Here is a 72089-nt window from a genome sequence, read left to right as displayed (position 1 = left end):
AAGCATCGTTCTCTATCACCATCAAAAACGGGGACCTTTTTGCTTCATCAATCTGTGTATAATATTCCTCCTCCTCCTCCTGCTCCTCCTCCTGAAACCTCACATAATCACGCCAACGGGCAATTTTTCTTAGGCCCACAAGGCTCAGTCATATAATTTTTGTAAGCAATTTTTATACATTTCAATGCTCATTAAAGCGTTGAAACTTTCACCTCAACCAATTTTTATTTTAACTGGGCTGCCTCCAGGCTTAGTTACCAATTAAGCCACATTAACCAAAGCGATTAATGGATTTCACCTGCCCTCTTGGTTGGGCATGGGAAATTTTTCTCAGGTACATTAGTACTGTTGGTACACCAATTTTGAGGGGGCCCTCGCCTACAGTGTAATCAAATTAATTTTTAGCCCACCTGCATTACAGCTGACGTTACATCAGCTGTGTTGGGCACTGCAATGGGATATATTTATGTACCGCTGGTGGGTTCCAGGGAGCCACCCATGCCGTGGGTCCACAGGGAGTTGTAACTGCATGTGTCCACTTCTAAAGAACCCCAGTCTTACTGGGGCATGCAGTGTGGGCCGAAGCCCACCTGCATTAAGCACGACATTACCTCAGCTGTGTTGGGCACTGCAATGGGATATATTTATGTACCGCCGGTGGGTTCCAGGGAGCCACCCATGCTGTGGGTGCACACGGAATTCTCATTGCGGAGTTGTACCTGCCTGTGACTATTTATAAAAAACCGCGTTCTGACTGGGGCATGCAGACACCTTGACAGAATGAATAGTTTGTGGCACATAGGTTCCCCATTGCTATGCCCACGTGTGCAGCTCCAGATGGAGGTGGCACAGGATTGGATTTCTCATTGCTTCTGTACAGCATTGTGGACTATCACCCCGCCCCTTTTAAAGAGGGTCGCTGCCTAGCAGTGCCAACCCTCTGCAGTGTGTGCCTGCGGTTCCTCCTCATGGCAGACGCACTTATAAATAGACATGAGGGTGGCGTGGCATGAGGGCAGCTGAAGGCTGGGCAGGGACAGTTTGGTGTGCGCTGTGGACACTGGGTCGTGTGGGGGGTGGGGGGGGGTTGGGCAGCATGTAACCCAGGAGATGGGGCAGCGGAGTGCCATGCAGGCAGTGATTGTGCTTTGTTGGAGGTAGTGTGGTGCTTAGCTAAGTTATGTATTGCTAATGAGGGCTTTTCAGAAGTAAAAATTGTTGGGATGGGGGGGGCCCACTCTTGCCGCTATTGTGGCTTAATAGTGGGACCTGGGAACTTGAGATGCAGCCCAACATGTAGCCCCTCGCCTGCCCTATCTGTTGCTGTGTTGTTCCCATCACTTTCTTGAATTGCCCCGATTTTCACAAATGAAAACCTTAGCGAGCATCAGCGATATACAAAAATGCTCGGGTCGCCCATTGACTTCAATGGGGTTCGTTACTCGAAACGAACCCTCGAGCATCCCGATAATTTCGTCCCAAGTAACGAGCACCCGAGCATTTTGGTGCTCGCTCATCTCTAATTCTTAATGATCCAAATAAGAAAATGGTTAAAATTGTGCGTAGATTAAATAATAATGATAGATATAAATAAATCTATGCTGTATGTAAACAAAAAGGGAAAGACCTTTTTTTTCCCTGAAACTAAGGGTGCATTCACACGAACGTATATCTGCTCGGTTTTCACGCCAAGCCGATATACGTCTCATCCTTGTGTGCAGGGGGGGGGGATGGAAGAGCCAGGAGCAGGAACTGAGCTCCCGCCCCCTCTCTGCCTCCTCTCCACCCCTCTGCACTATTTGCAATGGAAGGAGGCGAGGTGGGGCGGGGCTAAGTTTCCACAAATTAGCCCCGCCCAGCCTCTCCCCATTGCAAATACTGCAGAGGGGCGGAGAGGAGGCAGAGAGGGGGCGGGAGCTCTGTTCCTGCTCCTGGCTCTTCCATCCCCCCCCCCCCCTGCACACGAGGATGACGTATATCGGCTCGGCGTGAAAACCGAGCGGATATACGTTCGTGTGAATGCACCCTAAGGGTGCATTCAGACGACCGTATATTACCACAGGCAATCGGCCGGTCCAGTGGTGACCAATAGGAGTTCAGCGCCAGGAAGTTTGGAAGCAGCTGCGAGCACAGCGGAGCGGATGCAGTCTGTTGGGGAGCTGACTTCAAGGAGAATCAGTTTTGTGGATGCTGGGATGGATTCGCTGGAAGTCGGATCGGCGTCTGGTGGGTCCACAGCCTCTACACAGCCCGGTGAGCTATTATCTATGTCTGGTGTGTCTAATGGAATTAGCAGAGTATCGCCTGTGAGGGGTAGTCTAGGGGGTGATGTGTGGGGTGGAGATGCATTCGCGACTGCTCGCCGTACAGGCGGTGATGTTAGGGAGTTAGTGGGTTGCATACTGGAATTTTTGTGGAGACAGGAGGTAGGGACTGCTCCGCTACCTGTTGCGGCGTGGAACACGCTGCTGAGTTTGTCGTCCAGCAGAGAAAGCAATCCATGTGGAAACTCTGCTGGGGGGACTGGAGTAGAACATGCGGTGGGAGTAACGGACGGATGGCCTGCTCCATCGCCTTTCTTGGAATGGAATATGCCAGTGAGTGTCATTCAGCAGAGAGAGTATTTTGGGTGGAAGCTCTGCTGGAGGACTGGGGTAGAGAAGGCGGCAGGGTTTACGGTGGTGGTTCCAACATAGAAGGATAGGGATGAGTTCCGCTTAGATGATAGCGCGAAAGGGAAAGTATATGTTTGCTTTGAGGGGCTGTTGGGAGCTCATTTAAAGAAGGAGGTGAGGGAAAAGATTTGGAGGGATGACTATGCGGAAATATTCTCCCTACTTCCCTTGGAGAAATTTAATTTAGACAAAGAGAAAAGAATACAAGAAGGAAGAGGAGGAGAAGCATAGGCAGCGTCTAATTCCTCAGACGTTCACAAATTGGCTGCAAGCGTTCACCATTTCGGCAAGTGTAATTGGGGAAAAGGCGCCCAAAATCTGTTCCGGCCTTTTTTGCTATTTAGACTCAATAGGTGAAGCTTATCGGTTCTATGTGGGGTAGACCTAGCTGCGCTATGATGAGCACTTTAGGCGGCGGAAAGTGGTTCCACCCTCAATTAGATGGGACCATGGGTTGTGGCTCACAGTGATGGCCTCAGTGCATTTTTGGCAGCCCTTTCAGGAGGGAGCGTGGTAGTCAGGCTCGGCTTCTAATTCACAGGCTAAAGGTCAGGGAGGCAAAAGGAGGAGGAAACAAGCTGGGTTTTTGTTGGCAATTTAACGAAGGCTGATACAAAATTTAGGGTGGGTTGCAGATTTAAGCCTGTCTGCTCCCACTGCAATGCAGGGTCACATGGAGCAGCCAACTGCTTCAAGAAAGTAAAGGAAAGGGACCCGTGGGTTTGGGAAAAAGGAATGACCCCAGTGAAGCTGGTAGAGATAGTGCTATTCCTAAATAGGTACCAGGATAGGGAAAAGGCAGAGTTATTATTGAGGGGTTTCAGGGACGGTTTTCATATTACGAACATAGTGTACCTTTCTCTACAAAAAAATTACAGCTGCCATTGAAGTGTCTGAATGTAGTAACTGAAAAACTTAATAAGGTGGTTTGTTTGGGGCACTTGGCAGGACCGTTTAAGGAACCTTCTTTGCGGGATTTCATAGTGTCACCACTTGGGGTAGTTCTAAAGAAGGGACCGAATAAGTTTTGGTTGATCCATCATTTATTTTATCCAAAAGAGGCGTCTGTAAATGACAGTATAGATCCTGAGCTGTGTTCGATGGTGTATACTACGTTTGATGGTGCAGTGCGATGGGGAGGAAATATGGAAAGGGGGCATTGTTGGCAATGTCAGATATCGAATTGGCTTTTTGCCTATTGCCAGTGGCTCCTGAGAGTATTCGGTTACTGGGGTGTTATTGGGAGGGGAGTTATTTTGTGGGACGATGTTTGCCCATGGGATGTTCCATCTCGTGTGCTTACTTTGAAGTGTTTAGTTCCTTTTTGGAATGGGTAGTGAGGGATACCGCAGAAGTGCAGTTGGTCATCTCGAAGACTTCTTGTGTTTGGGGCCTGGAGTTTCACAAATATGCACAACCCTGTTAGGAACACTGCCGTGGGTCACTTGGCGTTTTGGGGTGCCACTAGTCCCTGATAAAATGGAGGGACCCACGACTTGTTAAAGTTTTTCGGGAATCACCATGGACTCAGAAGCGATGGTATGTTGGTTGCCAGAGGAAAAATTACAGGATTTGAAGGAGGAAGTAGAAAGGGCCCGTGGGTTAAATAATATCACGCTGCGGGGGCTACAGTCATTATTGGGTAAGCTTAATTTTGCTTGCCAAATAATGCTGATGTATTTTGTAGGAGACTGGCATCAGCTATGGCCAGGGTGATGGCTCTGCACCATTTTATCTGGCTGGGAAAAGGACACTAAGGTAACTTGGGGGTTTCTTCGTCCTTTTTGGAGAAGTATAACGGAAGATCTGTTATGATTGATGAGGTTAGCGAGAACGTGGATTGTGAGCTGTTTACAGATGCAGCAGGGAGCGCAGGTTTCAGCGCCTATTTTCAAGGGCAATGGTGTGTGGGCGAATGGCCGGAGGCATGGAAGGAAGCGGGCTTAGTGCGCAACTTGGTACTATTGGAGCTCTTTTCAATAGTTGCGGCTATTGCGCTTTGGGGTATTCATCTTCAAAACAAGAAAGTGAGGTTCCATTGCAAACAACTTAGGGGTATTTTGGTCATTAATACATTGGCGGCTTCCTCTCCCTCAGTGGTGAATTTGTTGTGCCACCTGGTCTTGGAGGCATTGTCATTAAAGATGTGGTTAGTGGTGGTGCATGTCCCAGGGGTTGAGAATTCAATTGCAGAGGCTGTCTCTCAATTTCAGTGGGAACAGTTCAGGATGTTGGCTTGGGAGCAGAAGAAGAAGGGAAGACTTACCCGTCTCAGCTTTGGAACGTGGTAAGCGAGCAGGGGGGCACCTGATTGAACTTCACTGGCTCAGGATACTAGGGCTGCATACGATGTGGCATGGCGGGAATGGGAGGAGTGGTTATTATATTGTGGGGTAATCAGGTCAGAGGAGGACAAAGTGGGGGCAGGGGTGGCATTTGGGTGCAATTTAAGGGGTGTGGGGGATGTTAATAAACACGTTTTGGTTAGGCAAGCGTTAAAATGTTTTAGGAAAGGGATAGTGGATACACGTAGGTCAATATCGTTTGTTTATTGGAGAGAATAGGGGTAGTGCTGGAAACCGTTTGTCAGGATAGCTTTAAAGGGGTTGTCTCGCGAAAGCAAGTGGGGTTAAGTACTTCTGTATGGCCATATTAATGCACTTTGTAATATACATCGTGCATTAAATATGAGCCATACAGAAGTTATTCACTTACCTGCTCCGTTGCTGGCGTCCCCGTCTCCATGGATCCGTCTAATTTCGGTGTCTTCTTGCTTTTTTAGACGCGCTTGCGCAGATGGGTCTTCTCCCTTCGGCTCCGCTCGGCAGCAGTGGCGTTTTGGCTCCGCCCCCTTGTGCGCGTCATCGCGTAGCTCTGCCCCCGTCACATGTGCCGATTCCAGCCAATCAGGATGCTGGAATCGGCACATGTGACGGGGCGGAGCTACGCAATGACGTGTACAAGGGGTTGGAGTAAAAACACCGCTGCTGCCGAGCGGAGCCGATGGGAGAAGACCCATCTGCGCAAGCGCGTCTAAAAAAGCAAGAAGACACCGAAATTAGACGGAGCCATGGAGACGGGGACGCCAGCAATGGAGCAGGTAAGTGAATAACTTCTGTATGGCTCATATTTAATGCACGATGTATATTACAAAGTGCATTAATATGGCCATACAGAAGTACTTAACCCCACTTGCTTTCGTGAGACAACCCCTTTAAGAGAGCTTTACTCAAAGCGGCATTTTCCTCGGCCTTTTTCAAGGCATTGAAGATAGGGAAGTTGATGTCACCCAGTAAATAAGTTGGGGGGAGATTACAGGCAGAAGATGTCACAATGGTTGGGGGGAGGCTGGAAATTTTTATCCGCCGCTATAAAATGGATAAAGGGGGTCGTGGACAGATGATACAGTTAGGAGGTGTAAAGGGGCCAAGGATGTGCCCTTTTTAATCTTGGGGTAATTACACAAGGGTTTCAGAAGAAAATACAGGGCCTTTTTTGAGGCATGAGGATGGGCAGTTTTTATTGAAGTTACAATTTACAATGCTTCCTAGGAGGACGCTAGAGAGTATAGGCTTGGATAGTTCGCAGTTTGGGACACACTTCTTTAGAGCAGGGGCAGCTCAGAGGCATCCGTTCATTGGAGGGGCGGTGACAAGGATAGGAAGATGGGGGTCCAGCCATCACAAATCTTATGTACGACCTCAATTACTTTTGAAAGGGAGATAGTTGTTGGGAGTGGGGTGACTCATTTTGGTTTTTGTTTGTTGTTACAGGTTATTGCCCAGTCTGGATTTTGGGGCACTCTTACGTTTACTGGGGGGCAGGTGGGGATTTGGCCAGTCAGTAGACAGTTAAGGTTCACTAGGAGTGATTTTTTTTATTGGGTTGGAATGTTATATATACCTAATCTTATATTATGTTTGTAATAAAATGGCTGCTGTTACCAAAATTAATCTAAAGTAAATTGTCTGTGGTTAATTAGGTAAGATTGGGATTGGAGGGGTGGCTATAGCAGAGACAACTCCATTATACCCAGGTCAAGAAATGCCGGAACTGAAGCCCAGAGGGCAGTAAGGGAAGGCAGGTATGACAGGGTAACCGGGAAGGAAGGGGTTAACAGGTTGGGGAGAATTCTGGGTAGAAAGGGGGGGGGTTAGTGAGTGGAAGAACGCAAAAAACAGTAGGAGGAATCAGTCCAGGAGCAGAGCATGAGGAGAAACAAGAAGAAGGACATGCAGCAGGATGGAGAAGAGTCCCCCCCCCCCCGCCTACCCTATTGGAGAGGATAATGGAGATCTTGGGAATTGTCATGGCAGTGGTTAGGGGAAGGGTCCTTGGAGTCAGCATAAAACTAGGGTGGGGGGGAAGGCAGGGGCTGGATAGCTACCTTCCCACTTTTTATTAATTAGTACATGGGTCTGTCGCCTCTTGGCTCTGACAAAGATGGTCAGAGTGGCTAGCCTGGGTATAGCTAGCTGGCTTTGGTGTCAAGAGCTAGTCGACCAGAGGCTAGTTGGAGTGGTGAGCCTCCCAAGTCAGTTGGCTTGCGGCGGCAGGTGTGGTTTTGGAAATAGGGTCTCCCGAGTTGGTTTGTATGCGGCGGGAGGCATTTACAAATATTTCCCTGTTTGGTGAGGTGACAGAATTTTTCGGGGCTCCGAGGATCTCTCCCCATTTTTTGTATTGTGTTGGAATGTTATATATATTCAATTTTATATTTGTAATAAAACGGCTTCTGTGGACAAAATTAATCCAAAGTAAATTGTCTGTGGATAATTAGGTAAGATTAGGATTGGAGGGGTGGCTATAACAGAGACAACGCCATTACACCCGGGTCATGCTTTGCTGGCCCCATTAAAAACAATAGGCGAGGTGTTCGGTTGCATTCCAAGGGAACGCCCAAAGATGGAACATGCAATGATTTTCTTCCTGCACCGCCATACAGGGGAAAAAAGCGCTCAAGAATGGGGTTCATGTTGTGCGAGATTTGTGCTTTGGACAAAAAGGAAAAATTCCCGTCATGTTTTGATATGGAATTCATGCCGGGAAGGTTTTATCCATGTACGGATCTGTGGCCAGACAATCGGATAATGTAGCTGCAGATTTCTGCCATGGTTTTTGAGACAGAATACACATGAAAAAAATGTCGATTCGGTCCATGTGAACCATAAACCTGTGCAATTGTCCTCGAGCAATTCATGTAATGTGTTCTACTTCTCTACCAGTGTTCTTGTTTATACACAGAGCAGTTTCCTCCGGATGAGCAGTTTCCTTCCTGTTAACAACACATTCTCTCTCCAAGTTTTTGGAATTATGACTAAAACATGTCTGGCGTCATGTAGCAGAAGTTTATATATATTTATATTCTATTAGAAAGTTAAAGGGGTTGTCTCATGAAATCAAGTGGGGTTATATACTTCTGTATGGCCATATTAATGCACTTTGTAATATACATCGTGCATTAATTATGAGCCATACAGAAGTTATTCACTTACCTGTTCCGTTGCTAGCGTCCCCGTCGCCATGGATCCGTCTAAAATCGCAGTCTTCTGGCGATTTTAGACACGCTTGCGCTGTGCGGTCTTCTGTGCAGTGAATGGGGCCGCTCGTGCCGGAGAGCTGGTCCTCGTAGCTCCGCCCCGTCACGTGTGCTGATTCCAGCCAATCAGGAGGCTGGAATCGGCAATGGACCGCACAGAGCCCACAGTGTACCATGGGAGAAGACCCACGGTGCATCGTGGGTGAAGATCCCGGCGGCCATCTTAGTAAGGTAAGGAAGAAGTCGCCACAGCGCGGGGATTCGGGTAAGTACTAAACGTTTTTTTTTTAAACACATGCATTGGGTTTGTCTCGCGCCGAACGGGGGGCCTATTGAAAAAAAAAAAAAACTGTTTCGGCGTGAGACAACCGCTTTAACACTTAAATGGCAAGTGAGCTCTACTGACAAGTCTGTTTTAGTAAGTAATCATATGCTGCATTGTGTCATTCCTCTGTTAATTCTCTTGAAATTGCATGAATGAGCCGAGTTTCGTTATTCCCTTTGAAGATAGGATGCGCCCCTACAGGGTCCAACAATATCAGCACTGATTGGACAGTATTAGGAATATGCCACATTGACCAGGATGTGATGTGTTGTTTTCAGCAAGAGAAACCAAGTAATCTTGTAGATATGATACCTTTTAATGGCTAACAAAAATACATGATGTTATAGCAAGCTTTCCAACTAGACATGAGCGAGCGTACTCGGTAAATACAGATACTCGAGTGAGTATCGTCCTTATCGAGTACCTGTCTGCTCGCCCGCAAAGATTCGGGTGCCGGCGGGGGGGGGGGGGGGGGAGGCGGCGAGGGAGAGCGAGGGGGAATGAGAGGGAGATGTCTCTCTCTCAGCCCCCCGCTCCCTCCTGCTCACTCCCGCAACACAAGGCTGACCCCCGCCGGCACCCGAATCTTCGTGGGCGAGCAGGCAGGTACTCGGTAAGGACGATCCTAACTCAAGTATCTGTCCGTACAGAGTAGCTCGCTCATCTCTATTTCCAACCTCTCGGGGTTCTTCCTTGGGCATAATGAAATTGATCCGAAGAGGCATTGACCAGGAAAATGGTAGCTATTAGAGATGAGCAAGCGTACTCGCTAAGGCAAGCTACTCGAGCGAGTAGTGCCTTATGCGAGTACCGGCCCGCTCGTCTCAAAAGATTCGGGTGCCGGTGGGGGATGGGGAGCAGCGGGGGAGAGCGGGGAGGAGCGGGGGGGAGATCTTTCACTCTCTCCGACCCCCCCCCCCCCCGATCCTGCCTGCTCACTCCAGCAACTCACCGTTCTCCCCCGCCGACACCCGAATCTTTTGAGACGAGCGGGCAGGTACTCGAATAAGGTACTACTCGCTCAAGTAGTTTGCCTTAGTGAGTATGCTCGCTCATCTCTAGTAGCTATCTATTCATACATTTCTAGGAGGAGTAACAGAGAAACATCATATTGCAGAATTCTGGGAAAATATGTTCTATAATTGTTGGTCTATGTAGAATATAAGTACTTACTAAAACAGACACATCAGGAGAGGAAACAGGTTCTTCTTAACCCTTTCCCAACATTCAACATATTTCCTACAACCTGCGTACATGTACATTGTGGTGATAACGCAATCTCAGGAGCTGACTCCGCACTGTCAACTGTAAAAGTACAATCATGAAGTGACAATAGGTTGGCATTGGCTTCTTATGAAATAGGCTCCAAAGGGGGAATTTAGGGCTTCTTCACATGGATGCGTTTTAATCCCACTGTGCGGCCGTGGTAATCTCGGCCGCATAACGGGACAAAACGAAACCATTGACTTCAATGGTTTCGTTCTCATTAGCGGTGTTCTTACCCGTTAATTGTACGGCCGAGAAAAGATAGGACTTGCCCTATCTTTCCCGCACGTAGTATTAACCACACATGGGTAAGATAGTACAGGACCTATCTTCCTGCAGTTTTTCGAAAACTTCCGTGCTATAGCGTAGAGTTTGAATGGCTCAATAAAACGAAAAAAACAGTTCATGCGCTAAAATGTCGGAAAGCGGCGAGTGTAGTTATGCATACGCCCATGAGTTTTTGCCTTTAGACTGTAAGCCCCATTCGGGAAAATAAGTGGTAACCAGGCCCGCCTCAGGTCAGGTGGGGCCCAGTGTAAATTTCCATTGGGTGTCCCTATATAATAGAAATAAAAGCTGGATAAAACACTCAGTTGGGGTGGCTTCACACGAGCATAAGCGTAGAAACACTCACTCCAGGGAAACATATTTGTGCAGTGAAGAAGTGTTTCTTGCATGCGTGCCTGGGCAAATACTGTGGGAATCACCCACGCCGTTTTATATGGCTATAAATCCAAATTAGGTGCTGATGTTCACGGGTATTTTTGCGCATACCTACGTCTAGATATGTGCACATTTGCGCACACGCAGAAACTCCTATGGGGACCTTTGGTGCGCATAAAAATGCAGCATGTCGCGTTTTTTCATGCATGTAAAATGTGCACGCAAAAAAGAACATTAAGAATGAACCCATTGAAAACAATGGGTTCTATTCTCTGCATATTGCTTGTAAACGTGCCCGTGTGATGCCACCCTAAACCCACCACTAAATAGGTCTTAGACCCTATTCACACACTCATATTTCCCATACGTCTGTTCCCAATGGTTTGTGTGAAAGAAAACACAGCATGTCCTGTTCTGGTCCGTTTTCTCTGTATGCTGTCTGATGCAAGTTGCGCCCAAGAACCTAGGGTATAACTCGCACACGGCCGTCTGAATGCGGCCTTAAACGGAATTTATTTTTTACATAATAATGTGATGGATAAGGAGAAGATGTTGAATTTTTTTCTTTAATTTGTTTAAATTTTTTTGAAAACTTTTTCATGTTTTGTGTTTTTACTCCTGTTATTGCACTTGACCATGTGATAACATGATTGCTTCTGTGCGGCAGTGTACTATACAGCAGGAAGAGCAAAGGCTGGGAAAGCGCCATGCTAGTGTGATGCTTACCAGTGCCATGTCAAGGCACCCCTCAACTAGCCAAGTACCACGGCAGGCAAGGAGTTAACAGAGGACTATGGGTGCCCTATTGGTGAAGCCCAGGGTTGAGCTGTTGAGAGGGGTTTCACCCCCTAAATGTCAGGGACTAAGGGCTACCCTTTGTGTGCTGGGGCTGTGTATGATGGCTAATTCCAATCTAATTCTAACCCCAAACCATACCCCTTAAATATATGCAGCTAATTGAACAGTTTATTAATTTCAGACCCCCAAATCAGACAAAAGACAGTGTAGAGTAGTAGTAAGTATACAGTCACAGTTTATTGGATTAATCCAATAGATAATGCTGTCACTGCACCCTATTTTACTCTTCCTCCCCGGCAACAAGGGGATTATGTAAGGGAGGCTGAAAACTTAGTGATTCCCTGTAAAACCAGGTGAGTTGACATGTTTGCACATGTTTGTGTAACAAATCAGGGAAAGTTTAAATTGCAGCTAAACTTTAGCCCAAACCCACTTTCCATAACATATCCTGGAAAGTTTTGCTTATCGGAATATTATTATCCTCCACTGTCCAGTATAAGGCCTCCAGATGTAACCTTCGGCCATGACAACCAAGCTGTAGTGGCATGAGCCGCCTGAAGGGCTACATAAAGATTGCTACAACTGACAACTACATTTTCTATGTTGCCTAATAAGTGGTTTATACTCACTGTGGCCAGTTATCATGGCTATTGCCTGGTTGAATACGGTAGGTCATCACTGATTAGGTTGTATTCAAGAAAGGCCTCTGACACACTTCCTGTTGTATGAGTTGTGCCCAAGAATTTCAAGTACTTTTCGCATCACATATGTGAATTTAGTATTGAGATAATTGTACTGGTCTGCAGAAATGTCTAGGATGACTTTGTGAATCCTGCACTGAGCAGGGCTTTGGACCTTATGACCATGGAGGTCCCTTCCGTTCCAACTCTATCATGACCCTGGTGTAACAGATTCGGTCTTCTGTAACCCATCAACCTTCCTCATCCCAGGCTCCCATTAATCACGCAACACTTCTAGCTTTGGATAAATTGGCCACATCAGCCATTTATTATAAAATTAACAATTCCGTAAACACAACATTTTTAAAACCCACAAAAGAAAAAGGAAGTTCCTTGGAGCCCCAACCAACTCTGCCGCCTCACCAACTATGGAAATTTTGTGTAATGCCTCCCATCGCAGACCAACAAACTCAGAAGACCCAATTTCCCAAACTACCGCCTCACATCCAAGCCAACCAACTCAGAAGACCGAAACTCTCCTAATGAAACTCCATGAAAAGGGGGGAAGTTGGCTATCAGGTCCCTGCCTTCCACCCCTCCCCTACCTCCCAATTTAACTTTACTGCTGACTCCAAGGACCCACCTTTAACAGTTGCCATGACGAAATAACACCACCTTCCCCGCTACCTTTACCCAGATCCCAAAAGTCCATCAAGCGCAGTCGGGTGGTACTTCCTTGCTGTCCTGACAGTCCTCTTCTTCTTTCCTGTGTCTTCCTTGTCCATTGCCATCGTGGAAGTGAGCTCCTCCTCCAGCGTTTCGCACACTTTCGCTTCCCCCTCACCTTTTCCCAGCATCCTCTCCTACCATTAACCCTTTCCCTACCTGTTACCCTGTCATGCTCTGCCTGCACTTACAGCCTTGCAGGCTTCTATTCCGGCACTTCTTTCTATGATTCTATGAATTAATTTTTATCATCTTATTTATATTGCACAGTGAACGCTGTTAATAAAAAACATACTAGAATTTCAGATTTTGTCAATCTTCTTTCAAGAAAAAAATTAATATAAAGCAATCAAAATTAGAGATGAGCGAACGTACTCGTCCGAGCTTGATACTCGTTCGAGTATTAGCATGTTCGAGATGCTCGTTACTCGTAACGAGTACCACGCGATGTTCGAGTTACTTTCAGTTTCCTCTCTGAGACGTTAGCGCGCTTTTCTGGCCAATTGAAAGACAGGGAAGGCATTACAACTTCCCCCTGCGTCGTTCAAGCCCTATACCACCCCCCTGCTGTGAGTGGCTGGGGAGATCAGGTGTCACCCGAGTATAAAAATCGGCCCCTCCCGCGGCTCGCCTCAGATGCGTTGTGAGATAGCTGAGGGACAGTGCTATAGTGTTGGAGCTGCTGTAGGGAGAGCGTTAGGAGTTAGTGTAGGCTTCAAGAACCCCAACGGTCCTTCTTAGGGCCACATCTAACAGTGTGCAGTAGTGTGGAGGCTGCTTTTAGCAGTGTTGCACTTTTTTTTTTTTTGCTATATCGGCCGTGCAGAGCATTGCGCCCTGCAGTAATACTCCAGGGACAGAAGTGGTGGTTAGGCAGGGAGAGTGTTAGGAGGTAGGGCGAGCACCCACTGGCGTTTTTTTACCTGCGTTTTGCGTTTTGCGTTTTTCCTGCACAGGCATAGAGATAAAGTGTGCTCATGTCCACTGGCGTTTTTAAAATCGCCCTGCCCTGCAAAATCGCATCGCAGCTGTCCTTACACTCTGGCTCCTTTTTCTAATCTAACTTCTCCCATGGTTTTCAATGCTCCCGGAAAAAACGCAACGCAACGCAATTCACACGCGCCGCGTGGCGTTTTTGCAGACAACATTACTGAAGACTGTGGAAGGGCGGGCATTCTTCACAGGTGCTGTAGGGTGTGTTGGTATAGAAACGCTATGCAACGTTTTAGGATGAGACATTCTCCGCGTTTTGCGTTAAAAAAACGCAGCGAAAAACGCGCGAAAAACGCAAACACGTAGATGCGAAATCGCTGCGTTTTTCACGCACTAACAACGCAAACGCCAGTGGGTGGTCGCCCTTAGTGTAGGCTTCAAGAACCCCAACGGTCCTTCTTAGGGCCACATCTAACAGTGTGCAGTAGTGTGGAGGCTGCTTTTAGCAGTGTTGCACATTTTTTTTTTTTGGTATATCGGCCGTGCAGAGCATTGCGCCCTGCAGTAATACTACAGGGACAGAATTGTGTAGGCAGGGCCAAAAGACATATATTATAGATTTAATATACGCAGTGGTCCTTTTGCAAAAAAATCTTTGAAAAACAAATATTTGGCCTGCCTGTCACTCTGCTCAGTGTTCTGGGTCTGTGTCTGCTGCGGGTTGTAGTTCTCCAAATAAATACGCAGCCAGCTAAGTGTTACAGCAGGCTTGCACAAAATTATTTCCTGGCTCTGAAATCACCGCTCTGTTGCACTTAATAACAGACAGTGCAACACTGCAGTTCCGTGACACACACATCAGGGACAGAATTGCGTAGGCAGTGCCAGAAGACATATATAGATTGAATATACGCAGTGGTCCTTTTGAAAAAAATATTTGAAGAAAAACAAATATTTGGCCTGCCTGTCACTCTGCTCAGTGTTCTGGGTCTGTGTCTGCTGCGGGTTGTAGTTCTCCAAATAAATACGCAGCCAGCTAAGTGTTACAGCAGGCTTGCGCAAAATTATTTCCTGGCATTCCGTAAGCGAACTCAGCCTACAACCACAGGCCAATAAGCGGCACATTAAATTACAGTGTTGTGTTTCTGCATTCCTGGTAATACAGCATGCTGAGGGGTAGGGGTAGGCCTAGAGGACGTGGGCGCGGCCGAGGACGCGGAGGCCCTAGTCCGGGTGTGGGCACAGGCCGAGCTCCTGATCCAGGTGTATCGCAGCCGACTGCTGCGGGATTAGGAGAGAGGCACGTTTCTGGCGTCCCCACATTCATAGCACATTTAATGGGTCCACGCGGTAGACCCTTATTAGAAAATGAGCAGTGTGAGCAGGTCCTGTCGTGGATGGCAGAAAGTGCTTCGAGCAACCTATCGTCCACCCAGAGTTCTGCGCCGTCCACTGCTGCAACTCAGAATCCTATGGCTGCTGCTCCTCCTTCCTCCCAGCTTCCTCATTCCATGAAAATGAGACATTCTGAGGAGCGGGCAGACTCCCAGGAACTGTTCTCGGGCCCCTGCTCAGATTGGGCAGCAGTGGTTCCTCTCCCACCAGAGGAGTTTATCGTCACTGATGCCCAACCATTGCAAAGTTCCCGGAGTCCGGGGGATGAGGCTGGGGACTTCCGGCAACTGTCTCAAGACCTTTCAGTGGGTGAGGAGGCCGATGACGATGAGACACAGTTGTCTATCAGTGAGGTAGTAGTAAGGGCATTAAGTCCGAGGGAGGAACGCACTGAGGATTCTGAGGAAGAGCAGCAGGACGATGAGGTGACTGACCCCACCTGGTTTGCTACGCCTACTGAGGACAGGTCTTCAGAGGGGGAGGCAAGTGCAGCAGCAGGGCAGGTTGCAAGAGGCAGTGCGGTGGCCAGGGGTAGAGGCAGGGCCAGACCGAATAATCCACCAACTGTTTCCCAAAGCGCCCCCTCGCGCCATGCCACCTTGCAGAGGCCGAGGTGCTCAAAGGTGTGGCAGTTTTTCACTGAGAGTGCAGACGACCGACAAACAGTGGTGTGCAACCTTTGTCGCGCCAAGATCAGCCGGGGATCCACCACCACCAGCCTCACCACCACCAGCATGCGCAGACATATGATGGCCAAGCACCCCACAAGGTGGGACGAAGGCCGTTCACCGCCTCCGGTTTGCACCGCTGCCTCTCCCCCTGTGCCCCAACCTGCCACTGAGATCCAACCTCCCTCTCAGGACACAGGCACAACCGTCTCCTGGCCTGCACCCACACCCTCACCTCCGCTGTCCTCGGCCCCATCCAGCAATGACTGTCAGCGCAGCGTCCAGCCGTCGCTAGCGCAAGTGTTTGAGCGCAAGCGCAAGTACGCAGCCACGCACCCGCACGCTCAAGCGTTAAACGTGCACGTAGCCAAATTTATCAGCCTGGAGATGCTGCCGTATAGGGTTGTGGAAACGGAGTCCTTCAAAAGTATGATGGCGGCGGCGGCCCCGCGCTACTCAGTTCCCAGTCGCCACTACTTTTCCCGATGTGCCGTCCCAGCCCTGCACGACCACGTCTCCCGCAACATTGTACGCGCCCTCACCAACGCGGTTACTGCCAAGGTCCACTTAACAACGGACACGTGGACAAGCACAGGCGGGCAGGGCCATTATATCTCCCTGACAGCACATTGAGTGAATTTAGTGGAGGCTGGGACCGAGTCAGAGCCTGGGACCGCTCACGTCCTACCCACCCCCAGAATTGCGGGCCCCAGCTCGGTGCTGGTATCTGCGACGGTGTATGCTTCCTCCACTAAACCACCCTCCTCCTCCTCCGCAACCTCTGTCTCGCAATCAAGATGTGTCAGCAGCAGCACGTCGCCAGCAGTCAGTGTCGCGCGGCGTGGCAGCACAGCGGTGGGCAAGCGTCAGCAGGCCGTGCTGAAACTACTCAGCTTAGGAGAGAAGAGGCACACGGCCCACGAACTGCTGCAGGGTCTGACAGAGCAGACCGACCGCTGGCTTGCGCCGCTGAGCCTCCAACCGGGCATGGTCGTGTGTGACAACGGCCGTAACCTGGTGGCGGCTCTGCAGCTCGGCAGCCTCACGCACGTGCCATGCCTGGCCCACGTCTTTAATTTGGTGGTTCAGCGCTTTCTGAAAAGCTACCCTCGCTTGTCAGACCTGCTCGGAAAGGTGCGCCGGCTCTGCGTACATTTCCGCAAGTCCCACACGGACGCTGCCACCCTGCGCACCCTGCAACATCGGTTTAATCTGCCAGTGCACCGACTGCTGTGCGACGTGCCCACACGGTGGAACTCTACGCTCCACATGTTGGCCAGGCTCTATGAGCAGCGTAGAGCTATAGTGGAATACCAACTCCAACATGGGCGGAGTAGTGGGAGTCAGCCTCCTCAATTATTTTCAGAAGAGTGGGCCTGGTTGGCAGACATCTGCCAGGTCCTTGGAAACTTTGAGGAGTCTACCCAGATGGTGAGTGGCGATGCTGCAATCATTAGCGTCACCATTCCTCTGCTATGCCTCTTGAGAAGTTCCCTGCAAAGCATAAAGGCAGACGCTTTGCGCTCGGAAACAGAGCCGGGGGAAGACAGTATGTTGCTGGATAGTCAGAGCACCCTCCTGTCTATATCTCAGCGCGGTGAGGAGGAGGAGGAGGAGGAGGAAGATGAGGAGGAGGGGGAAGACACAGCTTGGCCCACTGGTGAGGGTAGACATGCTGCTGGCCTGTCATCCTTTCAGCGTGTATGGCCTGAGGAGGAGGAGGAGGAGGAGGAGAAGGAGGATCCTGAAAGTGATCTTCCTAGTGAGGACAGCCATGTGTTGCGTACAGGTACCCTGGCACACATGGCTGACTTCATGTTAGGATGCCTTTCTCGTGACCCTCGCGTTACACGCATTCTGGCCACTACGGATTACTGGGTGTACACACTGCTCGACCCACGGTATAGGGAGAACCTTTCCACTCTCATACCCGAACAGGAAAGGGGTTCGAGAGTGTTGCTATACCACAGGACCCTGGCGGACAAACTGATGGAAAAATTCCCATACGACAGCGGTAGTGTCCGAAGGCGCAGTTCCGAGGGCCAGGTAGCAGGGGAGGTGCGGAGATCAGGCAGGATGTACAGAAGAGGCAGGCCAACACTTTTTAAGGCCCTTAACAGCTTTATGGCTCCCCAGCAAGACTGTGTCACTGCTCCCCAGTCACGGCTGAGTCGGCGGGAGCACTGTAAAAGTCCTCCGTGACGCCTCTGCCCCCTACAACTACTGGGTGTCGAAGCTGAACACGTGGCCTGAACTCGCGCTGTATGCCCTGGAGGTGCTTGCTTGTCCTGCGGCTAGCGTCTTGTCAGAGAGGGTGTTTAGTGCGGCTGGGGGAATCATCACAGATAAGCGTACCCGCCTGTCAACCGACAGTGCCGACAGGCTAACACTCATCAAGATGAACAAAGCCTGGATTTCCCCAGACTTCTCTTCTCCACCAGCGGACAGCAGCGATACCTAAGCAATACGTAGGCTGCACCCGCGGATGGAAGCTACTGTACGTTCTCTTTCACCATCATAAACGGGGACCTTTTCGCTTCATCAATCTGTGTATAATATTCCTCCTCCTCCTCCTGCTCCTCCTCCTGAAACCTCACATAATCACGCCGAACGGGCAATTTTTCTTAGGCCCACAAGGCTCAGTCATATAATTTTTCTAAACAATTTTTATACGTTTCAATGCTCATTAAAGCGTTGAAACTTTCACCTGCAACACTTTTTATTTTAACTGGGCTGCCTCCTGGCCTAGTTACCAATTAAGCCACATTAACCAAAGCGATTAATGGGTTTCACCTGCCCTCTTGGTTGGCCATGGCCAATTTTTCTGATGTACATTAGTACTGTTGATACAGCAATTTTTGTGGGCCCTCGCCTACAGTGTAATCAAATGAATTTTTAGCCCACCTGCATTACAGCTGGCGTTACATCCGCTGGGTTGGGCAATGCAATGGGATATTTTTATGTACCGCCGGTGGCTTCCTGGCACCCACCCATGCTGTGGGTCCACAGGGAGTTGTAAATGCATCTGTTTCCACTTCTAAAGAACCCCAGTCTGACTGGGGCATGCAGTGTGGGCCGAAGCCCACCTGCATTAAGCACGACATTACTACCTCAGCTGTGTTGGGCAATGCAATAGGAAATTTTTATGTACCGCCGGTGGGTTCCAGGGAGCCACCCATGCTGTCGGTCCACAGGGAGTTGTAAATGCATCTGTTTCCACTTCTAAAGAACCCCAGTCTGACTGTGGCATGCAGTGTGGGCCGAAGCCCACCTGCATTAAACATAACATTACTACCTCAGCTGTGTTGGGCAATGCAATGGGATATATTTGTGTACCGCCGGTGGGTTCCAGGGAGCCACCCATGCTGTGGGTCCACAGGGAGTTGTAAATGCATCTGTTTCCACTTCTAAAGAACCCCAGTCTGACTGGGGCATGCAGTGTGGGCCGAAGCCCACCTGCATTAAGCACAACATTACTACCTCAGCTGTGATGGGCACTGCAATGGGATATATTTATGTACCGCCGGTGGCTTCCTGGCACCCACCCGTGCTGTCGGTCCACAGGGAGTTGTAAATGCATCTGTTTCCACTTCTAAAGAGCCCCAGTCTGACTGGGGCATGCAGTGTGGGCCGAAGCCCACCTGCATTAAGCACGACATTACCACCTCAGCTGTGTTGGGCAATGCAATGGGATATTTTTATGTACCGCCGGTAGGTTCCAGGGAGCCACCCATGCTGTCGGTCTACAGGGAGTTGTAAATGCATCTGTTTCCACTTCTAAAGAACCCCAGTCTGACTGGGGCATGCAGTGTGGGCCGAAGCCCACCTGCATTAAGCACGACATTATTACCTCAGCTGTGATGGGCACTGCAATGGGATATATTTATGTACCGCCGGTGGCTTCCTGGCACCCACCCATGCTGTCGGTCCACAGGGAGTTGTAAATGCATCTGTTTCCACTTCTAAAGAACCCCAGTCTGACTGGGGCATGCAGTGTGGGCCGAAGCCCACCTTCATTAAGCACGACATTACTACCTCAGCTGTGTTGGGCAATGCAATGGGATATTTTTATGTACCGCCGGTGGGTTCCAGGGAGCCACCCATGCTGTCGGTCCACAGGGAGTTGTAAATGCATCTGTTTCCACTTCTAAAGAACCCCAGTCTGACTGGGGCATGCAGTGTGGGCCGAAGCCCACCTGCATTAAGCACGACATTACTACCTCAGCTGTGATGGGCACTGCAATGGGATATATTTATGTACCGCCGGTGGCTTCCTGGCACCCACCCGTGCTGTCGGTCCACAGGGAGTTGTAAATGCATCTGTTCCCACTTCTAAAGAACCCCAGTCTGACTGGGGCATGCAGTGTGGGCCGAAGCCCACCTGCATTAAGCACGACATTACTACCTCAGCTGTGTTGGGCAATGCAATGGGATATTTTTATGTACCGCCGGTGGGTTCCAGGGAGTCACCCATGCTGTGGGTGCACACGGAATTCCCATTGCAGAGTTGTACCTGCCTGTGACTATTTATAAAAAACCGCGGTCTGACTGGGGCGTGCAGACACCTTGACAGAATGAATAGTGTGTGGCACATAGGTTCCCCATTGCTATGCCCACGTGTGCAGCTCCAGATGGAGGTGGCACAGGATTGGATTTCTCATTGCTTCTGTACAGCATTGTGGGCTATCGCCCCGCCCCTTTTAAAGAGGGTCGCTGCCTAGCCGTGCCAACCCTCTGCAGTGTGTGCCTGCGGTTCCTCCTCATGGCAGACGCACTTATAAATAGACATGAGGGTGGTGTGGCATGAGTGCAGCTGAAGGCTGCGCAGGGACACTTTGGTGTGCGCTGTGGACACTGGGTCGTGCGGGGGGGTTGGGCAGCATGTAATCCAGGAGAAGTGTCAGCGGAGTGTCATGCAGGCAGTGATTGTACTTTGTTGGAGGTAGTGTGGTGCTTAGCTAAGGTATCCATTGCTAATGAGGGCTTTTCAGAAGTAAAAGTTGTTGGGAGGGGGGGGGGCCACTCTTGCCGCTATTGTGGCTTAATAGTGGGACCTGGGAACTTGAGATGCAGCCCAACATGTAGCCCCTCGCCTGCCCTATCCATTTCTGTGTCGTTCCCATCACTTTCTTGAATTGCCCAGATTTTCACAAATGAAAACCTTAGCAAGCATCGGCGATATACAAAAATGCTCGGGTCGCCCATTGACTTCAATGGGGTTCGTTACTCGAAACGAACCCTCGAGCATCTCGAAAAGTTCGTCTCGAGTAGCGAGCACCCGAGCATTTTGGTGCTCGCTCATCTCTAATCAAAATGTTATATGTTCCCAAAAGTTGAATAAATTAAGTCAGTGTGGTTTCCGGTTGACACATTAACAAGAATAGGTCGTGCAAAACCTTTGGTCCGCAGGAAAAAATATCAGCTTGCATATCCTCATAGCCCTATAATGGGCCTGTGTGCTGTGTCTTGTCTGTGGATGAACATGGACAGCACAAGACCTCAAATACACTAGAGGCCTAAGTAAAACTTTTGATGTACAGCTCCAGGAACACACATTGTGTTACATTCCTATCACTATCTAGTAGATGCAATGTACAAAATCCCAATCACATAGGCTGCTCTCCATTTATTACTGGCCCTTGTCTAACTTTTACTTGACAACACTATGTGAGATTTATCAATTGACAGGGACAACATAGTTGTGGAAATAAAAGTACAGTTCTCATTACTAAAGTCTCTCAACAAATATTTGCCCCTTGATTAATGTGGTCGTCATCAATGTTCTTCACTGTTAAATAAGCATTGTTATTACACAGGGTGGATTATTGTGTGTATTTTAATAATACTGCGGTCATTCAGATCAGGGGAAAAAAGTAGAACAGCAAATAAAAAGGTTCTGGTGAGTTTTTCTATTAATTAAACAAAAAATCTATTGAGAATCTTAACCCCTTAGAGACGAAGCCTGCTTGCACCTTAATGACCAACTCATTTTTCAGTTTTCTTCATCACTGCATTCCTAAAGCCAGAACTTTTTTTATTTTTCAGTTGGCATAGCCATATGAGGCCTTTGTTTTTTTACCGAACAAGTTGTGTTTTTAATGACATCATTTTTTTGGTACATGTAATGTATTATATAACTTTTTTTCTTTTTTTTTTTAGGGAGATTGGGGGAAAAAAATTCTTCTATTTGCTTTATGGATTTCGGTTTTACTAATACGTCTATAGACTCGTCTCTTCATTTCCCCACTACCACGCATTCAGTCAAAGGCACTGGCGTCACAATGAATCTACACTATCTACTACTTGCTTTGCCAAGAACTCCTTTTGCAATCTCACCTGCCGCACAAGCTATCATTTTAGGCACAGTAGCAACCACTGTGACCCAGAAAGAGGCGACGCACCCACTTGAACTACCCCTGCCGACTTCTGCTGGCTGCACTTGCTCCTCAGTTGAGCATTCCGGCTGTCTGCATGATGAGGGATAAGTTGTGTATATGCGTGCCCTCTTGTATCAGCATATTAGGGAGTATATGGCTACTTTCTGTAATTTTGTGTGTCGGTTTTATATTTCCCTTTCTGTGATTTTAACTAATATTTATGTAGGGACTCACAATAAATGAGGACCAGTGACGCAGGTTGAGAGCTCGCAAATTTTGGCCAAAATATTAATTAATACCTTGTGTATATATATTGGTATTTATCTTTAACTTTCAGTGCGGCTTTGAATGCTGGGGGAGCCCAGGGTGCCAGTGAGGTTCATCTGTGTGGTGCAGGGCAATCCGCTAGATAATATGGCATCATTGATACTTTGTAAGCCTGCATGGTGCACTACATGTACCATATGGCCTGACACCCTGTATTTACTCTCTTGTTCAGGAAGAAGTACTAAGCAGCAGCCCCCGTTGATATAAGGACAGTTTGTGAGTGGTTGTTCATGTACTAACTTTTTTTCTGTGGATCATTATGAATGCAATTATACCACATGTGTGATTTTATTTTTTATTTTTTTAATAGTAAAGGGGAAAGTTTGGATCTTGATGTTTTTATTTTTATTTTTTATACTTTTTAAACTTTTTATTTTAACTTAGGGGACTTGATTATAAGCATATTTTATCATTTTTCTAATACACAGTGTAACAGTGCATTTGAAAGCCTATAGGCTGCAATAGCTGGCAGACCCTGAGGCTATATTCAAGCCTCGGGGTGCCATAACAACCCATCGGAACCCCACAATGGCGTTCCAATGAGTGAGAGAGGGAGCCCCCTCCCTCTGTCAGTCTTTAAATGCTACATTCGCACAACTCTCAGTGGTGCCTATTTCCAGTACCTACTCGAACAATACTTGTCCCCTGCAGACCCACCGTTAGGGCTTCCACAGATGAACATTTCCGCAAATACGCTAACTGCAACAGAGCGTATTTGCGCGTGAACAAGGGTTGTCACACCCTTCACTGTGATTTTTTTCAGACCTGCCATAAACATCTATAGCAGCTTTCTGAGTAACACGCAGTATGATAGGGTAGGTCCTATGGCAGGATTTGTGCATGAGAAACTAACTCGTTAGAACGAACCCTTTGAAATCAATGTGGTCAGGAGCCAGGAAGTGCTGCCTCTGATTGGTTCTCAAGCGCCGTAGCTCAGCCAATCAGAGCCAGCACTCAATGAACCAATCACAGCCATTAAATAAATAGTTGTGATTGGTTCATCAAGCGCCGGCAACAGAAAGGAAAACTCCATAGGGAAACATGGGCTACAAAACCTCGCAAATCGCGGCAATATTTAGCAACCCACGATTTTTTTTATTCGCAATACAGCAGGCTACAAAACATTGCTAATGTGATGGAACCCATTGGAAAGCATGGGCTTCACATACATGCGATTTGTAGCACTGTTCCATTGCAAGAAAATTCGCATGATTTTGTCACCCACGTGAAACCAGCATTATGAATTGGCCAATGAATGCTCAGCCAATACATAAATCTCGCCTCCACAGCGCAACGGCTGTGATTGGTTCATCAAGCGCTGCATTGACTGGCTTATGAATTCCGTAACCAGGAAGCGATCTTCTGTCTGCGGCCGAAGACTAAAGCAAGTGCAACAAAGCTCCGAAGACCAGCGGGAGAAGCCAGACCACGCCTGCTAGGTAAGTATTATAGGACATCCCCCAAAATAAGATCTAGTGCCTTTTTGGGGGCAAAAATTAATATAAGGCAGGGTCTTATTTTGGGGGCAACATGGTAGTAAGTATACAGATATAAATCTCTATAAACTGGGGTAATAGGTAGAGTTACTGTAGTATGGAAGGGAAATCCCATTTAATTAGGTTTCAAAGACTATATTCCTACAGAACAATGAGAATGGTGTGAAATATATTGAAATATAACAATGCTTATTAATAAATAGAGATAGTTTTCTTTACTTTACTGCAAAGTCAATAGTACATAGTAGGTGGAACAAGCATCAGGTAATTATGTAATATGAGAGCGCATCTAAGCAGACACAAGACTTCTTGCTTCAGTACTTCCCCTGCTACATTGTACAGGAACATCTGATGCACTGAGTGGCTACAGAATTAAGGTACTGTATACCATCCTTATCTCATCCACTAGCACTCTTATGTATATACAAAATATTGGCTGACTTTATATTTTATTCTGTTTTATATTTCACAACTTGTTTATTTTTAAACTTGTTTATTCTTATTATGTCCTTACTTTGTAACCCAGTGTGTGATGTAGTCCATTAATCGCATAGTTATGTGTTCTATAAACTCTAATGTATATTACTACAAGGTATATACTGTACATGAAAGTGTCCATGCATGTGTGTATAGAGAAAGTTATATTTTTAGTGGTAGCAATATTTTTGGGAACAGATAAGGGGGAAAAGGGGATTGTTATTTGTATAGCGCTTATTCCGCAGCACTTTCAAGTAATTTATTTGTCCCCCCCCCCAGCAAGCTGATAATATTTATTGTCAAAATTCAGAACTCAGCGCTCTGTGCGGATAAGACTCATCGCTGTCTTCCGGAAAGACAGCGATGAATGAATCGTGAACGATTTAAACACAACGATTATTGCTCAAAAGACGGCTTTTGGGCGAATTTTGAGCAATAATCGTGGTGTCTAAATGGGGTATTACAAATTTTAAATGTTTATTTCTAAAATGGTAAAAATTCACAATTATCTGCAATTTATAGACATAGCTAAAACAATTAAAATATCCAACCTTCTGCAACAAATCCATATTTTAGAAACCTCACACAAACAAACACTATCCTCAGCTACATTAGCAGACCAATGAGCTTAAATCCAAATTGGACCAAAAATATCTCCACTTTAGAGACCAATGCAAATGTTTTTATTACAAATACTCTAATAAAGCAGGCAAGCCCTTATCCCGTCTGATACACCCAAGAGCCGCACAAACATACATCCATTGCATTAAGAACCCAGCAGGCATAGACACCCATAATCCTAAAGAGATTCTGGAGATATTCCAAAACTATTACTCTCAATCGTATGACATAAAGGGTCAATTCACAGATATGAATCCTTCTGCCCTACCGGATCGCATCACTAGATACATACCAGAGACAGCCTTGCCTACCATAGACACTGAACTTAGGGACACTTTACAGACGGATTTCACAGAAGAGGAACTACAGGAGGCTATTAAAACCACCCCGGCAGGGAAAAGCCCCGGCCCGGATGGTTTCACACCTGCTTTTTATAAATTTTTCCGTCAGCAGTTTACACCTTTCTTGACCAAGGCTTTTTCCACAATCTCTTCGGAGGCCCCTTTCCCACGACAATCCTTAGAAGCACATATTAGTGTTTTACCGAAACCTGGCAAAGATCCCACAATCTCAACTAATTACAGACCTATATCCTTGATAAATGTGGATATAAAACTTTTTTCTGAAACGCTAGTTAATAGACTATCTCCATTTCTCTCATCCATTATACACACGGATCAGGTGGGCTTTGTCAAAGGCAGAGAGGCTATGGATAATATTATAAAAACCCTAATTTTGACATCCAAGGCTCAGACTGTGTCTGATCCCATGTGTTTGTTGTCTGTAGATGCAGAAAAAGCCTTTGACTTAGTCCACTGGGAGTTCCTGGCGGAGACTCTTAAACAAATAGGGTTGGGTCCTAAATGTTTAGCTAGAATTCTTGCCCTCTACACCTGCCCTACAGCTAGGATCAGATTGAATGGCAGACTGTCTTCCTCTATTCCTATTAAAAACAGCACCAGACAGGGCTGTCCCCTATCCCCATTACTTTATGTGTTGGTGATGGAACAGCTTGCAACTGCAATAAGAAATAATCCTGATTTCCAGAGCCTGCACACAGGGGAAGTCCATTATAAGACAGCACTATATGCTGATGACCTTTTACTCTACATCACCCAGCCACGTATCACCCTGCCTTCCCTGATACAAGAGTTTGAGCGGTTTGGCCATCTATCCAACTTTAAAATAAATTATTCAAAAACAGAAGCTCTAAACATATCACTGACACAAGCAGAGGAAAAACATATCACAGAACATTTCCCTTTTTAAGTGGCAACAGAAGGCCATTAAATACTTGGGAGTACTTATCCCAACAGACCACTCCAAATTGTTTCCCTTGAATTATCTGGCCCTCTTGGAGCGCACATTAAAAAACCTCTCCTTGTATGCCACTAAAGACCTATCATGGTTTGGACGGATAAATACCCTTAAAATGGATGTACTACCCAGGTTTTTGTACACCTTTCAGGCAGTTCCTATTATACCTCCTGCATCGTTCTTTGACAGATTACGATCAGCCCTGATCAAATTTGTATGGGGACGACAGAGACCGCGACTGGGAATCAGAGTTTTATCATATGCTAAGACTAATGGGGGGGCAGGTTTGCCGAATTTTAGACTCTATCATATAGCGGCAGTCTTAACGCACCTTTTAGATTGGACATACCATGCTACTAATAAGCAATGGGTAGCCTTGGAAAAAGTAGACTGCCCGATTCCCATAAGACTCCTCCCATGGATAAGACCCAGTGATAGGGCCACTGCCGTCTCCTCAAACTATCTGCTAAAAGGGACGATTAGACTCTGGAATTCAAAATTACATAAAAAAATCTTATCTGGAGCCAATAGTCCCCTAACTCCGCTTTTTGGCAACCCGGCATTTCCGCCAGGTAATACCCAAGATCGTTTCCTAGGCTGGGAAAGACAGGAGGACCCTCGGGTTCACCACATTCTTAGTGGTCCCTCTTTTCCATCCTTTCAGGAGCTCAGGAATAGATTTGTTCACCTCAATCTCTCCTGGTTAGAGTATTATTAACTGCGATCTTTTCTTTCTGCCCGCGGAGATGGCTGCTCTTTTGGTACTGCACTAACACCCTTTGAGAAATTGTTTTCATTGCAGTCCCCTCTGGCGCACACAGTGTCCCTGATCTATGGCTTGCTGACCCAGGAGACTTATAACACAGGTCCTAGCTTTAAGGCCTCATGTCCACGGGCAAAATAATAATTAAAATTCGCAGCGGATCACCCACACGCGGATCCGCATCCCATAGGGATGCACTGACCACCTGCAGGTAGATAAATACCCGCGGATGGTCAATAAAAGTGAATTAGAAAAAATATGGAGCATGAAAAAAAATGGACATGCTCCATTTAGGTGCGGGTCTCCCGCGCGGACAGCTCCCGCAGGCTTCTGTTGAGGCCTATGGAAGCCGTCCGGATCCGCGGGAGACCTAAAATCAGAATATACTCACCTGCTCCGGATCTTCCCTTCTTCGCGGCTTCATCTTCTCTCCGTCGCGGCCGGATCTTTTTTCTTCTGGCTGATGCACGCATCCAACGTGCCGTGCACATCCGCCGGGCCGAAAAAAGAAGATCCGGCCGCGACAGAGAGATGATCAAGCCACGAAGAAGGGAAGATCCGGAGCGAGCGGCGAGGTGAGTAATTGTTATTTTCAGCCCTCATGTCCGCGGGGCAGGAGGGACCCGCTGCGGATTCTCCATGGAGAATCCATAGCGGGCCTGATTTTCCCTGTGGACATGAGGCCTAAACAGGCATAGGAACAGGATTTGGGAGTAACAATTCCCCAGAGAGACTGGCAGAAGGCGTTTATATTTACACACAAACTGCCTATAGCCTGCGCGGCTCAGGAAAAAAGCTACAAGATACTATCAAGGTGGTACAGCTATCCTACTCGTCTCCACACTATATTCCCTTCAGTCTCGGAACTTTGTTGGTGCTGTGGAACTGATAGAGGAACGTCTGGTGGAGTTGTAGCATGATAAAACCTTTCTGGGACAAAGTATTTTCCACATAAATTTAATACAACATAAGAGAATAGATAACACCCCATAGGTTGCCCTCCTCTCTATACTCCCAGGCTCGATTAAATCCCAAAAGAGAGGTTTACTACGATTTTGCCTGGCGGCTGCTAGGGTGGTCATGACGCGCCATTGGCGGACTACTTATGTTCCTTCTATGTATGAATGGCAGCAAGAGATGTCACACCTGTGTCATATGGAGGAATTGTGTGCAGAGAATGCGAGGGAAACAGATAAATTCCTGTCAGTATGGCAGCCATGGATAGAATTTGAGTCCTCCACAGAGTTCCAAGACTTTCCCTCTTAGGTATGATGAATGCAGGACCGATCTGTAGTTTAACAATACTAAGGGCTCATGTCCACGGGCAAAATAAGAATTAAAATCCGCAGCAGATTTTAACTCTTCTCCTGCCCACGGATCCGCATCCCATAGGGATGCATTGACCACCCGCGGGGTAGATAAATACCCGCGGATCGTCAATAAAAGTGATTTTAAAAAAAATGGAGCATGAAAAAATCCGGACCATGCTCCATTTTCGTGCGGGTCTCCCGCGGGGACGGCTCCCGCGGGCTTCTATTGAAGCCTATGGAAGCCGTCCGGATCCGCGGGAGACAAAAATCAGAATTTACTCACCCGCTCCGTTTCTTCTCTTCGCCGCGGCGCCACCTTCTCTCAGTCGCGGCCGGATCATTTTGCTTCGGGCCGGCGCATGCGCGGGGCCAGTCACCGACGTCATCATGCACATCCGCCGAGCCGAAGAAAGAAGATCCGGCCGCGACGCAGAGAAGATGGCGCTGCAGCAAAGGAAGTATCCGGAGCGTGCGGGAGGTAAGTTTATTCTGATTTATTCTTATTTTTATGCCTCATGTCCGCGGGGCAGGAGGGACCCGCTGCAGATTCTCCATGGAGAATCCGGAGCGGGCCTGATTTTCCCCGTGGACATGAGGCCTAAACCTACCTGCTTTCCCCTCTCCCCTCTCTTTTCTCTCTTGTTTTACGTCTTCAATCCCCCCCCCCTTTTTTTTTTTTCTCTTTTCCTCTTTCTCTCTTCTCTTTCTTCTTTTTTCATATTGCTTAGGATAGGAGTTAATTTTATGGTCGGGCCAAGTACTACCTGAGGTAGTAAATCTATATTCTCATCCAAGGATATTAGATATCATAAAAGTTAAGAGTGAGACGTAGGAGTTGTAGGCCAGAATTATTCCACTTTGTATTATTATGTGATATGTTAATTTTCTTTTCACAAGGTACTGCGTGACCTTCTTGATATGTTTATTTTATCTGAAAAATCTCAATAAAACTGATTGAACAATAGACATAGCTAAATGTGACAAATACAAAAGTTTTTGGCAGGTGTGAAAAAAATGTTATAAAATAAGAATGTTTTCAAAAATAGCAGTGTGAATAGTTTGTTGTCAATTAACAAAATACAAAGTGAATGAACTAAAGAGAAATCTTAATGACATTAATAATTGGCGTGACCGTCCTTTGTCTTCAAAACAGTATCAGTTCTTCTATGTACACTTGCACCCAGTTTTTGAAGGAACTCTGCAAGGAGGTTGTTCCTAAAATCTTGGAGACCTAATCACAGATCTTCTGTGGATGTCGGCTTGCTCAAATCCTTCTGTCTCTTCATGTAATCCCAGAAAGACTGGATGATGTTGAGATCGGGGCTCTCTGTGGCCATATCATCACTTCCAGGACTCCTTGTTCTTCTTTACGCTGACGATTTTTCTTAATGACATTGGCTGGATGTTTGGGGTTGTTGTCCTTCAGCATTTCTTTTTTAAATATAAATACATTTACATTTTTGTAAAAAAAATTCTCACTTTGCTGCATTTCTTCCACACCTGCCTACAACATTTACATCCAGTACTGTATATATTTCTAGATTTCTTTTTTCCCGGTGTCTTTGATATGTTTGTGTTACCGTGATCTCCTTTATTATATTCTGCCTTGTTTTTCCACTTTCTAACTACATTTCTTTGTGAGTTTTGATCTTTTGTTTTGCAGTCTGACGACATATGCTGCAGTAATGCTAAAAACGTTGCGGATAGCAATCTTCTTGCTTTTGTTGATCAATCTTGTCTTCTTTTATGGAATCATCCGCAGATGGGATTTCAATCCTTACATGTTTTTTGTCTCAGAAGGAGAATTATTCAATAAATTTACCTCAATTTTGCTAATAAATAAAGGATTCAATTCCATACATGGTTGGTCAAATAACACAGAAGGATCAAGTACCAAAGCATCAAGTATCCAGGAAAATATCTTACTAGAGACCATGACTACACCTTCAAGCACATTGGAGAACACTGCTCTCAGGTCTCCATCTGACGTATTAAAAGAAGGCGATGGGATCATATTTTTGGAAACTTCGGATCGAACGCAACTCACTTCGTTAATTTTATGTGCCATAGAGTCAACAGCTCGTGTGTATAAAAACCGACCAGTGGCCTTCTTCATGAAAGGACTAAATAATACCAATATCGAAGAAATGATGACCAGTGAGTTTCCAGTGCTCTCATCCCTGAGGAACATTTACTTCTTCCCACTGAACTTGACAGAAGTATTTACTGACACACCACTCCTCTCCTGGTACCAGAAGGTAAAGTGTAGCTAAATCCGATAGCTGTTAGTAGTGATCTCGTAAATGTGACCAAATGTATGGAAGCCTTTGATCCCTCTAGGGCAGGCTTAAGGGGTGTGTGACCTGTGGTCTGGCCTGGCCTTAGCTGGGTGTGACCTATGGGATCACATAGAGCAGTGGTCCCCAACTTCAGTCCTCAGGGACCGCCAACAGGTCATGTTTTCAGGATTTCCTCAGAATTGCACAGGTGATGTAATTATTGTCAGTGCCTCAGACATTGCCACAGGTGTTCTTGCTATAGGATATCCTGAAAACATGACCTGTTGGTGGTCCCTGAGGACTGGAGTTGGGAACCCCTGACATAGAGCACACCCACTTCTAACCCCTTAATGACGCGGACCCCTTTTTTTTCCACTTTTGTTTTTTCCTCCCCCCCTTTGAAAAAATCGTGACTCCTTTATTTATCCATCGACATCGCTGTATGAAGGCTTGTTTTTTGTGTGACAAGTTGTATTTTTCAATGGTGCTATTTCATGTACCATGTAATATACTAAATAACCTTTTAAAAAATTCTTATAAAAGTGGAGTAAAATGAAAAAAAAAACTACATTCCACCATCTTTCAGTACGTCTTGTTTTTACGGTGCACAAACTGCAACAAAAGCAACATGATAACTTTATTCTATGGGTCAGTACGATTACTATGATACCAAACTTGTATAATTTTTTTTTTACTGTACTACCCTTTCCTTTTTTTTTTTTCACAGACATTTTCCCATCGACGTAGTTGTGCGAGGGCTTATTTTTTGCGGGATGTCCTGCAGGTTTATGTTAGTACCAATTCAGAATACATACGATTGCATTTTTTTCTGGGAGATAGGGTAACTGAAAAAGTGCATTTCTGGCGTTCTTTATTTTTTTTCTTCGGACGACGTTCACCGTGCCGGGTAAATAATGCACAACTTTGATAGATCGGTTTTATGGATACAGCGATACCAAATATGTATTCTTCTTTTAGGATTTAGATTTTTTTATTATAGATATGGCAAAAGGGGGGTGTTTTAGACTTTTATTACTTTTTTTTCCTTTTTACAATTAATAAAGCTTTATTGCTCTTATTTTCACTTTTTTTAAAGCCCCTACAACATGCGATGCTTTGATTGCTCCTGCAGTAAGACGTTATGCTATAGCATAATGCGATTTGACAGGCAGTCTATCACGCCACCCCACGGGGATGGCTTGATACACAGTCTCCTAAAGCAGCCCTGGAGCCTTTCAGAAGGCTCCTGGCTGCCATGACACCTGGACGGCTCCCTGCAATCTCATGCGGGAGGGGGGGGGGGTGGGGGGGTTGGGCATACCGGAACCCTGGACATCGTTCTGAGGATTTAAATGCCACTGTCAGAATTGACAGCCCTCATTAGCATGGCATACCTTTGCTAAGCACCACACTACCTCCAACAAAGCACAATCACTGCCTGCATGACACTCCACTGACACTTCTCCTGGGTTACATGCTGCCCAACCGCCCCCCCTCCCCCCCCACAGCGCACACCAAAGTGTCCCTGGGCAGCCTTCAGCTGCCCTCATGCCACACCACGCTCATGTCTATTTAGAATTGCGTCTGCCATGACGAGGGACCGCAGGCACACACTGCAGAGGTTGGCACGGCTAGGCAGCGACCCTCTTTAAAAGTGACGGAGCGATAGCCCACAATGCTGTACAGAAGCAATGAGAAATAGAATCCTGTGCCACCGCCATCAGGAGCTGCACACGTGGGCATAGCAATGGGGAACCTATGTGCCACACACTATTCATTCTGTCAAGGTGTCTGCATGCCCCAGTCAGACCGGGCTTTTTAATTCATAGACACAGGCAGGTACAACTCCCTATTGTGAAGTCCCTGTCGACCCACAGCATGGGTGGCTCCCTGGAACCCACCGGCGGTACACAGAAATATCCCATTGCATTGCCCAACACAGCTGAGGTAGTAATGTTGTGCTTAACCCTTTCCAATCCAATTTGTATATGGTTTTCCTAGGGGGCTTACTCTTTTTCTGCCGTTATACAACGGCGCTATATGCTGGCTAAAGCCAGTACTGCATGAGCTGACACGTAGGATAGGCTCCGACAGCAGAGAGGCTGGCAATATACAGTAAGAGAACCCCGACGGACGTCTACCAACAACGGAGCTGTACAGCCTTAAACCCTAATGTCTTCACAGGTCACACAGTGGACTGGAAAGGGTTAATGCAGGTGGGCTTCGGCCCACACTGCATGCCCCAGTCAGACTGGGGTTCTTTACAAGTGGACACATGTAGGTTAAACTCCCTGTGGACCCACTGCCTGGGTGGGTGCCAGGAAGCCACCGGCGGTACATAGAAATATCCCATTGCATTGCCCAACACAGCTGAGGTAGTAATGTCGTGCGTAATACAGGTGGGCTTCGGCCCACACTGCATGCCCCAGTCAGACGGGTTCTTTAGAAGTGTACAGATGTATTAAAAACTCAGTGTGCACCTACAGCATGGGTGGCTCCCTGGAACCCACCGGCGGTACACAAAAATATCCCATTGCATTGCCCAACACAGCTGAGGTAGTAATGTCGTGCTTAATGCAGGTGGGCTTCGGCCCACACTGCATGCCCCAGTCAGACTGGGGTTCTTTACAAGTGGACACATGTAGGTTAAACTCCCTGTGGACCCACTGCCTGGGTGGGTGCCAGGAAGCCACCGGCGGTACATAGAAATATCCCATTGCATTGCCCAACACAGCTGAGGTAGTAATGTCGTGCGTAATACAGGTGGGCTTCGGCCCACACTGCATGCCCCAGTCAGACGGGTTCTTTAGAAGTGTACAGATGTATTAAAAACTCAGTGTGCACCTACAGCATGGGTGGCTCCCTGGAACCCACCGGCGGTACACAAAAATATCCCATTGCATTGCCCAACACAGCTGAGGTAACGTCAGCTGTAATGCAGGTGGGCTAAAAATTAATTTGATTACACTGTAGGCGAGGGCCCACAAAAATTGCTGTATCAACAGTACTAATGTACATCCCAAAAATTGGCCATGGCCAGCCAAGAGGGCAGGTGAAACCCATTAATCGCTTTGGTTAATGTGGCTTAAGTGGTAACTAGGCCTGGAGGCAGCCCAGTGTAACGAAAAATTGGTTCAAGTTAAAGTTCCAATGCTTTTAAGCGCATTGAAACTTATAAAAATTGTTCTGAAAAATTATTTGAGTGAGCCTTGTGGCCCTAAGAAAAATTGCCCGTTCAGCGTGATTACGTGAGGTTTCAGGAGGAGGAGCAGGAGGAGGAGGAATATTAGACACAGATTGATGAAGCAGAAATGTCCCCGTTTTGGATGGTGAGAGAGAACGTAGCTTCCATCCGCGGGTGCAGCCTACGTATTGCTTACGTATCGCTGCTGTCCGCTGGTGGAGAACAGAAGTCTGGGGAAATCCAGCCTTTGTTCATCTTGATGAGTGTTAGCCTGTCGGCACTGTCGGTTGACAAGCGGCTACGCTTATCTGTGATGATTCCCCCAGCCGCACTAAACACCCTCTCCGACAACACGCTAGCCGCAGGACAAGCAAGCACCTCCAGGGCATACAGCGCTAGTTCAGGCCACATGTCCAGCTTCGACACCCAGTAGTTGTAGGGGGCAGAGGCGTCACCAAGGATGGTCGTGCGATCCGCTACGTACTCCCTCACCATCCTTTTACAGTGCTCCCGCCGACTCAGCCGTGACTGGGGAGCGGTGACACAGTCTTGGTGGGGAGCCATAAAGCTGGCCAGGCCCTTAAAGACTGTTGCACTGCCTGGGATGTACATGCTGCTCGATCTACGCACATCCCCTGCTACCTTGCCCTCGGTACTGCGCCTTCTGCCACTAGCGCTGTCGGCTGGGAATTTTACCATCAGCTTGTCCGCAAGGGTCCTGTGGTATAGCAACACTCTCGAACCCCTTTCCTCTTCGGGAATCAGAGTGGGCAGGTTCTCCTTATACCGTGGATCGAGCAGTGTGTACACCCAGTAATCCGTAGTGGCCAGAATGCGTGCAACGCGAGGGTCACGAGAAAGGCATCCTAACATGAAGTCAGCCATGTGTGCCAGGGTACCTGTACGCAACACATGGCTGTCTTCACTAGGAAGATCACTTTCAGGATCCTCCTCCTCCTCCTCCTCCTCCTCAGGCCATACACGCTGAAAGGATGACAGGCAATCAGCCGGTGTACCGTCAGCAGCGGCCCAAGCTGTGTCTTCCCCCTCCTCCTCATCCTCCTCATGCTCCTCCTCCTCCTCCTGTACGCGCTGAGAAATAGACAGGAGGGTGCCCTGACTATCCAGCGGCATACTGTCTTCCCCCGCCCCCGTTTCCGAGCGCAAAGCAGCTGCCTTTATGGTTTGCAGGGAATTTCTCAAGATGCATAGCAGAGGAATGGTGACGCTAATGATTGTAGCATCGCCGCTCACCACCTGGGTAGACTCCTCAAAATTACCAAGGACATGGCAGATGTCTGCCAACCAGGCCCACTCTTCTGAAAGGAATTGAGGAGGCTGACTCCCACTGCGCCGCCCATGTTGGAGTTGGTATTCCACTATTGCTCTACGCTGCTCATAGAGCCTAGCCAACATGTGGAGCGTAGAGTTCCACCGTGTGGGCACGTCGCACAGCAGTCGGTGCACTGGCAGCTTAAAGTGATGTTGCAGGGTGCGCAGGGTGGCAGCGTCCGTGTGGGACTTGCGGAAATGTGCGCAGAGCCGGCGCGCCTTTACGAGCAGGTCTGACAAGCGTGGGTAGCTTTTCAGAAACCGCTGAACCACCAAATTAAAGACGTGGGCCAGGCATGGCACGTGCGTGAGGCTGCCAAGCTGCAGAGCCGCCACCAGGTTACGCCCGTTGTCACACACGACCATGCCCGGTTGGAGGCTCAGCGGCGCAAGCCAGCGGTCGGTCTGCTGTGTCAGACCCTGCAGCAGTTCGTGGGCCGTGTGCCTCTTATCGCCTAAGCTGAGTAGTTTCAGCACGGCCTGCTGACGCTTGCCCACCGCTGTGCTGCCACACCGCGCGACACCGACTGCTGGCGACATGCTGCTGCTAACACATCTTGATTGCGAGACAGAGGAGGAGGAGGAGGAGGAGGAGGGTGCTTTAGTGGAGGAAGCATACACCTCCGCAGATACCACCACCGAGCTGGGGCCCGCAATTCTGGGGGTGGGTAGGACGTGAGCGGTCCCAGGCTCTGACTCTGTCCCAGCCTCTACTAAATTCACCCAATGTGCCGTCAGGGAGATGTAGTGGCCCTGCCCGCCTGTGCTTGTCCACGTGTCCGTAGTTAAGTGGACCGTGGCAGTAACCGCGTTGGTGAGGGCGCGCACAATGTTGCGGGAGACGTGGTCGTGCAGGGCTGGGACGGCACATCGGGAAAAGTAGTGGCGACATGATACTTTTGAAGGACTCAGTTTCCACAACCCTATACGGCAGCATCTCAAGGCTGATGAATTTTGCTATGCGGACGGTTAACGTTTGAGCGTGCGGGTGCGTGGCGGCGTACTTGCGCTTGCGCTCGAACACTTGCGCAAGCGACGGCTGAACGGTGCGCTGAACTACACTGCTGGATGGGGCCGAGGACAGCGGAGATGAGGGTGTGGGTGCAGGCCATGAGGCGGTAGTGCCTGTGTCCTGAGAGGGGGGTTGCATCTCAGTGGCAGGTTGGGGCACAGGGGGAGAGGCAGCGGTGCAAACCGGAGGCGGTGAACGGCCTTCGTCCCACCTTGTGGGGTGCTTGGCCATCATATGTCTGCGCATGGTGGTGGTGGTGAGGCTGTTGGTGTTGGCTCCCCGGCTGAGCTTTGCGCAACAAAGGTTGCACACCACTGTTCGTCGGTCGTCAGGCGTCTCTGTGAAAAACTGCCAGACCTTAGAGCACCTCGGCCTCTGCAGGGTGGCATGGCGCGAGGGGGCGCTTTGGGAAACACTTGGTGGATTATTCGGTCTGGCCCTGCCTCTACCCCTGGACACCGCACTGCCTCTTGCAACCTGCCCTGCTGATGCCCTTGACTCCCCCTCTGAAGACCTGTCCTCCTGAGTAAGCGTTGCACACCAGGTGGGGTCAGTCACCTCATCGTCCTGCTGCTCTTCCTCCGAATCCTCTGTGCGCTGCTCCCTTGGACTTACTGCCCTTACTACTACCTCACTGCAAGACAACTGTGTCTGATCGTCATCATCCTCCTCACCCACAGAAAGTTGTTGACACAGTTGGCGGAAGTCCCCAGCCTCTTCCCTCGGACCCCGGGAACTTTCGAATGGTTGGGCATCAGTGACGATAAACTCCTCTGGTGGGAGAGGAACCGCTGCTGCCCAATCTAAGCAGGGGCCCGAGAACAGTTCCTGGGAGTGTTCCCGCTCCTGAGCAGGTGTCATTGTAGTGGAGTGAGGAGGCTGGGAGGAAGGAGGAGCAGCAGACAGAGGATTCGGATTTGCAGCAGTGGACGGCGCAGAACTGCGTGTTGACGATAGGTTGCTCGAAGCACTTTCTGCCATCCAGGACAGGACCTGCTCACACTGCTCATTTTCTAATAACCGTCTCCCGCGTGGACCCATTAATTGGGCGATGAATGTGGGGACGCCAGAAACGTGCCTCTCTCCTAATCGCGCAGCAGTCGGCTGCGACACACCTGGATCAGGAGCTTGGCCTGTGCCCACACCCTGACTTGGCCCTCCGCGTCCTCGGCCGCGTCCACGTCCTCTAGGCCTACCCCTACCCCTCAGCATGCTGTATTACCAGTGATTTGATTTCACAGGCAGGAAATAAATTGGCGCAAGACTGCAGGCCAAATATAATTTTTGCCCTTTTGGGAAAACGAAAGGCCCCACTGCCTCTAGTGAATGAATAATCTAAGTTTAATAACTGTGCTGTGTCCCTGCTTATGTGTCACAGAACGTGAGGGTAGCAGAGTTATTATAACTCTGGCAGAGCAGGTATTTTTTTTTCCCAATTAAGGAAAGCAAATGGCGAAGCCAGCAGTAAAGCGTAGCTGGCTGCGTATGATTTAGCAATGTTTTTCACGCAGCTCACACGTGTCCACAGGCGTTAGGACGGACAGAGGCTGGACAAATAGATTTGTTTTCAGTTTTTTCCCACCAAAAGGCAGCACTGCGTATATTCAATGAACATGAGAAGTGTAATAACTGTGCTGTGTCCCTGCTTATGTGTCACAGAACGTGAGGGTAGCAGAGTTATTATAACTCTGGCAGAGCAGGTATTTTTTTTCCCAATTAAGGAAAGCAAATGGCGAAGCCAGCAGTAAAGCGTAGCTGGCTGCGTATGATTTAGCAATGTTTTTCACGCAGCGCACACGTGTCCACAGGCGTTAGGACGGACAGAGGCTGGTCAAATAGATTTGTTTTCAGTTTTTTCCCACCAAAAGGCAGCACTGCGTATATTCAATGAACATGAGAAGTGTAATAACTGTGCTGTGTCCCTGCTTATGTGTCACAGAACGTGAGGGTAGCAGAGTTATTATAACTCTGGCAGAGCAGGTATTTTTTTTCCCAATTAAGGAAAGCAAATGGCGAAGCCAGCAGTAAAGCGTAGCTGGGTGCGTATGATTTAGCAATGTTTTTCACGCAGCTCACACGTGTCCACCGCCCGTAAGGACGGACACAGGCTGGACAAATAGATTTGTTTCCACTTGTTTTTCCACCAAAAGGCAGCACTGCGTATATTCTATGAATAATAACTGTGTTGTGGCCCTGCCTACACAATTCTTTCCCTGCAGTATCAATGGAGGGTGGAATGCTCTGCAGAGGCGATTTTGAGAAGCCCCAAAAAAATGCAGCACAGCTAACAGCAGCCTGGACAGTACTGCACACGGATAAATATGGCCCTAGAAAGGACCGTTGAGGTTCTTGAAGGCTACACGCACTCCTAACACTCTCCCTGCCTATGCAGCACTTCTGTCCCTAATGCCAGGTGCAACGCTCTGCAGAGCCGATTTTGAGAAAAAAAAAATGCCACTGCTAACAGCAGCCAACACACAGCTATCAGTGGCCCTAATAAGGACCTTTGGGGGGTCTTGAAGCCTACACTAACTACCAATTCTTTCCCTACAGCAGCTCCGGTATAAACAGCACTGTCCCTCATCTAACTCACACCGCATCTGAGGCGAGCCGCGGGAGGGGCCGACTTTTATATTAGGCGAACACCTGATCTCGCCAGCCACTCACAGCAGGGGGGTGGTATAGGGCTTAAACGTTGCAGGGGGAAGTTGTAATGCCTTCCCTGTCTTTCAATTGGCCAGAAAAGCGCGCTAACGTCTCAGGGAAGGAAGTGAAAGTAACCAGAACACCGCATGGTGTTCGTTACGAATAACGAACATCCCGAACACCCTAATATTCGCACGAATATCAAGCTCGGACGAACGCGTTCGCTCATCTCTACTAGACACGTATGCAAAGCAAAATTGCTCACTGTGCAAATACCTTGCACTTGGAAGAGTGTATTTATCCACACGCTTGTCTGAAACCGCCCTAAAAGTTCCTATAGACGTGCGTAGGCGCAGATACGCTTGCAACAACGTGGCATAATAGCGCTGTGAAGGAAGTGCTATCGCGTGAGCATCCGTTCATTTTACTGAACTTTTCTACGCTGCCGTGCCTGTTCAGATTAGTGCAGGACACTCCTGCTACATGATTGAACAGGCTGTGCAGCCTAATTAATTGTCAGTGTTATTGATTAACCCTGCGAATTTGTGCAGTTCAGTGCGCGATTTTGTGCAGATGGGGTGTACACCCAAGGCGCTCCTTTAGTGTTTTGGATGTGCAAATGCAGACAAAAATTGAGCGTGCTGTGGTGTGTAGTTTTGTGCCCGCAAAAATGCAGAATGTGAGAGAACCCATTGACATCAATGGGCTCAATTTTTCGGTGTTCTGTACAAGCGATTTTGCGTGCACAAAAACATGCACAGAATCACCCGTCTACAGAAGCCCTAAGGGCTTAGTCTCATGGACGCCGATGCACCCGTGTGACTGAGCCCTTACTGCAGGAAGAAGACGGCCGCACTTCAGGATGGACTACTCCCCGCAGCGCTGAAGAAAGAACACATGACCGGCAATGAAGCCGGTCACATGTTCTTTCTTCAGCGCTGCAGAGACACATTCGTCCTGTAGTGTATTTTTAGCGACTCTACTTACATTACATGGCCAAAATCTGTGAGCCTGAGTCCAGTCATCTTATCCTCCAGTGATATATCGGGTCTTATATGATTCAGGACTTCTCTGTTACGCTCGCCGTCCAGGTCATACGCAGCAGCTATCGCCAGCACCACAGCTCAAACGCAGCAATCTTCCTTCTTTTATCAGCTTTTTTCGCAGTCCAGCTCTCACATCCATACATGGCTATGGAGAAAACAATGGTTTGCACTGTCCTGCATTTAGTTGCTATACCAATATCCTTCCTTTTCTAGATTTTGTCCATGTTTAACATTGTGCTTTTATCTCTGACATAGATTCTCCAGCCTCGTCAATTTTTGAACCATGGAAAATGAAGTCTCGCACGCATTCTATTGCCTCATTGTCGATTTTGATTTAAATTTCGTCATTTTTTGCAATTCTCATAATTTAAGTCTTCTTCTTTAAATTCGGGTAGAGACCCATTTTTTCACTTTCAGAGTTAATAATCTTACATATTAGCTACTTCAGACCTGCTTCTGTTCCTGTAAGCAGAGTTGTGTCATCCACATAAAGGAAATTTTTGAGGTTTCTGCCACCTATTTTCACCCTGATTTCCAATTTGTCTAGGTCCATTTCGGCATGATCACTTCAGTATATAGGTTAAACAAGAAGGGTGAGAGGATGCAGCCCTGTTGAACGCCTGTGCCGACCCCAAACCAATCCGTCTCCCCATACTGTGTTCTCACAATGGCTTCCTGATTGGTATAAATTGATTTTATTGGCTTGACTAGATGTGCCGATATGCCCAGCTCTTGTAGGGCGTGCCATAGCTTGTCATGGTCGATGAAGTCAAAGGCCTTGATGTAGTCGATGAAGCACATGTAGATATTCTTTTGGTATTCTCGAGCTTTTTCCATGGTCCATGGCAGGTTTGCAGTATGTTCACAAGTGCCCCGTCCTCACCAATAACTGGCTGCGCATCAGGGAGTGCCACTTCAACTACTGATCTCAGTCTTTCCTGTATAATTTTGAGAAGGATCTTCCTTGCATGCAGAATGAGGGCTATTGTTCAGTAGTTGAAGCAATTCTGGTAGTCGATCTTTCTTTGTTATAGGGATGAAGACAGATCTTTTCTAGTCCTGTTGCCATTGTGTGGGTGCCCATACTGCCTGGCACAGAGCTAGCATGGTTTTTACTGGTACTGTCAGCAATAGCTCTGCCAGCATGCCATCTATGCCTGGTATTTATTTTTGGCTAGTTGTTTCATTGCCATAACGACCTCTGACTCCATAATGGAGGGCTACAAGTCCACAGGCTCCACCTCATGCAATTATCTAGGCATGTGGTTGCAGGCATATAGTTCTTCTGAGTTTCACCTCCATCTATCCTTGATACTCTGTTGGTCATTCAGTTCCTTCCCATTTTTCCCCTTGATTGTGCCATTGCATGCCATAAAAGGTTTTCAGGCCATCTTGACCTATGAGAATAGGCCTTGCATATGGCCTTTCATGGTTTTTGCTTCGAGTTGTTTGCAAGGCTCATTTCAGTCCATTTCCTTGCCGCTTGCTGAAAATCAGCATTTAGTTGCCGAACTTTGTCTTTGTTGCCAGCCACCTTTGATGCTCTTCTTTTATCAGCTATTCTGAGGGTTTGCTCAGGAACCAGTAGCATTGCTTTCTTGCTTCTTATAGGTGAAATGCTTACTGGCTGTTTCCAGAACTGTGGACCGTATGTCATGCCATAGTTCCTCTGGATGCTTTTCTGATGCGTCAAGCAGTTTGAATCTGTTTGCTACCTCAATAGTGTATAGTTGGAGGATTTTAGAGGTGTTGAATTTTCTCAGTGGAGCACCTTTCTTAATGCTACAAAATTTGATATTGACTTTAGCTGCAAGGTGTTCATGATCAATGCCACAGTTCGCGCCAGGAAAGGTTTTTATTGCAACAACTGAACTTCGCCAATGATTATTACACAGGATGTAATCAATCTGATTTCGATGGAGGCCATTGGGAGATGTCCACATATACAGTCGGCGTTTGTGTTGCATAAACCATATGTTTGTTATCCTGAGCCAAGTTTCTTGGCAGAGCTGTACCAGGCGATCACCGGCTTCATTTCTTTCACCAAGCCCAAATCTTCCCGTGATGGTTGCTTCTGACTGGCTGCCAACTTTGGAATTGGAGTCGCCCATATTGCAAATCATGTCTTTCAATTGTACTTCTTTTAGAGTTTTCTGGACTTCGGCATAAAAATCTTCAATGGTTTCCTCATCAGCCTCCATTGTTGGGGCATAGACCTGTAAGATTGAGATGTTCACTGGCTTTCCATGTAACCGGATAGCAATGATAGTTTCGCTGGTTGTTCTTAAATGTTCTACTGCCTTTGAGGTCTCCTTGTTTGTAATAAAGGCTACTCCATTCCTCTTGATTTCCCCGTGTCCAGCATAGTGCAATGTGAAGTCATCAAGCTGAAAATATCTATTACCTGTCCAGTGCAATTTGCTAATTCTAAGAATTTCAATGTTAAGTCTTGTCATTTCGCACTTCACTATGTCCAATTTCCATAGACTCATGCCATGCACGTTCTAGGTTTGTAGTATGTGAGCTTTGTTACAGCGCAGTTCTTTTCTTTCATCATGAGATCTATCAGCAGCTGGGCTTCCTAAAGGCTTTTCCCCAGTTGTGTCATGAGGAAAACCCTGACTACTTGTACTCAGACCTTGCTCTTACCTAGTCGCATTTAGAGAATCCTTTGGCCTGGGGGGCCTGCCATCAGATACCATATCTGAATCATTTGAGAGCTCTTTCATAGGGTTTGCAAGGCAAAGTTTTTACGGGGTAGTTCAGCAAGTCTTTCCCTAACCCTCTTCATTTTTCTGGGCATGCAAATTGGAAAGTGGAACAATACCTCTGCAGCGTTAATGGTAGACTTTTTACAGAAGTCTTTTAACAATGAATTGTAATCCAATGTAATCATTGCCCCTTATCAGTGGGCAGCAGGTTTCTGGCTTGGCTAGTGAGTGGCCTATAGACGTTGGTCGGGAAGGGTATTGTTTCTCCTTCGGCTAACTTCACATGGGCGAGAAAATTAGGTGAGATTTGTACGTTGCAGGAACGGACACATCTCGCACAAATATGATCCTCATTCTTTTGAATTACATCATACACATTAGCAATGTTTTCCTGCATGGCACCATGATGCTATGTGGGAAACAAATCGCAGCATGTTCTATTTTTTTGTATGCTCTCGTATTGCTGTGCAATATCCCTCCTCGAGGTCTCCCATTGAAAGCAATGGGAGAAACTCTGTGATTGCTACATCCTCAAAGTGATGAGAGGCTGTTTTGACATGAAAACGCTTCACATCCGTGGGGAATTCATATGGTGGAAAGCACGATATGGGGCTGTAATTCATATCACGCTTGTCATGTGAAGTTAGCCTTAAGGAGAGTGTCACGTCCATGGAGCACATGAGCGCCACACTCAGCACACACGCAGGGTGATCAACAACTACTGTAGCTGATAAACTTCTGCACTGAAAAACAGTGCACACCACAACTGAAAGGTGAAGGGTCCCTGCCTAAAAGCGGAGTTATCGTCTTGATAGAGACAGCTCCATGGTCTTTATCCTGGGCCCTGATTGTCCCTATAGGGACCCCTGGAGAGATGAACTGAACAGCAGAGCAAAACAGAAATAACAAGCAGAAATTCAACAGAAAAGGAACCCACAGCAACTTATCTGCAAGTAGCAATACATGCAGCACAGAAGAGCTCCAAACTCCAAGTACTCCACCATGGAACGGAATGAGCAGCACTGAGCAAAGGGAGGGGTGAGAATATAAAGCCAATTCATACTTGGAGACTGGCAGAGTGAATAGAAAATCACACCTCTATCCTATTCCCAGGCATGACTAACCCAGCATGCATCCATGCAGGAAAGAAAGATGCAAATAAGGCCTGTCATTAGCTAAGCACTAGCTGCTATTGGCTGAGCCCTCAGCCAATCAGCACAGCCCTTTCAGGAGGCGGGGATTTTTAAATTCCCACCTGCTGAAAAAGCTTAACAGCAGTGCAGGGGAGCCAGCCGGAGGACGCGCATGAGCGGCGGAGAGGTGAGTAATTTTTTTATCATTTTTTTTACCACTTATTGATGATTATTGGGGAAGGACTTATATTTCAAGCCCTTCCCCGATAATCATACTGCGGGCCTTGCCAGAAAGCAGTGCTTTCAATGGGATCCTATTGAAAGCAATGCGATAGCATGCCGCGCACTTCTGCCACAGCTGTGACAGCTGTCACAGCTTTGGCAGAGGATTCCTTCATCCCAGCTGTGGCAGAAGTCTGCAGCATTCTCCATCTCTTTTCAATGGGGCTAGCGCTGCTGTTGCTGGCCCCATTGAAAAGACTGGCGATATCCCGGCGTGATGCCGTTTTTTTTTCTCGCACTGCGCTGCGAGATTTTTCCTTTACTCTTGCAGCGCAGGAGAAAAAAACGTCAGTGTGTGTGAGCCCTCATAATTCTTTAATAGCCATCCATGGAAAGTGAGTGTCAAGCATGCAAGTGAACTGGTCCTGCAAGCACAATTGCAGTACTATGCGCAGACACGCACACAACAGCCTGATTATTGCCCTCATTAGTACCTTATTTATGTGCAAATATGCTAAATTTGCAGTGCGTGTTTTTGTGCACACATTTGTCTGTTAAAGCCCTTAGAGCTCCAGCACACTTGCATTTTTCTTGCACGTTTTTTGTTTCACGCGATTGTCAGTGGGACTTTTTATTGTTAAAAACGCATAGCACAAAAATTGCAAAGCACCAACTTGTGATGCGTTTTTAACATTAGAAAGTCCCATTGACAATCGGGTGAAAAAAAGCAGCAATATTGCGTGAAAAAGATGCGCAAGAAAAACGCAAGTGTGCAGGAGCACTTGGGATTAGGCCACATACAACTTGCATCAAATAGTACACAGACACACCTCCACATGCGGTCCAATTTATGTGGACAGTGGACATTGCATGTCCTATTCTTGTCCTTATGAACAGCCTCATAGATTATAATGGGTCTGTGTGCTGTACAGGAAATACAGTGACAGCCCACAAATGGGAAATATGGGCAACTAAAAGTGGCCTCAGTGATAAATACATACACACGTGGGAATGTTGAGTTAAGGTTAGGGATGAGCGAGTATACTCGCTAAGGCACTACTCGCTCGAGTAATGTGCCTTAGCTGAGTATCTCCCCGCTCGTCCCGAAAGATTCGGGTGCCGCCGCGGGGCGGGGAGCTGCGGGGGAGAGCAGGGAGGAACAGAGGGGAGATCTCTCTCTCCCTCTCTCCCGCCCGCTCTCCCCTGCTCCCCGCCGCAACTCACCTGTCAGCTGCGGCGGCCCCCGAATCTTTCGGGACGAGCGGGGAGATACTCGGCTAAGGCACATTACTCGAGCGAGTAGTGCCTTAGCGAGTATACTCGCTCATCCCTAGTTAAGGTCCTTTTACACGAGATGAATATCGGGCAAACGATGCCCGAAACTTATCCCTGTGTCTCCACACTCCTGTGCTCCTGCACGGGAGCTAGCAGAGCTGTCTTGCTCACGGAATAGCTAGCAGTGCAGGAGATTTCTCTCCTCTCGCTCCCTTTCCCCTCTCCATTGAGATAACACAGTGTCCATTCACTACTGAACGGCGGCTGTTTAAACTGCACAATGAACAATGAGCTTCACAGCTCATCTTTCATGCTGCATAAATGATGAGCTCATCGCTTAGTTTAAACAGCGGCCATTCAGTAGTGAACAGCCGCTGTGTATCTCAATGGAGGGGGGCGGGGTAGCGAGAAGAGAGAAATCTCCTGCACTGCCCTACCCCCCTGCTGGCTGCTCCGTGAACCAGCCTGCCCTGCTAGCTCCCGTGCAGGAGTACAAGAGCGAAGAAACACAGGAATGAGAGACGGGTATCGTTTGCCTGAAATTTGTCCCGTGTAAATGGGCCTTAAAAATTATTACATTAGCTCCTTTATTAACATACAATGCAATACAACTAATAACACAATAAGGGCATTAAAGTGATCATCCTATCCCATAGCTATCTATCTATCTATCTCATATCTATCTATCTCATAGCTATCTATCTATCTATCTATCTCATATCTATCTATCTATCTATCTACCCTGTTTCCCCGAAAATAAGACGAATCTTATATTAATTTTTGCTCCCAAATATGCGCTACGTCTTATTTTCAGGGGGTGTCTTATTTCGCCACGGCAAATCCGTCTGTTGCCGCTAATCCCTCAATTGGCCAGCTTTGTGGACGAAATTTCTCAGATTTGTCACGGCAAAGCTGGGAGAAGCCGGTGTTGTGGTGCGGATTCACCGGCCACAGAAACGGAAAAGCATGCAGCCAGGTCGCTTCAAAACAAGCAGCTGAGTGCCGTGGGTTTTGAAGCAGCCCTTTCCCGGCTGAAATCTCGCTGTTTATCGCTGTGGCCAAACTGCGAGATTTCCGCTGGAAATACGCTCTGTGAGAACCCAGCCTTAAGAATCACACACAGGTTGCCTGACTCACACACAGAGCCATAAAAAAATAAGGGCTGTAAAGTAACGTACCTGTCTGCAGACAGAAGTTCCTGTACCACTTGTAAGCAGGGATGGTATTGCAGCTTCCGGCCACCAGGGGGAGCTCATCACAGCAGACGTGTACAGCAGGAACAGAACGTACAGTATGGACTTTTCCAGCCAGCAAGGGGAGCTCACAACAGCACACTCGTACAGCACAGCAGGGACAGGATAACAGCAGACTGTCTGCAGATCTACCTATATATCTGGAGGTAGGAGACAATGGGGATGGCAGCAGGGGACAGGCCTCTTGACTTGCCTGCACACTTTACTATGCCTTACTATTGGGGGGTGCCTTATATTTGGGACTTCTGCAAATTTCAGGGGGTGTCTTATTTTCAGGGGATGTCTTATTTTCGGGGAAACGCGGTATCTATCTATCTATCTATCTCATATCTATCTGTCTTGCAGGTCCGACGATATGCCTCAGACTCGTGAGGTTTGGTAGCCCATGTTTCCCTATGGAGCCTTCCTCACTGTTGCATCACATCCATGAAAATCACGTTTTCGTGTGGTGCGATGATGCAATTTTGACAGTAGGAAATCCTACTATCATAGCCATAACTTAAGCCCTAGCTGTCAGCCCAGCCACATCTTCTCCCTGGCCTTATTCTCCTTCATCTCTTCTGGACGGGGATTTAAAAACTTCCCCTCCTAGAAGTACTGCTTCTGATTGGCTGCCACCCAGCCCATCACAGCCAGCACTTCCAGTAGGCAGGGATTTTGCAATCCCCGGCCAGAAGAGATGAAAAACAGTGTCGGGGGCCGGGAAGAAGCTGCAGCGGAGCCCTGGACAGCGCTTCTAAGGTGATGTATACCTTTTTTTTAAATTTCTGCAGCTAGGGCTTATTTTCAGGTCAGGGCTTATATTTCAAGCTCCCACCCCGAAAGTCATTGCATGTAGTGCTACAAAGTCACGCGACTTTGTAGCAACACATGTGACTATGTAGCACTACAAAATTGCAGTATCACAGCGAGAAAACCGCAGCGATATCGCACAGACCAGCTGTGTGATATCGCTGTGATTTTCTTGCAGCAATGCAGTGTCGCCCGTGTAAACGAGACCTAAGACAGCCTTCATGCGGGCTACAAAATTGCACGATTTTGTGGCAATGCAACATTGCTACAAAATGCATATACAGGAAACTCAGGGTTTTAAATGCGTTCTTTCACATGAGCAATTTTTTGTAGCCTGCGACATTGCTAGAATACAAAATCGGGGCATGCTCTATACAGATGAGATTTGCTAAAATTTTTTTTGTAGTCCATGTTCCCCTATGGACAGTTCCTTTCTGTTGCATTGCATGAAAACATGGTTTTCGTTCGGTGCGATGCAACTTTTACAGTAGTAAATCCTACTGTAAAAGCCCTAAAATTATCCATATCTGCAGTAAAAAACAACAAACAAATACATCACCTAAGAGGCGCTGTCCAGCTCTGGCGCACATCTTCCCTGCATCTCCGGCATTTGTCTTCAGTCTTCAGGCAAGGCTTCCTGGTCAGACAGCACCTCTTAGGTGATGTATTTGTTTTTTTATTCCGTTTTTTTTTATACAACTAGGACTTATTTTTTGGGGTGGGGCTTATCTTTCCAGGCCCACTTCCCCCCCCCGAAAATCCTGGCAAAAGAGCACTACAAAGTCGGGCGACTTTGTTGAGACACAAAATCGCGATATCGCCATGAGAAAACACAGCGACATCACACAAAATACTGATGCGATAACTCTGCGATTTTCTCGTGGCAATATCGCTGTCGTCCATGTGTAAGCGGCCTAATGGCGATGGAAACCTTTGTGCATGACAAATCAATCTACACATATCTCGCCATATCATATGCACTTAGCTATTTTTGCATTGATCTTTACTTTTAGAAAGCATGATATCTGCTTTACAAGCTGTCCTACACTGAGGTCTCTGTCTCTAGGGAGGTTCCCAGCACTGATCAGCTGTTTCCTTATGAAGGAGCACATCAGCTCAGCTCCTCCTCCCTTCTTCTTTTCCTGTTTAGCATAACCACACCCACTAAATACTACACTGCAATTAGATGCCTTACTTCATGCACCATGGTGGGTAGTACCTGCTGGTTATCTTCACCCACTGGTCTGCCTACATTGCTTTGTCATCAGGGCAACCTGTAGTGCAATTATACTGATGGACTCCAAACTACTCTGCAGTCCATCCAGATCACCCCCTCTCCCCTATTCCTTACCCTCTTCTGGCACCCTGTAGTGCTAATTGCTGTCAGAGTTGGTTGGTCTTTAGCAGACTGTCAGGCCATGTAAACAGGAGCCGCTCAAATGTTGAGCAACTCCTGTTTACTGTGAATGGAGGCGGGCGGCTAGAATGATCCTAAGCCACTCCACCTGCATCCAATTGAATAACTATCGCTCCTGTGCAAATCACAGGAGCGATAGTCGGGTGGTAGTCTGTGGGATGGCTGTTCGGCGCTTATGTGCCCAGCATTCATCCCATGTAAAGGTACCTTAAGACTCTGCGGTCCCCTCTCCTCCACTGTGGGGGACTATCATCTCCTTTACGCCGCCTGCAGACGGGACCAGACTCGAGCCCCTGCAGGGACCAGTGCGGCACTCACCTCTCCCGCGGCTTCGGCTCTTTGATGTGCCGGCTGCCAGTGCATGTGCAGAGCGGGGCCGGTGAGTGACATTTCTGTGCGGGGCTCTGCAGACAAAACGCGGCCATTTGCCTAGGATTGCATTTTCTAGTGCAATCCTATGGCAGCTTCCCACAGGCGGAAATTCTGCAGGAAATCCCGCCGCGGAATTTCCGCCCGTGTGCAGGGGGCCTCAATATAACTGTGTGACAGGAGCCTCTTATAAATGTTTCTGTAACTCCCCTCCTCTGAAGAGCTTGTGTGGCACAGTTCAATGAGTTTCTGGAGAAAACAGATTATTAATCAATTAACACTCAGACAGTCACAATAAGACCATATGACCCATATGAGTAGAAGGACTCGAGGGAATGTCAGATAGGAAGGAATAACTAAACAAGATAATACTAACTGACTGGGGGACTAGTTACATAATGAATGAAGAATATTTTTGACCGGAGTGTCCATTTAAAGCTCAGCAGTAAACACCACTTTAAGTTTCCTTGAAACAGTATGTCTTATTTCAATTCCACTGTCCTCTAGAATCACTCCAAAGGGACCCAAATCATCACAATGATCTGCCTGAATTAACGCTTTACTCCTCCTTATCTCATAAATGACCACATCTCTCATGCCTATCTCTAACATGACAACAAAATAAATGATATACAGTGGAAAGTTTGCCATACTCATCGAAACATAGAAAATATGGGGGGGGGGAGGGCAGGCAAGAAACATTCACCTTGCTGTTGGACTTAGAAGGGGGATGTTAATTCCTGCTCCTGGCTATGGACCTGTCTGATCAGGCTGCACTCCTCAACACCCAGTAAAACTTTTCTCTTGAATTACAAACATGTCCCTAACCGAAGTTATGTTTTCTTTGTCAAGACTCTGTCTGCCAAGAGGGTATTAGATCACACAGAAGTAGAAACCCAGAGGGATAAATTCATAGCAGTAGGGTACAATGCAATACGTACAGGAAAGTTTGCGAGAAAACGTAAGTGAACTCTTTTGAATTACTTAGATTTTTGATGATTAATAAGGCTGTGTTCACACGTGGCATAAAAACTTCATATTCAAAAAAATGTATGTTTTCAAAAACCGCTTTTGATTTCTAAAAATTGTATGTGGTTTTTAAAACCAAATGCATTTTTTAAAAAACAGCATGTTTTGGATTGCTGCGGTTCATAAATGCAGCACAAATGCCATGTGTGAATGCAGCCTTTTTTTTCCTGTGATGTTTTGCGTTTTTAGAGCAATTAGTATAGAATGTGTTCTTGTCCATCTGGGTTTTTTTTTTCCTTTTCGTGGGGTTTTTTCACATAGGAACTGTCAGTTGCATATGTCTCCTTATTTTTCTCTTAATGCACCCATGATTGTCAATGGAGGGCTGCAAAAAACACCACGGAAAACGCGCAAAACCGCGCGAAAACGCCGCGTTTTTCACGCGCGAAAATCGGCAACGCAAGTGGGTAGGCGCCCTAAGGGTTCTTTCACACAGGGAAATTTCTGCAGCTAACTTACATGCGCAAAAAAAATCGCAACTATTCGAACCAATGATTTCCTATGGAAATGTTCAGATGAAGTAATGTTAGCCACGCAAAAAACTCACACCTAAAAAGAAAGGACATCAGTGATTGAAATTCACGCAACTCAAATTCCCTACTGCGTGAAAACATGGGACCTGATCTATCTTTGGTGTGCAATGCGCAGGAGTTTCCATAGACTCCCATGGGAGCTGGACAAAAAGAGATGGGGGAGGGAGTGCTGCCACTCCGCTAAACTCAGAAGCACGTTTTAAATGCCCCTGTTAGTCACGGCGGGATGAGAGAACTCCCCAGGGATTCCCTTCACCTCCACAGGGCTGGAGGGATTTACCAGGAAACCACCTTAATCACTGGGGACTCCCTTCATCTCCGTGGGACTGGATGGATTTCCCCACAGCGGGGATATCCCTGCAGCTCCCCCTGCAGGCGAATCCCTCTCTACCTGCTAAGGGGATATCCCTCCAGCTCCGCTGCATGGGAATCCCTCTCTCCCTGCTAAGGGGATAGCCCTCCAGTTATCCTTCAGGGGAATCCCTCTCACCTTGCTAAGATGAAGGGAGTCCCTAGCGATAAAGAAAAGCCTCACAGGGCTTTCTTTCATCTCTCTCTCTCTCCTCCAGGAACAGCAGTGCTTTTTTCAGTGACACGCAGCTACCAATTTTCTGAATGGGCAATTTCACCGCTAATTAACCTTGGGACTTGATAGCGGGAAATCATCCATTCACACGATTTTCATATGCGTTAGCCGTGATTTTTTTTGCACAGCATGATTTTCACATCCATGTGAATGAGCCCTAATACAATGTGGTCTGATTTAAGGGCTTATTCTGATCAATGTGGGTGCAACTACGTTCAGCGGCATGGAGAGTAGTTGCGCCTGAACTAGGGGAATACATTCCCCTTTGCCAGCTTTCCAACTCTGAGCCAGAGCACAGCAGTTTAAAAAAAAAACATGAAAAGATAGGTGCCACCCAATCTTTCTCACACATAGCATTCACTATGTGTAGGAAAGATAGGATAGGCCCTATCTTTTCTCACCCATACAAATTAGCGGGTGAGAATCCCAATAGTGAAAATGCAACCACTGAAATCCATTGATATCAGTGGTATCATTTTGTCCCGTTATGCGTCCATGATTATCATGGCCATATAAGAGGGCAAAACCATGCTCGTCCGAATCCGCCCTCAGTCACAGTTATAGAGAAGCACAATCTAATAACACACAGTTTTACCATTCACATTAATTAATGAGCACACTGATAACACACTCACAGTGTAGGGAGAAAAAGTAAATGAACCGCAGTGTTAATTAGTTCTCCAAGAGATAATTGGCAAAAGGTGTATCAGTTAAGGAAATGAGATTGAAAGTTTGAGCTTCACAGGTGCTTTGCTCATTAAATAAAACCAAACAAAGCTGGGTTACTGACAGACCTGTGCAGGCCAAGAACAGAGTTGGGTCATTTTAATTTAATGGACATTATTCTTGTCAGGTGACTGCTGCAACTTTTCCTGGAGCTCCTGCAGTGGGTGGAGGGAGAGGGGCACTACTTAAGGAGATGATTATTTCTTTATTTAACAATATTATCTGACCCAAATTAGTTTTTATAGTCCAGGAAAATCCCTTTAATAATAACAATGTCATGTTTGCTCTTCGCTAAATATTCTCCCTTTCGCTTTCAGATTAATCCACAACAGGAGAAACACTGGATATATGTCAGTTCCGATGCCTGCAGGTTAGCTCTGATCTGGAAATATGGTGGCATATATGTGGATACAGACTTCATCTCAATGCAAAGCATTCCTGATCAGGACTTCCTAGCTGCAGAATTTCCTCAATTCTCCAGCAATGGTATTTTTGGGTTTTCTCCTCATCATAATTTCACTCAGAAATGTATGGAGGATTTTGTTCAGAATTATAATGGTAACATATGGGGATATCAAGGCCCGCTTCTCTTCACTCGGGTTTTAAAGAAGTTCTGTCATCTACCAAAATTTAATGGTACTGAAGATATCATGTGTGGAAACATTACTTTTTTCAATCCCAAGCGCTTTTACCCAATCACCTACCCAGTGTGGAGAAAGTTTTACCAGGTTTGGGACGAATTGCCGACTTTCAATGACTCATATGCTTTGCATCTCTGGAACTTCATGAATCATGCAAATTTAACTATTGTACCTGGCAGTAACGTGTTAGCCGAACATCTCTACAAAAAGTACTGCCCCTCCGCATATGGTACAATACTAAGGAATGCCACCACTTAGCACCAAATACTCCTCACTATCTGTAACATTCTATTGGACTGTTTATGTGTTTGTGATAATTATCCAATTTTGAACCTATTATTGCACATGCAATACCAGTCGAATGTTTGGACATTTTCACTTCTTTCTTTCTTTTCTTTCATTTCTGCATTTTTTATTTTCTACATTGTAGATTTAAATTTAAGACCTGAAAGCTATGAAGGAATGCAAATAGAAACAAGTAGTAAATAAAAGTCTAAAAAAACAGAATATGTTCTATATTTTAGATCTTTCAAAGTAGCCCTCTTTTGCTTTGATGAGAGCTTTGCACACTCTTAGTATTCCCTCCATCAGCATCATGAGGTACTCATCTGGAATGGTTTTCCAACAGTCTCGAAGGAGTTCCCAGAGGTATTGAGTACTTGTTGGTTGCTTTTCCTTCACTCTGCGGTCTAATGTATCCCAAACCATATCAATTGGGTTTAGCCTGGAGATGTGTTTGGGTCAATGTCCTGTTGAAAAACAAATGATGGGCCCACTAAGCGCAAACCAGATGGGATGACAAGTTGCTGCAGAATCCTGTGGTAGTAATGCTGGTTAAGTGCACCATCAGTTTTCAATGAATCACCATGGAACGATTATCATTCAAAGTAGTTCGAAACTGCGCTCCCGCGGGAGTTTGAGCGATACTTGTCCCATGTAAATGCATGCAGAGTCTGAACGACTGAGCAATAGTTGTTCAGTCGTTCAGTTTCTGCATGCAGAAACCTGCATGACTAGCTGTTCAGCGTAAACAATAGTCATTCAATTCTGAAAGACTCTCCGCTTACAGTCAATGGAGACGGGGGGGGGGGAGAGAACACACACCTGCTACTCACACACACGCTATGAGCGATGCCAGCGATATTTGCTCCTATGTAAAAGCACAGGAGCAAGCTTCATTGGGACATGCTGTCGGGCATTGTTTTCCCAACAGTTCATCCCATGTAAATGGAGCTTTATCACACACACGTTAAACCTTGCTACACTGGTATGGCCGATTAGGACAATTGTGATGGCCAATATAGATGTGACTACTAAATAGTCATTCACTAGATGATCGTTCATTCAACAATTGTGCAACCATTAACATACTGCTATCTGATACGTATGCTCACCTTAACACCCAAGGCCGGCCTTAGGTATGTCCAACTGCACTTGCAAACTTCCCCAGACAAGTATCTATAGGAGTGCAGAGGTATATTAGCAATATCACCTAGACTCTGATATCTACGGGGACAAAAGACTTTTCACCACATAAGGACACCAGTATTATAAATAACACCGATTCTGGATTGAGGGGCAGGAGCTTCAAACTATGTTTCTGAACTCAACAAAAAATTACATTTATCTAAAGTCTCCAATTCCTAAGGCCTCGTGTCCATGGGCACGCATGGTTTCCCAGTACAGAATCCCGCTGCAGATTCCAGCCGTGCCCGCAGACATGAGGCCAAAAAATACATTTTTCTCACGGGTCTCCTCCATCGCATCCGGATCCTCTTTCTTCTGCACGGTGAATGCGCTGTGCCTTCTTTTACTTTTTTTTAACTCCTGCTTTCCCACGGATCCACGTCACAGCCACAGTGTCATCCGCGGCTGTGTTGCGGATCGCACCGCTTCCATTTGCTTTAAAGTAAGCCGTGTGGGAAAATGAAGCATGCTGCAGATGTTTTCCCGCAAATGTGATCCCATGCCGGGCGAAAATGACATCCGTAGATATTTAATTACCTGCGGTTGTCCAATAATTCCCTACGGGCGTGTATCGCAGATTTTTTAATTCCATTTTTCCTGTGGACATCGGGCCTAAAGGTTTGAAGAACAGAAAGTATTGGAGCAGCTCTACCAATGTACTCCATAATTGGACCGTTCATGGCATGCATCCATTCTTTATGGGTAACGAAAGTAAATAAAAACATTTATAGAGAATTCTGTAATTTCATGATACAATATTCAGTTTGAAAAAAAGAGAGACAAATAATCAGTGGGTTAATAAACGTAAAAATAACTTGTACCAAAAATTACAGTTTTAGACTTGAATTGAATCATTTTAGTTGTGATGTCAGTGGTTCGAGATGATGACCAATGATGATGAATTCAAGTAACTGACAACAGCGATCTCTAGAAAGGAGGACCTCAAGTAAGTTATATGGTATATAGAGGACCAAAAGATGAATATAGGGTATTTGTGATGAGTTACAGTGATTGTTGGTGAACGGGTGGTCTTTTTACTTTTTGACTGAAATCTTGAAGGAATATTTTTGCATTGATTTAAAATAAGTTATTCTGTTATCTGTAATCAAAAATGATTAAAAAATGATCACTGTGATTACTACTCAATCTAACCAGTTCACAAAATACTATAAATAGCATAGATAATATATAGTTTTTATATATAACATTCGCCATATGTATGATAGATGTTAGCAAGTGTATCAAACTCATCGCTCGTGATTAGAGATGAGCGAGCGTACTCGGATAAGCACTACTCGCTCGAGTAATTTGCTTTATCCGAGTATCGCTGTGCTCGTCCCTGAAGATTCGGGTGCCGGCACGGAGCGGGGAGCTGCAGGGGAGAGCAGGGAGGAACGGAGGGGAGATCTTTCTCTCCCTCTCTCCCGCCCGCTCTCCCCTGCTCCCCGCTGCGACTCACCTGTCAGCCGCAGCGGCACCCGAATCTTCAGGGACGAACACAGCGATACTCGGATAAAGCACATTACTCGAGCGAGTAGTGCTTTTCCGAGTACGCTCGCTCATCTCTACTCGTGATATCTTTATTTTACAACTAATGAAGTACAAGTACAAAATAGTACAAAATGCATATAGTACAAATTAAAGGGGTTTCATGTCAGTACAGACAGTACTGGAAGCAGATAACACTATCCATATTGCAGCGATCCTGTTTGGTACTGCAGGCACAGCTGAGGATAGGGCATCGATAGTAAAAGTACCAGATAACCCTTTTGTATATCCAACTAAAAAGGAAACATCTCCCCTTGTTTTATTGATGAGAGTCTTTGGACTATACTGTATGTACTGATAATTCATACAAAATAAATAAATAACACCAACTTGCATTTTGCCTTTTGTGTCCCAAAACAGTCCACTTCCTAAAATAACAGCATCTGCCTTTCCTTCCGGGCCCTCAGCTGTCAGTGGCATTGGAGAACCCAATATGCTCTTGAGAGAATGCAGGAACAGGAACTTTAATCCCGCACTGTATATTAAATATGAGCTGGAATTTAAGCCTGGGTCCTTAAAACACAAAACACCTGGGGGGAGGAGGGGGTCAAAGCAGCCGTGACACCAAATGTCTTTCAGCCAAACATCTAGAAATGGTTCCGACAGACACAGAGCCCTGTAACAATAGTGCCAACGGTCTCTGGATGGCAGAAAATTTAACAGCTAATGCTGCTCATGCTTGTCAGACAATCAGATGATCCTCTCTACTGGTGGTCTATGGAGGGCATCCTGAGCCCAGTCATCTTATTTGCATGCCCTCACATATCCACTGGTCCTAACACCCCCTAACAGTCTAGTCAGAATGGTGCAGGATGTGGACAATTCGTCGATACGACCACCCAACTTCTCACATTCCAATAAAGACTATTTATTGGGTGAAATCTCTTTGATTGTATCGTAGAGGCATCTAGTGGTCAACAAGCTCTACACAAGTGGAAAAAAGAGGTCCACAATATACAGGTAGCCTCTGACAGCCTTTTTATAGGCCAATGGTGGAACTACTTTTATGGCCTCAGGTGGCAAAACCGTTCATCTAATCATTCAATAACTCTAATCGTTTGAATATCTACCTAAGGTGTAACTGCATGCCGAGTTTTGTAGCAAAACGACAACTTCTATTTTTTTCCTTCATTCAGTCTTCTGGAATGGAGGAAAATCTAGTCCTCATTAATAAAGTATTGGGTAATCATAAGTACTTGTTGTAGTGAAAGCTCTTTGAGACAACCACCCGAGATTGCATTTAAAAGTGGTCTTTTAGATGGGCGGTCTTCTCAAATAAGTTGACCAGTATAATAGCCAGTCTATTTTGTATGGGATTTACTACTGGACTACTTTGCCTGTACCATGGCAAGAACCATTGAACAAACTGAGTTTCTCATCCCTACCATATAGGTCTTGACCATTCTCGCTGTTTTTGAGGAATCTCTGATCAATTACCAAAGAACCCAATGGTTCCAGGGAACCACGGTTGTAAATCAATCATATAAAGAACATCATTTTGGGTTGTGCAGTTCCTTGTATACTTATACTAGTGTATATTAGCCATGTACTTGATTCTCTATAATTATGAATTAAACCAGACATCACAATGTGCAAAAGAATCAATCGTAATAAAAGACAATATGACTGTCACAGAGAATCAAATCCTAATATCTTCAAATGTAAAGGAGAAATCTTACCATACGGGAATTAAGGTGTGCTATGATGTGGCTGCTAAAATACTACCTGACTCAGTGACTGGTGCACTTACCATTAATTGTTATGTTATTAACTGGTTATCTTAATAAATGTATTTATCCTGGACCTGGTCCATCCCGTAGTTTATTGCCATCATTATAACAATACAATAAAGATAATGAAATTTGAGATAAAGTTACTTCACACTTAAAGTGAACCTATAGTTTTGGGGCAAAATTCTGTAACGGGATCGGAAGGGGGTGTATATTGCCCGCATTTGTTTTTCTGCCTCTAATACACCAGTTGTGGGTCCCTTTTCAGCCATTCAAAATGGCTGATACAATCTTCAAACTATCTAACCCCCACAGTGCATTGTTATTGCTAGCCCACTACTGCAGTATATATGCTCCCTGGTTAGCCAGGGCTGCTGACATGATTAGCACTGGCTAATCAGTAAGCTGTGCACAATGTACATTAGGTGGTTAGGAAATTGCTGCCGCCATCTTGGATGGCCAAAAATGGGCCCTAGAGCAGATTGGAGGGGCGGCAGAGATGAATAACTGCAAGGAATATACACCTCCTCCTCCAGTTCCAGGACAGAATATTGTCTGGAAACCGCAGGGCTATTTTAATAGTATGATCAGCCATGATAAGTTTCCCTTGTTTACTCTACAGGAGCAATTAGTAAAATATTTTCTAATTTGTGGACAGTTTTTACTGTATGGTGTATTGTAAGAAGACTTATTAGAGAGCAGTGTTGGTTATCATGTTGTATGCCATTTACTAACACACAATAGACAAGTGACTTTTTACAGTTGTACATTTTTTATGGTATTTACACAGACTGGGGCGTGGTTTATGTAGTTTATATGACATTTAACCACTTGAAAGCCAAACAGGATTTCCTTTGTTACGTTTATTTGAAAAGTGATTTTGCGGATTAGCTGATGGTTTTGTTCTCACAGTTGATTGTTACAATAGATGTGATAAGGTATCAGAGGTGTAATGGCATTAATGGATTTAAAACATACAATATTGACAAACGTGTGCTAACCACAAGTGTAGCTAGAGCTAAAACTGTAACTTTAATTATCTTTATATGCATTACTGCTTATTGGATATATGATGCATGCTATTTCTTAAAGTAAAACATACAGTCTTTGTAACTTAAAGCGAAGCATAAGACTTACTCCCCCTTACACATCTTTATTTGAATCTTGAAGGTTTTTGTAGAGATAAGCGAGCACCATAATGCTTGGGTGCTCGTTGCTCGAGTCAAGCTTTCCGCGATGCTCAAGAGTTCGTTTCAAGTAACGAACCCCATTGAAGTGTGACTCGAGCATCTTTGTATATGACCGATGCTCGCTAAGGTTTTCATTTGTGAAAATCTGCAAAACCTACGAAAGTGATGGAAACGCCACAGAAATGGATAGGGCAGGCGAGGGGAAACTTGCAGGGCTGCATCTCAGGCTCCCAGGTCCCACTATTAAACCACAATAGCAGCAAGAGTGCCCCCCCCCCCTCCGCCCAACAATTTTTACTTCGGACAAACCCTCATTAGCAAGGCATACCTTAGCTAAGCACCACACTACCTCCAACCAAACACAATCACTGCCTGCAGGACACACCGCTGCCTCTTCTCCTGGGTTACATGCTGCCCAACCCCCCCGCTGCCCCTGCGCAGCCCTCAGCTGCCCTCATGCCACACGCTGGCCTCATAGCCACACCACCCTCATGTCTATTTATAAGTGCGTCTGCCATGAGGAGGAACCGGAGGCACACACTGCAGAGGGTTGGCAAGGCCAGGCAGCGACCCTCATTGAAAGTGTGGGTGATAGCCCACAATGCTGTTGAGAATTGATAATAGATTGATGTTCCATCTTCATTCCAATCCTGTGCCACCTCCATCAGGAGCTGCAAACGTGGGCATAAAGGGGACTCAGCTGCCAGTCCAGCACTTCTACACATCTCCACAATGCAGCAATACTTGGTGTGGGAAGTATGTGAGCGGGCCCTGGGTCAGCCTCTGTCCCAGCAAACACCTTGTGTGGCCCAAGGTGCTGCGAGTGACATAGCAATGGGGACTCCATGTGTCCACACACTACTCATTCTGTTTGGGCGTCGGATACCTCATTGACAACGCAAGGGGTAAACCATCTGCACTCTGCACCCTACCCAAGTCTGTCAGTGTTTTGGGGACAGACAGGTACAACTCCGCTATGGCAAGTCTGTGCGCACCCACAGCATGGGTGGGTAGCAGGAACACACAGACGGTACAGAAAGAAATTCCATTGCAGTGCCCCAGATAGCTGAGGTTACGTGAGAGAAAATACACTACCGTTCAAAAGTTTGGGGTCACCCAAACAATTTTGTGTTTTCCATGAAAAGTCACACTTATTCACCACCATGCGTTGTGAAATGAATAGAAAATAGAGTCAAGACATTGACAAGGTTAGAAATAATGATTTGTATTTGAAATAACATTGTTTTTACATCAAACTTTGCTTTCGTCAAAGAATCCTCCTTTTGCAGCAATTACAGCATTGCACACCTTTGACATTCTAGCTGTTAATTTGTTGAGGTAAGCTTGTGAAATTGCACCCCACGCTTCTAGAAGCATCTCCCACAAGTTGGATTGGTTGGATGGGCACTTCTGGCGTACCATACGGTCAAGCTGCTCCCACAACAGCTCAATGGGGTTCAGATCTGGTGACTGCGCTGGCCACTCCATTACCGATAGAATACCAGCTGCCTGCTACTGCTGTAAATAGTTCTTGCACAATTTGGAGGTGTGTTTAGGGTCATTGTCCTGTTGTAGGATGAAATTGGTTCCAATCAAGCGCTGTCCACTGGGTATGGCATGGCGTTGCAAAATGGAGTGATAGCCTTCCTTATTCAGAATCCCTTTTACCCTGTACAAATCTCCCACCTTACCAGCACCAAAGCAACCCCAGACCATCACATTACCTCCACCATGCTTAACAGATAGCGTCAGGCATTCTTCCAGCATCTTTTCATTTGTTCTGCGTCTCACAAACGTTCTTCTTTGTGATCCAAACACCTCAAACTTGGATTCATCCGTCCACAACACTTTTTTCCAGTCTTCCTCTGTCCAATGTCTGTGTTCTTTTGCCCATCTTAATCTTTTTCTTTTATTGGCCAGTCTCAGATATGGCTTTTTCTTTGCCACTCTGCCCTGAAGCCCAAAATCCCGCAGCCGCCTCTTCACTGTAGATGTTGACACTGGTGTTTTGCGGGTACTATTTAATGAAGATGCCAGTTGGGTACCTGTGAGGCGTCTGTTTCTCAAACTAGAGACTCTAATGTGCTTATCTTCATGCTTAGTTGTGCAACGCGGCCTCCCACTTCTTTTTCTACTCTGGTTAGAGCCTGTTTGTGCTGTCCTCTGAAGGGAGTAGTACACACCGTTGTAGGAAATCTTCAATTTCTTAGCAATTTCTCGCATGGAATAGCCTTCATTTCTAAGAACAAGAATAGACTGTCGAGTTACAGATGAAAGTTCTCTTTTTCTGGCCATTTTGAGCGTTTAATTGACCCCACAAATGTGATGCTCCAGAAACTCAATCTGCTCACAGGAAGGTCAGTTTTGTAGCTTCTGTAACGAGCTAGACTGTTTTCAGATGTGTGAACATGATTGCACAAGGGTTTTCTAATCATCAATTAGCCTTCTGAGCCAATGAGCAAACACATTGTACCATTAGAACACTGGAGTGATAGTTGCTGGAAATGGGCCTCTATTCACCTTTGTAGATTTTGCACAAAAAACCAGGCATTTGCAGCTGGAATAGTCATTTACCACATTAGCAATGTATAGAGTGCATTTGTTTAAAGTTAGGACTAGTTTAAAGTTATCTTCATTGAAAAGTACAGTGCTTTTCCTTCAAAAATAAGGACATTTCAATGTGACCCCAAACTTTTGAACGGTAGTGTACATGTTGGCTTCAACCCACACTCCATGCCCTAGTCAGTCTGGGTTTTTTGGGGGCCAGATAGGTAGAACACCGCGATCGGAAGATTTTAAATAATCACCAAAAAGTTTTGTAAAAGCACAGATACAAACAGCCAACTATGTATAAAAGCTCTCACTATAATAAATGGAAAACAAGTATACTATCTGGTCAATTCAAAAGACTCCGATGTAATTATACAAAAAAGATTTCGTATCCCAGAGTAATATCATTAAGGGGAGGGATATCCGCACCATCTGATCCCGGCAGCATTTAATACAGCAAAAAGTGAATATCAAAAAAAGAGAAAGGAGTGAAGATCCAGAAAAATGTAGCATCCTGGAGCCACATGTGTTGCAAGTCTCCATAGGCTCCCCACCACCAAGAAAGAATAGCCTTGATGGGTGATATTATTCCTAAGGTTGTAACTGGGAACTAGAGAGTCGCCATAACATACAGTAGGTATAATTCAATCTCTGCAAGACTGCTATAGGTCAGTCTTGTAGAGGATAAATCAGGGGGCGCTTTGGGAAACAGTTGGTGGATTATTCGGTCTGGCCCTGCCTCTACCCCTGGACACCGCACTGCCTCTTGCAACCTGCCCTGCTGCTGCCCTTGCCTCCCCCTCTGAAGACCTGTCCTCAGTAGGCGTAGCAAACCAGGTGGGGTCAGTCACCTCATTGTCCTGCTGCTCTTCCTCTGAATCCTCTGTGCGCTCCTCCCTCGGACTTACTGCCCTTACTACTACCTCACTGATAGACAACTGTGTCTCATCGTCATCGGCCTCCTCACCCACTGAAAGGTCTTGAGACAGTTGCCGGAAGTCCCCAGCCTCATCCCCCGGACCCCGGGAACTTTCCAATGGTTGGGCATCAGTCACGATAAACTAGTGGGAGAGGAACCACTGCTGCCCAATCTGAGCAGGGGCCCGAGAACAGTTCCTGGGAGTCTGCCCGCTCCTCAGAATGTCTCATTGTAATGGAGTGAGGAGGCTGGGAGGAAGGAGGAGCAGCAGCCAGAGGATTCTGAGTTGCAGCAGTGGACGGCGCAGAACTGTGGGTGGACGATAGATTGATGGAAGCACTTTCTGCCATCCTCGACAGGGCCTGCTCACACTGCTCATTTTCTAATAAAGGTCTACCGCGTGGACCCTTTAATTGTGCGATGAATGTGGGGACGCCAGAAACGTGCCTCTCTCCTAGTCCCGCAGCAGTCGGCTGCGATACACCTGGATCAGGAGCTCGGCCTGTGCCCACACCCTGACTTGGGCCTCCGCGTCCTCGGCCGCGTCCACGTCCTCTAGGCCTACCCCTACCCCTCAGCATGCTGTATTACCAGTAATGCAGAAACAGAACGCTGTAATTAAATGTGCCGCTTATTGGCCTGTGGTTGGAGGCTGACTTTGCTTACGGAACACCAGGAAATAACTTGGCGCAAGCCTGCTGTAACACTTAGCTGGTTGCGTATGATTTTGTAGAACTACTACACCCAGCACAGACAGACCCAGAACACTGAGCACAGTGACAGGCAGGCCAAATAGATTTTTTGCCCCAATTTTTTTAGCAAAGGCCCACTGCCTATATTCAATCAATAATATGTCTTCTGTCCCTGCCTAAGCACTTCTGTCCCTGGAGTATGTCACAGAACTGCAGAGTGTTGCGCTGTGAACTGCAACACAGCGGTGATTTCAGAGCCCAGACAGAGCCAGCAAATAATTTGGCGCAAGCCTGCTGTAACACTTAGCTGGCTGCGTATGATTTTGTAGAACTACTACACCCAGCACAGACAGACCCAGAACACTGAGCACAGTCACAGGCAGGCCAAATAGATTTTTTCCCACAAATTCTTTTGCAAAGGCCCACTGCCTATATTCAATCAATAATATGTCTTCTGTCCCTGCCTAAGCACTTCTGTCCCTGGAGTATGTCACAGAACTGCAGAGTGTTGCACTGTGAACTGCAACACAGCGGTGATTTCAGAGCCCAGACAGAGCCAGGAAATAATTTGGCGCAAGCCTGCTGTAACACTTAGCTGGCTGCGTATGATTTTGTAGAACTACTACACCCAGCACAGACAGACCCAGAACACTGAGCACAGTCACAGGCAGGCCAAATAGATTTTTTGCCCCAAATTTTTTAGCAAAGGCCCACTGCCTATATTCAATCAATAATATGTCTTCTGTCCCTGCCTAAGCACTTCTGTCCCTGGAGTATGTCACAGAACTGCAGAGTGTTGCACTGTGAACTGCAACACAGCGGTGATTTCAGAGCCCAGACAGAGCCAGCAAATAATTTGGCGCAAGCCTGCTGTAACACTTAGCTGGCTGCGTATGATTTTGTAGAACTACTACACCCAGCACAGACAGACCCAGAACACTGAGCACAGTCACAGGCAGGCCAAATAGATTTTTTCCCACAAATTTTTTTGCAAAGGCCCACTGCCTATATTCAATCAATAATATGTCTTCTGTCCCTGCCTAAGCACTTCTGTCCCTGGAGTATGTCACAGAACTGCAGAGTGTTGCACTGTGAACTGCAACACAGCGGTGATTTCAGAGCCCAGACAGAGCCAGCAAATAATTTGGCGCAAGCCTGCTGTAACACTTAGCTGGCTGCGTATGATTTTGTATAACTACTACACCCAGCACAGACAGACCCAGAACACTGAGCACAGTCACAGGCAGGCCAAATAGATTTTTTCCCACAAATTTTTTTGCAAAGGCCCACTGCCTATATTCAATCAATAATATGTCTTCTGTCCCTGCCTAAGCACTTCTGTCCCTGGAGTATGTCACAGAACTGCAGAGTGTTGCACTGTGAACTGCAACACAGCGGTGATTTCAGAGCCCAGACAGAGCCAGGAAATAATTTGGCGCAAGCCTGCTGTAACACTTAGCTGGCTGCGTATGATTTTGTAGAACTACTACACCCAGCACAGACAGACCCAGAACACTGAGCACAGTCACAGGCAGGCCAAATAGATTTTTTCCCACAAATTCTTTTGCAAAGGCCCACTGCCTATATTCAATCAATAATATGTCTTCTGTCCCTGCCTAAGCACTTCTGTCCCTGGAGTATGTCACAGAACTGCAGAGTGTTGCACTGTGAACTGCAACACAGCGGTGATTTCAGAGCCCAGACAGAGCCAGCAAATAATTTGGCGCAAGCCTGCTGTAACACTTAGCTGGCTGCGTATGATTTTGTAGAACTACACACCCAGCACAGACAGACCCAGAACACTGAGCACAGTCACAGGCAGGCCAAATAGATTTTTTGCCCCAAATTTTTTTGCAAAGGCCCACTGCCTATATTCAATCAATAATATGTCTTCTGTCCCTGCCTAAGCACTTCTGTCCCTGGAGTATGTCACAGAACTGCAGAGTGTTGCACTGTGAACTGCAACACAGCGGTGATTTCAGAGCCCAGACAGAGCCAGGAAATAATTTGGCGCAAGCCTGCTGTAACACTTAGCTGGCTGCGTATGATTTTGTAGAACTACTACACCCAGCACAGACAGACCCAGAACACTGAGCACAGTCACAGGCAGGCCAAATAGATTTTTTCCCACAAATTTTTTAGCAAAGGCCCACTGCCTATATTCAATCAATAATATGTCTTCTGTCCCTGCCTAAGCACTTCTGTCCCTGGAGTATGTCACAGAACTGCAGAGTGTTGCACTGTGAACTGCAACACAGCGGTGATTTCAGAGCCCAGACAGAGCCAGCAAATAATTTGGCGCAAGCCTGCTGTAACACTTAGCTGGCTGCGTATGATTTTGTATAACTACTACACCCAGCACAGACAGACCCAGAACACTGAGCACAGTCACAGGCAGGCCAAATAGATTTTTTCCCACAAATTTTTTTGCAAAGGCCCACTGCCTATATTCAATCAATAATATGTCTTCTGTCCCTGCCTAAGCACTTCTGTCCCTGGAGTATGTCACAGAACTGCAGAGTGTTGCACTGTGAACTGCAACACAGCGGTGATTTCAGAGCCCAGACAGAGCCAGGAAATAATTTGGCGCAAGCCTGCTGTAACACTTAGCTGGCTGCGTATGATTTTGTAGAACTACTACACCCAGCACAGACAGACCCAGAACACTGAGCACAGTCACAGGCAGGCCAAATAGATTTTTTGCCCCAAATTTTTTAGCAAAGGCCCACTGCCTATATTCAATCAATAATATGTCTTCTGTCCCTGCCTAAGCACTTCTGTCCCTGGAGTATGTCACAGAACTGCAGAGTGTTGCACTGTGAACTGCAACACAGCGGTGATTTCAGAGCCCAGACAGAGCCAGCAAATAATTTGGCGCAAGCCTGCTGTAACACTTAGCTGGCTGCGTATGATTTTGTATAACTACTACACCCAGCACAGACAGACCCAGAACACTGAGCACAGTCACAGGCAGGCCAAATAGATTTTTTCCCACAAATTTTTTTGCAAAGGCCCACTGCCTATATTCAATCAATAATATGTCTTCTGTCCCTGCCTAAGCACTTCTGTCCCTGGAGTATGTCACAGAACTGCAGAGTGTTGCACTGTGAACTGCAACACAGCGGTGATTTCAGAGCCCAGACAGAGCCAGGAAATAATTTGGCGCAAGCCTGCTGTAACACTTAGCTGGCTGCGTATGATTTTGTAGAACTACTACACCCAGCACAGACAGACCCAGAACACTGAGCACAGTCACAGGCAGGCCAAATAGATTTTTTGCCCCAAATTTTTTAGCAAAGGCCCACTGCCTATATTCAATCAATAATATGTCTTCTGTCCCTGCCTAAGCACTTCTGTCCCTGGAGTATGTCACAGAACTGCAGAGTGTTGCACTGTGAACTGCAACACAGCGGTGATTTCAGAGCCCAGACAGAGCCAGCAAATAATTTGGCGCAAGCCTGCTGTAACACTTAGCTGGCTGCGTATGATTTTGTAGAACTACACACCCAGCACAGACAGACCCAGAACACTGAGCACAGTCACAGGCAGGCCAAATAGATTTTTTGCCCCAAATTTTTTTGCAAAGGCCCACTGCCTATATTCAATCAATAATATGTCTTCTGTCCCTGCCTAAGCACTTCTGTCCCTGGAGTATGTCACAGAACTGCAGAGTGTTGCACTGTGAACTGCAACACAGCGGTGATTTCAGAGCCCAGACAGAGCCAGGAAATAATTTGGCGCAAGCCTGCTGTAACACTTAGCTGGCTGCGTATGATTTTGTAGAACTACTACACCCAGCACAGACAGACCCAGAACACTGAGCACAGTCACAGGCAGGCCAAATAGATTTTTTGCCCCAAATTTTTTTGCAAAGGCCCACTGCCTATATTCAATCAATAATATGTCTTCTGTCCCTGCCTAATCACTTCTGGCCCTGGAGTATTACTGCAGTGCGCAATGCTCTGCACGGCCGATATACCAAAAAAAAAAAAAAAGTGCAACACTGCAAAAAGCAGCCTCCACAGTACTGCACACAGTTAGATGTGGCCCTAAGAAGGACCGTTGGGGTTCTTGAAGCCTAAAATACTCCTAACGCTCTCCCTATAGCAGCTCCGGCACCAGCAGCACTGTCCCTGATCTATGTCAGAATGCATCTGTGGCGAGCCGCGGGAGGGGCCGATTTATATACTTGGGTGACACCTGATCTCGCCAGCCACTCACAGCAGGGGGGTGGTATAGGGCTTGAACGTCGCAGGGGGAAGTTGTAATGCCTTCCCTGTCTTTCAATTGGCCAGAAAAGTGCGCTAACGTCTCAGAGATGAAAGTGAAAGTAACCCGAACATCGCGTGGTACTCGTTACGAGTAACGAGCATCTCGAACACGCTAATACTCGAACGAGTATCAAGCTCGGACGAGTACGTTCGCTCATCTCTAATAATTATACATGTTTATTTGTATTTATACTTAAATACTACAGAATAGTCATAGAATCATAGAATGGTAGAGTTGGAACGGACCTCTTGGGTCATTGGGTCCAACCCTCTGCTCAGTGCAGGATTCACTAAATCATCCCAGACAGGTATTTGTCCAGCCTTTGTTTGACTATTGAAGGAGAACTCATCACCTCCCGTGGTAACCTGTTCCACTCATTCATCACCCTCACTATCAGAAAGTTTTTTCAAATATCTAATCTGTGTCTCCTCCCTTTCAGTTTCATCCCATTGCTTCTAGTCATCCATATATTCTGCTTGTCCAGGTGGCCTATAGTAAATGCCTACAATGGTGTCCTTTCTGTTGTTCTCTCCTTGTATTCTTACCCAAACAGTTTCTACAGAACTACCATGCTCTGTGAAGATGAATGTTTTCCTAACACACAATGCAATACCTCCTCCCCTTTTTTTTCGGTCTGTTTCTTATAAATAAGTTGTACCCTTCAAGCCTTGTATTCTAATCATGTGTATCATTCCACCAAGTTTCCGTGATGCCTATGATATCATATTTCTCCTGTGTTAGGAGCTCCAATTCTCCTTGTTTGTTTCCCATGCTCTGTGCATTTGTGTAAAAACATTTTAGTTTGTGATCGGTGTCTCTATGAAAAACTGTGATAGACTATGATGAGTTGTGAAAATTGTAACCTCCACACTATAATTTTTTTTAGCCTCACAAAACTTTTACAGGTATAACACAGAACAGCATACATTACTGAGCTCTGTCATTGGCTGCAGCAGCCTGTAAACAATACGCCAGAGACCAGGAGCTGTTGGCAGCGGTAAACTTGCCGGTAGGAGAGGTCAATTTAAGCTCATTTGTTATTTTTTTGGCCTGGTGGACCCGTTTTTACCTAAATATTTTATCTCGGACAACCCCTTTAATGGTGCCAGAGTCTTTAAGGGTTAAATATCAGAAAATTGTTGTAAACCCTCAATTTCATTGAATTTTTTGACACTGTACATCACCATCAGTATACATCTACGTTATTTTGTGCACTGTGTAGGCACATTATTTCAGAGACCTTGCAAATTTTTAGACTGAAATATACTATATGTGAATTAAGTTTTGCTCGCTCTCGAAACTGAATATGGTTGTCAAGCAAAAAAACTACTCTCGTTACAATTCTACATGTTAAAATAATAAAACTTTTAAATAATGGGAATAAAACATTTGAGATATATTACTGATGTAAACAGTGCTGAATGAATGGTATATGAGTTTCATTGTGTTATTGCAGCTTTTCATAGTGTAACTTTGCTATCCTTTTATGCTTACCTTGAGTCTTGTGTTTGAAGAAGGATTTTCAGCTGTTTATTCTTTTATACCTGTATATAATAGATATGTATGTGCGCACACAGATGTCGCCTATTAGTCTTGGAGGAACAAATAGCTCGGACAGAATTACATGTAAAGTAAGTAAAGGATTGAAAGCGCAGGAACCAGCAAATTTACAGTTTCAACAGGCCTAAATAAAGGAATTAAAAATGTTTGATTTCAACACCAGTTTTCGTGTTTGTATTTGTGAGGCCTCATTTATACGAGCATATGCGTTCTCATGCTGGTCGTACACGGGCGAAAATCACAATAATGAAGAAAAGCCACGATCGAGTCCCGAGATTAATTTGTGTTTTCTCGTCCATTCACATGAGCATATTGCATGAAAAATACATTGCAGCGCAGAATTCCATTGGTCGGCAGAATTGCTTCTACTAGCTAAAATAGAGCCAGCTGTTTTCTTTCCCATGCACCTGACGCAGGTAAACTCCCTCCTCCTACCTTTTTTTCACCTATTCTTCCCAGATGACCTGATAAGATTACTCCAAGCGTACAATATCATTAGGTCTTAGGTAATATAAGAAGAGATGCAGCTGCATAACAGGAGAGGTGACACAACATCTGGGAGAGTGGGGGTTAGCAGTGAGTGACATGGCCAGATAGAATAGTGCAGCAGTATTGAAGAGAAAAGCCTTGCAGAAATTCATGTTATTGCAGTGGCCATTAAGGGGAGAGAGCGGCATGAGCAGTGCTGTCCCAAGGCTGGGGAGTAGCATGGAAGAGAGGACCTGATGCCTGAGGGCCAAAGTGGGCAGCAGCTCCATGAGCAGAACGACCCTAATGACCCCAGGTCAATGAAACGGCTGCATGAGCACCAGTAAGACCTCCAAAGGCAAAAGACCCTGCAGCGTGCAAGAAGAAAGGGAATCTCCCTCTCTGCCAATGCTGCACGCCAAGGTTGCAGTGTCACAGTCAAATAATGACTGTAATATGAGATGCAGATACTCAATGTAGAGGACACCAGCGGTTGTGAATGTAATAATTCGCCCGGGACTGCTTAGTGTAACTCCCTGGTTAGTGTGTGGGGTCATGGACTCACTAGGATGGTTCACGCCAGCGTAGTCCAGTTATGGCGCCATAGGTAGAGCAAGGCCATGCAATGGTTAATGGTTTATGGTTGCAGTGTGATATGTTCATCATGTAAAATGTGACTTGATGTAGATATTATTTGTGTTATATAATGTAATGTGTAATGGCGCAACAAGAAACCCGGTTAGAAGAAATATTTTGGAGTTTTATGTGACACGGAGATGGAGGATTATTATGTGAAGACCTTCGGGAAGTTACATCCATGACGTGTTGCATTCTGTGTGGAAGAACGCAGCACCTGCATAACAGAAGAGGGTGGGGTTCTATGGATGAAGAGGCATCGCTTCATAAAGGATGTTGACCATGATAAGGAAAAGCCCATGCTATGTCAGAAGGGGATGTACAGGTGAGGTAAGTGCCGGCTCGCTACACCAAAGTATGGGAACCCATAATAGGTAATTGAGTACGGTTGCTCACAAGAGTTATTACAAAATGTTTAAATACACAAAATTGTGCTGTCTCCGTGTGTCACTGCCGTGCCATAGCACACCACTCACCTGGTTGCAAACAGAATAAGTGCAATGACTGGTAAGCCTTAAACCTACAGTATTTTAAAAAAGCCTCACTACCTGTTCCTAAAGTTCTTCTACAGGCTATCACACCCAGCAGGCCTCTTCCTGCACAGATTATGACTTCTCCTATGTGATGCAGCTCACACTGTTCTCTTAGGGGTCCATGGGAAGTTTCAAGACTTTTCTTTTCCCCTCACACTATAATCCTGAACGCCTCCAATTTCATATGGAGAAATAAGTTTTATTTATATATTAGCACTAAGCAGACGGCACCCAACATCTCTGTGTTAGAGAGCCATACAGGCCCAATTTCTGCACTACTGCATGCATAGGGCCTTTAGACAGCATATATATTACATACAGTATCTAATATCTAAGCGCTAATAACAGTTCTTTATTCATAAATGATTAGTAGTAACAGTGAGAGTAGTAGTAACGTTAGGAATAGTAGCAGTGCCAACAGTAATAGGCCTTAGTCAGACGGGCGATTTTTTAAAACCATTGCTTTGCAATGGTATCGGACACATGAGCGCTTTTTATGCGCTCGTCCGATAAATTATAGAACAAAAAATCGCAGATCTCACCTATCTGCGATTCCTGTTCTCTTCTGTATATGCGCTCAATGGGGCCGGCGGCAGCAGCGCCGACCCCATTGAGAACATATAGAAGACAAATCATTCTTCTCTGCCACAGCTGTAACAGCTGTGGCAGAGAAGAACGATGTTTGCCCATTGAATTCAATGGAGCGGCAATACAGCTGGCTCCATTGAAAGCAATGGGCTGCCGGCGTGCGCGGGGTGAATTGTCGGGAAGAGGTTAAATATATAAGCCCTTCCCTGCAATTCATCCTAAAATGTGTTAAAATAAAAAAAAATTGTATACTCACCTTTCCGCTGCAGCCGGAGTCCAGCCACGGCCGCTGTCAGTTCTCCTGAACTGCTTCTCGGCACTATTCAGCCGGCGGGGCTTTAAAATCCACGCCTGCTGAATGATCTGCCTCTTATTGGTCACAGCCCTGACCAATCAGAGGCCGGTTTCACTCACACACCCATTCATGAATTCATGAATGGGTGAGTGACTGCTGCCTCTCAGCGCTGAGCCAATCAGGGGCAGGTCTGACTCACATCCATTCATGAATTCATGAATGGGTGTGAGTGAGGCATGCCTCTGATTGGCTCAGCGCTGAGCCAATCAGGCGGCAGGTCTGACTCACACCCCCTTCACACCCACTGCAGGACAGCTGCACGGAGCTCCGGCTGCCGGGAGAAGGTGAGTATACAATTTTTTTTTATTTTAACACATTTTAGGATGCATTGCAGGGAAGGGCTTATATATTTAAGCCCTTACCGACAATTCATCCCGGGCTCGCCGGCAGCCCATTGCTTTAAATGGAGGCGGCTCTATTGCCGTCTCCATTGAATGCAATGCGCTGGACAGCTCCGGCCCGTTTCTAATGAAACGCGGCTAGGAGCAGATTTTCGGGCGATTTGCGGGTGACTTGCGCGCACCGGTCAAGCGATTTGCGGATGCGCATCCGTCATGCGATCCGCAAATCGCGCGAAAAAACGCCCGTCTGACTAAGGCCGTAGAAGTACTAATAACAGTTCTAGTAGTGCTAACAGTGTTAGTACCGGTAGTAATAACAGTGGTAGGGGTACTAATAACAGTTCTAGCAGTGCTAGTAACAGTGGTAGTAGTAATGATAACAGTGATAGTAGTAGTAACAACAGCAATAGTAGTAATAAGGGTTCATTTACGTTTTTTTTTGCACTGCACTGGGTATATTTATCAATGTGCTCAGTAAACAACATGAACTATACAACTCTTTTTGTATTATTGGTTCACAGATTGTGTTTGTCTATAATTTTGATTTAAGCAACAATCAGATTACACGTTATTAATAATCAATGTAGAAATCCAGGTAATTTCAAAGGGTTGCTTACTTTTAACTAGAGTTTACATCAGGCCCCATCATACAATGCTGGCAACCTATACTAGGTTTGACATAAACTAGAAGTTTTTCT

At 46.4% G+C, this 72089-nt stretch overlaps 1 protein-coding gene across 1 annotated transcript; it reads left to right on the top strand.

The window, feature by feature from the left end:
* The first annotated feature begins 24193 nt into the window (after positions 1-24193).
* On the top strand, positions 24194-52994 carry LOC136610037 (alpha-1,4-N-acetylglucosaminyltransferase-like). The gene is made up of 3 exons (XM_066589308.1): positions 24194-24245; positions 30020-30614; positions 52219-52994. The coding sequence occupies exons 2-3, from the start codon at positions 30042-30044 to the stop codon at positions 52798-52800; spliced, it is 1155 nt and encodes a 384-aa protein (XP_066445405.1). The 5' UTR covers positions 24194-24245; positions 30020-30041; the 3' UTR covers positions 52801-52994.
* The last annotated feature ends 19095 nt before the right edge of the window (positions 52995-72089 follow it).

Source organism: Eleutherodactylus coqui, chromosome 1 (genome assembly GCF_035609145.1).
Source record: "Eleutherodactylus coqui strain aEleCoq1 chromosome 1, aEleCoq1.hap1, whole genome shotgun sequence".
Taxonomy (NCBI): domain Eukaryota; kingdom Metazoa; phylum Chordata; class Amphibia; order Anura; family Eleutherodactylidae; genus Eleutherodactylus; species Eleutherodactylus coqui.
This window is presented reverse-complemented; position numbering and strand designations above follow the sequence as displayed.

Excerpts from the sequence above, each read along its gene's own strand:
- LOC136610037 (XM_066589308.1), top strand. The coding sequence starts at position 30,042 with ATGCTAAAAACGTTGCGGATAGCAATCTTCTTGCTTTTGTTGATCAAT. Across the intron at positions 30,615-52,218 it reads TCCTCTCCTGGTACCAGAAG|ATTAATCCACAACAGGAGAA; the intron begins GTAAAGTGTAGC and ends TTTCGCTTTCAG.